Source organism: Rosa chinensis, chromosome 6 (assembly GCF_002994745.2).
Source record: "Rosa chinensis cultivar Old Blush chromosome 6, RchiOBHm-V2, whole genome shotgun sequence".
Taxonomy (NCBI): domain Eukaryota; kingdom Viridiplantae; phylum Streptophyta; class Magnoliopsida; order Rosales; family Rosaceae; genus Rosa; species Rosa chinensis.
Genome location: NC_037093.1, coordinates 35800689 through 35872777, shown reverse-complemented (window position 1 = coordinate 35872777; position 72089 = coordinate 35800689). Strand labels below are relative to the sequence as shown.

The window sequence follows — 72089 nt, the reverse complement described above, 5'->3', positions numbered from 1 at the left end:
ATTATCCAAACTCAAAACCCCAAAACCCAAATCAGTTTTAATTGAAAGAAGAAAGAGTTCTTGTCAAACAACATGGAAAACAAAACCCAACACATAAATCCATTTCAATCTAGCCATGACACTCTTTTTTCTTGAATTTTATGAGAGAAAATAGAGGAATAAGAATTGATTTATGACTCTACATACAAGGGAGGCCAAAATATGGACTAGATACCTGGAAGATTTCGGCCAAAGAAAGGTTACTTGCTCTCTAATTCATATGCTATTTTTCTATTGGTCGAAGTGATGTAATTCGAGAGAAATTCAAAGGAACCCTAGCCCTTACCATTCACTATATAAAGGAGGTTTGTGAAGATGTTAAACACACCACAAAATTCAGAATCAAATACACAAACACTCCCCTTTCTCTTCCATAGTTTCTGCAACAATCCAAAGAAGTTCCAAGTCAAGGCCGTGAGCATCCATTCATTCATTCAAGCATCCTTGCCATCTACCTCATCCATTCCACCACCTTTTGAAGCTTCTTGCATCCTTGAAGATCAAAAAGTGTAACCATGGAACCCTATTTTATGTTTTCGGTTTCGAACTATGTAAAACTATTTCGGGTTTTCATTAAATTGCGATTTGGTTTCATGTTCTTGGATTATGATTTGCGATTTCTATGGTGGATGAAAGATTGAATTTAGTTATGTGATTTTCGAATACTATGAAGCATGTTTTAGGTTTTAGTTTTTCAAAAAGATAAATTGCGATTTCAAAGTATTCTTGCATGATTGTTAATTTCGAACTTCAATCCCAATTGTTATGTGTTAGTTGATCTTTGGATAAATACTTAGGTTGATGAACAAGTAATTGAATCCATATTAAGGTGCTAGTGTTCTAGGCTTTAATAAATTTCGGTGGAAAACCTATAAACACTTAGGTAAATTAACAATTAGTCTTGCATGCTTGATTAGCGTTATAACTTGTGTTTTTGACTTGAATTGATCAAACTTTCATGATTCTTAATGCATTTAGAATGTTTTTGTTAGTGATTAGCTACCACTTGTGATTGCATGATTAATAGGGTTAACTATGGTGCGTTCATCTAGTTAATTTAATTAAGGGAAGTAAAAAGAACTTTGTATGCGTTCATCTTTGTTCTTGATTGATTCTATGCTTGAATATATTTGATTCATGATTTGATGTTTGAACCCCTGCCAACGTGTTAGTAGTAGTTAATTACATATTATTTTCGTTCCATTCATATAACTCTGCTTGCACTAGTACAAAAAGTTAATCACACAACACTAATCACACAACGGAACACAAATCATCTGTTGTGTGTTGAAGTTAGTTTTATTATACAATGGTGCTGGTTATATTCTGTTGTGTGAATGCCAACAAAGTGATAACTTTTTTATCGGAACTACATTGCATAACGGAATTAAGCATGGTCCGTCGTCTGAGCCTTAAAAATTGAGCGCAGATTTCCCTCCACTCTTGAGTCTTGTGCCTCTTGAATTCTGAAATTTGGGCTACTTGATACAACGGTGCTTGAGTCTTGTGTGATTGAAAACTGGATGCCAAATTTTGAGGAAGCTTGCTTGAATGTCTTCCACAAGATAAACCTAGTGCAAGTTGTAGAAATTAGACAATAGAAGTTATACTTTTCTGTTGTGTGAAGTTGGAATATAGGCGGCAACATTTTGAGCCAAAATGCTATGGGTGCGGTATATTTCCCTCCATGTTTTGGCATTTTGATTTTTATAGTGCACTCTTAGAATAGTTTGTTAGGTTTGTGTTGTGTGAGTCATTTTAGAATTTATTTGAAGTTTAATTATGCCTCCCACACTCTTGACACTCTCTCAACAAAACGAAATGAAACTCCCAGTCAGTCCTCTCACACACACCCTAAATCTCAGTCCTCTCTCAATCCTCTCTCACAAACCCTAAAGCGGCCTATTTGGATCTCTCTCACCATCATCTCTCTCTATCTCTGCGTGAAACCCCTATCTCTTATGAAAGCTCTCTCAATCTCAATCTGCAACCATGGCCTTCATCTCAATCCATCGCATAAAACCATGGCCTTCATCGTTTCAGCATCCAAGCAAGAAATCCACAAAATGTCCTACAGTTGAATTTATCTCCATGGCCATCGTTCCGTCTGAGTCGAGATCAGCGATGGCCAAGCTCTCGACGACCTCTTCTCTCGTCTCCGATGTCTTCAAAATCCTCCTCCGCTCTCTCATCATCGTCGGCCTCCTCTTCCGCCAAATGAACATCTCGCCAGTTTCCCATTTTGTCCTCCACTAAGTTGCTTTTCTTTCTGATGATTTTGGTTTCGTTGGTAACTTGGGTTTTTGGGAAATTGGGGTAATTGGTATGAATTGGGGTTTTGGGTTGGTTGTGTCTGATTCTAGTTTGAAATGCTGATGAGAAATTTGGGTTTGGGTTTAATACCATGATTTTGATGAAATGAGTTTGGGTGCTGTTTTGATGTTTTCCCTTAATTTCTTCCATTTTGTTATGTTTCTGTGTGATCTGAATTGAAGCAATTGTCTTAGAGGTTCCTCTCGTACAATGAACTATGCTTATGTTTTGTTATCTGCTGTATGCTTACTTTTGTGACCTCAGTTAGTAGCCAGGGTTCTGTTATTTCTAATGGTAGAAAAGGCTCAGCTGACAGAAATTTCAATAATGAAAGGGTAAATTTGGTTATGCACTTCATTCTATGGATACATATAATCGGCAACATGTTTCCTAATTAACAAATCAATGAAAAAAGCAGGGGTTGAAGGCCCAGAGTGAGTTGGATATGTTCGCCGAGGGGTTAGAGATGAATAGCCTGAGTAGGCTGATGGGTTCGGAGGCTGTGAATTACACTTGTGTGGAGTGGAGGAGTTGTAGAGAAGATGCTTGTGAATATTGAGAGCTTGGCTAATGGCCAACCAAGTTGAGAACAGCTCTGCGAAGATTCGAGAGGAGGTAAAGCTTAAACTTGAATGATCATGATTGTGAATTTAGCAACTTTTTTTGGAGGATAGGATAGTGTGTAAAATGAAGATGGGGTTTAGTTGAGCCAGTCAAATAGTTACTGAATTTGTTCAATGTCGGGTTTGTATGCCACGATTCGTTAAGTTATTGGATTTGCGCATATAAGCATTACTAAAAGAAGATGATGATCATGAGAGTGTAGTTATTTTTTGGAAGATAGTGTGTACAATTGGATGGGGTTTAGTTAAGGCAGTGAAATAGTTATTGAATTTATGCAGTGCTGGGTTTGAATGTGTCAATTCTATTTTTTGTTTTGAATGCTTTGTAGGAAGATCACAATAGGAAGTTGCGATACAAAGCTGCTAGGACTACTGGATTGTCAAAATTGCTAAACTCTTGGGCGTTTTATGCTTATGTAAGGTAACTTTCTTTTCCTTCTTCTTCTCCCTTTACTATATATAGTTTCAATCCATGAACTTTATTTATGGTAGTTTTATAGTAAAAACAGGATATCAGATGGCCCCATCTTGAATATCAATGCTGCTAGTAATATTGAATAACTTGTATCCATAGAACTCCAAGTAAGTTAATGCCCAGTTGTGTACATCTTTGAACAATGAACCAACTCCAATTGTCTGATATAGGTAGAGTTGTATTTGATCTGATATAGGTAAAGCATGCTCATTTAAGGATATATATATATATATATATATATATTTTTCCCTTTCCAAGTGTTCAGAATCTCATTCAAATTCCATCCAAGGGTGTGAAAGAGACTAGTGAAAATGTGCATACAGCACTTCCTCCTCGGTTTGCAGCAGATGAAGAAAGTCAGCTTAGTATTCTACTACAACCAGTTTCTAGTACCCTTCGTCTGTCAAACAAGTCAGGGAAGTCCAATAAATTAAACCCAAAATTAGTGGGAAAGAGACTAGAAAAGAATTTGAGTTGGAGAAACATAATTTAGTTAAGGTTGAAAGTCAATCTGAGATGTCAATCAAGATATAGCCTTACGTCATCAAAAGGATGGTGAGTTCCATGTTCCCACTTACTGTGTCTGCTTGTTGATGATGGAAAATTTAAGATTTCTAAAGCTATTTTCCTCTTTGATTGGTAGGATTTCTCTTTTCCCACTTAAAAGTTATCATTTTGTTGACATGTTTCCCCCTTCCTTGTGCAGTTTCAACCCTTTGGAGCGGTCTAGGACATGGTAATAGAGGTGATCTCTCTCTCTCTCTCTCTCTCTCTCTCTCTCTCTCTCTCGGTAAGACATTTTATTTATAAGCTGCTGTGACTGTATATGCATCTTTATTTTAGTTTCTGGTGAACTTTCACTGCAGGCTTGGCTTGATTTTCCTCTCATTGCTTGCGTTAGATATTGGCAGCCACTGGATGTAGATGTACAAGTTAATTTCCATTATTCTCTTCCTTTAATTGAGTGGATGATTTTGGTTATTGAATTCTCAACAAATTATATTATGTTGCTTCAATATGTTTCTTTGCAGTACTTTCCTATTAGGCCGGCAAGTCTAGTCACAAAGATGTGAAAGACTGTACGTATTAATTGGCTTTTTAAAGCATATTGTGGGAATCAGTCAATCGGATGTTTATGGCCTATTATTTTGTGGCATGTGAGGTAATTCTAACTTAATTTGAATATCAACCCTTTATTTTAATTTTTTTTCCCCAATGGATGCAGTTGCCACTCCTCTTCATTTGATTGTTTACTCTACAAGTGCTTTATATAGTTCTCTTTCTTCTTGCATAGAATGAAACTAAAAATTTGATTGAAGTAGTGTAGTTAAGGCAGTGAAATAGTTACTGAATTTATGTAGTGAAATGACAACATTTACCTCTCCAATTGAATCATTTAGTTGCCTTCATTTCATTACTGTCGAATTGTACGTGGTCTAAAGTGACAGTAAAGAAATAATGCAGTGAAGTGATCTGATGATTGTGAGCCTTTATTTTATTGTTTTGTGCTTAAAATCTATGAAATGCAAACACAACGCACATCTGACAGACTCCTAAGGCTGAGGCATTTTCTTGTGTGTTTCCTTTCATGCAGTGAACTGGTGCGGGTGAATAATTCTGTGATTGTGAGTTGATGATTTTTCTGAAGACACACATTTGGGAGAACCACTGTGCAGGTGAGCTAATTGAAAATTGCTCAGGGGTGTTTGAACTCCCACTCAATGCTTTACTTTCTTTCTCATGTTTGTTAATTATATTAGGCTTTGAATTTCTTTTTCTTCAGTAAACTCGTCAATCTACTCGGAATATGTGCTTGTGTATTATCAAATACAGCGAACACTCCTGAAGTAGGTTCCCTTACATTTCTTTTGAGCATATTTAGTTGGTCTCTTTTCTAGTAGCTATGTTTTCCAACATATTTCAGTTGTTAATTTCTTTGGTAACCTGCTAGGTACTCACTCAGAACTTGTGTTCAATAGCAGCAAGCAATTAATGGCAGTTCAAATGCATGGCCACAAGAAACTAATGTAAAAAATTATTATAACCTGCATGGTTGCAGACGTGCAGATATATGGGTAGAGTGGCACTGTGGGCAGAGCATTTAGGACTTGTTGAAGAATGTTTCAATCAGCTAGAGAGTCTTCAATGTGTTCCAAGGGTAAGGTCTTTGGGTGAGCAGAAATGGAGTCAATACTAGAGCTTCTGCAAGGTCCTTGTCCATCATGTATAGGATCGATGACGTAAGAGATCGAGAGGGTACTTATCATCTTTGCCTACAAGAGAGCTTCGGCAAGAACAAATGAAGGTGCATTAAAGGAAAGCGCCAGTAATCTATGTATTTTAGGTCTTCCTAGCTAGAACATTTTACAAGTACATACTCAATTTTCTATGTTTTCTGAATGGTTTATAATGCTCACACAATGGTTAATAAAAATAATATGTTGTCTGAGTTCTTCTCACACAATTTGTTAAGGCAATCCAAGTTGTCCAAGGTTAAGTCATACAACACAAGACAAAACCATGTGTTGTATGATGATAAAAGAGTTCAAAATTGAGGCTTCTCCTACAACAGTCACTGGTTGGTACCCAATTTGATTACAATATTCACACAACGGATAACCAAATATAGTTGTTGTGTGAACTAACAACCAACAACAAAAGAAAACAAAATTTTGTTGTGTGAGATTCATAACACACAACAGAAATAAAATGATCACTGTTGTCTGAGTAATCAACAGACAAGGGAGATAATTTTACTTCAGTTGTGTGTTACTTACCTCAGACAACAAATATTATATCTGTTGTCTGTTATTAGTCTCAGACAACAAAGAATGAGTTATATCCGTTGTCTGCTATGAATATCAGACAACAAAGAATGAGTTATATCCGTTGTGTGTTATGAATCTCAGACAACAAAGAATGAGCTATTCCGTTGTGTGTTATGAATCTCAAACAACAGAAAAGGAACGGCATCCCCACGCATACCATGCCAGGCACATGCCTGCGTAGAATTCACATAACGGAAACTAGTATTCTGTTGAGCAAAGTACTATCACACAACACTCACTTAGACCACGGTGAGCTTGGTCATCACCCAACACAAATCCACCGTCGTCTGATGACCTTTTTGTAGTAGTCTTGATTATTGGTTTTGATGTGTCACATGTGCATATTACTTAGTTGTTAGATAAAATAAAATCTTAAATCCCCTTCTTATTTTTCGTAAATAATGTATAGATATATTCTTTAATTTGTTTTATTAACGTCTTATTTTTCATGAATTAATTAGGCCATAATCCTCGGTTGAGAACGATCCCTACTTATTCTTACTACATTGATAGGGTTTTAAATTGATACACTAATTTGTGTATGTCACTCACATTTCTTGAAGAGATAGTACAGAAGTTCACAAGGCTATGGTGCTCTTAAGATCGACATGAGAAAAGCTTACGATAGGGTGGAGTGGGAGTTTCTTGAAGCTGTTTTGCATAGCATGGGTTTCCATCAGTTGTGGATTAAATGGATTATGGGTTGCGTTAGAACAGTTACATACTCTTTTTTACTAAATGGAGAAGCTCGGGGTCTTTTTGTTCCAACGAGGGGATTGAGACAAGGAGATTCTATATCTCCATATTTATTCTTGTTGTGCGCAGAAGGTCTATCGAGGATGTTGACATCTGCTGAGCAACAAGATCAGTTACATGGGATTTCTGTTACCTCAGGTGCCCTTTCTATTAATCATTTGTTCTTCACAGACAATTCTTTCATCTTCATGAAGGCGGAGAGGGGTGAGTGTTTGAGATTGAAGGAGATTCTAAAGCGCTATGAGGAAGCTTCAGGCCAACAGGTAAATTTTCAAAAAAGTTGTATTTCATTCTCAAAAAATGTTAACATGGGTTTTCAGGAGGAGTTAGCTGTTGTTTTCAATGTTGTCCGTGTGGATAAACATGATAAATATCTTGGGCTCCCAGTTATTCCAAAATGGAAACCTTTCAATACATTATGGAGAAAACCCGGAATAAGATGAAGAATTGGAAAGACAAGACTCTAAGTGCAGCCGGAAAAGAAGTGATGATCAAAGCTGTTGTTCATTCGGTGCCCACATACGTCATGAGTTGCTTTGAGCTTCCGAACCTCCTTTGTCATGAGATGCAGCGGTGTATGGTGGAATTTTGGTGGGGGGATTCAGACCAAGGTAGGAAAATCCATTGGCTTGCATGGGACAAGATGTGTATGCCAAAAGAAGAGGGAGGGCTAGGGTTTCGTAACATGGAGTTTTTTAACCAAGCCCTCCTAGCAAAACAGGGATGGAGGTTGTTACAGCAACCTGACTCACTTTTGGGTAGACCTTTGAAAGCAAAGTATTTCCCTACTAGCGATTTCTTACATGCATGCGTGCACCCGGGTGACTCATACACTTGGAGGAGTCTAATGAAGGGCAAGGAGCTTTTGGAGAAGGGAATCTGCTTTCAAGTTGGCACAGGTTCATCCATCTCTATTTGGTTTGATCCATGGCTTCCCAGACCTTATACATTTAGGCCGTATTCTGTTCCTATGGATGGATTGGAAGATATGAAAGTTGCGGAGTTGATTGACCATGAGACAAGTGAGTGGATGGTGGACTTATTATAGGAACTTTTCTTTGTTGATGAAGTGGATATAATTTGGAAAATCTCCCTTAGTGTGAGAAGTCCCGTGGACCGACTCATATGACATTTCGATAAGCACGGGTTGTATTCGATGAAGAGCGGGTACCATGTGGCTAGATGTGCCGCTTCGTTATCTTCTCAAGTGTCCACGTCAAATGCCCAGAGTGATAAGGGGTTGTGGAAGCTAATTTGGAAGGCCAAAATCTTGCCTAAGGTTAAGATATTTGTTTGGAGGTTGGTAAGGAATATATTGCCAACAAAGGTTGCTTTGAGCAGAAGGGTGAACTTGGAGGATCAAACTTGTCCTTTCTGTACATGGGAAAATGAGTCTACGTTGCATGTATTCAAAGATTGTAATGTAATTGCATGCATGTGGCTACATAGCTCTCTTGGTTTGCGTGCCAGAAACCATGTTGCTACGTCAATTAAAGACTGGATCATGGACATGCTAGGCATTCTTAACAAGCAGCAGATAGAGGTATTTTTAATGCTTTTATGGGCTATATGGTCTGAACGCAACAAACTTGTTTGGAATGGGGGTGTTTTTAATCCCATGCACACTGTGTGTTGGTCCATGCAACTACTTTATGAATACTGGAGGTTGCGCACCCAATGCAGATTCATGCTCAGAACAAAAGAACAGTAGCAAAGTGGATATTTCCCCCTCGTGGGAGGCTTAAGCTGAATGTTGATGGTGCCTACAAAAGGGATGGGAGTGGTGGTTGTGGGGTGGTTGCGAGGGATGAAACTGGTTGCTTTCATGGTGCATGGTCTATGAGATTATCACAACTATGCTTGGCAATTCATGCCGAAGCGAAACCTGTCGAGCTGGATTACTGTTGGCAATATATCAGGGGTGGAAGGAAGTTGAGGTCGAAAGTGATTGCATCATCTTAGTGGCTGCTCTCAACCAACAAGGTGAGAATACCTCAGAGGTGGGTCGGATTCTAGATGATTGTAAAGCCTACATGCAAGCTTTTGATTGGATTAGGATTCGACATGTGTTTCGTGAAACAAATAGGTTGGCTCACTTTGCTAGTTTAGATCTTGTTGTGGATCTTTGTTTAGAGGAGGCCGGCTTCTTCTTTCATACAGGATGTCCTTTATGAGGATAATTGTAACGCAACTATGATTGCTCGAGGTTCAGATATTACGTCCCCCTCGATGCAACAAAATATAAATAATATAAATAACGGGCGTAGGGCTGAGCCTCCCAATTAGACTAGTCCATGGTCAAGTTTTAATATTATTCCTAATTAATAGGTAGGAAAAAGAAACCAACACATACTACTCTACCTTTTTTTATTATATGAAAAATATGAAAAATGGATCTCTATTTCTAGAATGTTATTTTTGTAATAGGTATGAAAAGTGCAAATATATATATATGCACAAGGTAACGAAAAAAGAGCAAGGTAGTTTAAAAATGATTCCTAATAAAAAGGTACAAACAAAAAAATCATTGCAGCTTGCCTTTCTCCTTAAGAAATTATCTTTGTAATAGGTACCAAAATTGCAAACATATCTATGCACAAAGTAATGGAAAAAAAAAAATTTCAATGCAACTTGCTTTTCCCTTACGACATGAAAAATGCATCTCACTTTCCAAAATATCTCTCCTTTGTACGATTTATCTTAAGATGCAAAGGTAGATATGCACAATATATGTAGAATATTACCTCTTTAGATGGATAAAAACCTTCTTATGAATATTCATCTGAAATGTCTATTTGATTATATAATGAAGTTGAACAACATGACAATTCTATATTGAAGGTGTAAAAACAAAAAGAAAGTGATGAGAATAAAGGAGAAGAAAATAGAGAAGATATAGGGTGTTGAATAACATGACACTTCTATATTGAAGGTGTAAAAAGAAGAAGAAAGTGATGAGAATAAAGGAGAAGATATAGGGTGTTGAAAAATAATGGTAAGGTATGATCATTTTATTTAAATTATAAATTTTTTAAGGGGAAATTACTGGTCGCACCCTACACTTTGGGTGCGTCGACAGTTCAGTCTCTAACATCATAATTTTAATAAATAACACCTCAGACATTCAAATCTCGCACAATTTGATCCAAAAAGACCATTTTACCCCTCACTTCCTCCTCCTCCTCTCTCCCTCTCTCCCTCTTTCTCTCTGTCTCTCTCTCTCTCTCTCTCTCCTTTTTGGCTGGTTGTACCCCCTTTCGCTAGTCCAATTGCACCAACACCTGATCTTTGGAAATCTCTTTACTCCCCTTAAACACATAGACCTTGCTCAATTCGGCGAACCCCAATTCACGCACCTGCACTTGAGTCCCGAACGAGATAAAGCCAACCAAAGCATTCTCAGGCAGCAACCCAATCGCCTGTTTCAATGCCGATTTGACATAAGCCATCTCCTCCTTGATCATATACATGTCGAGCACGAAGACAAAGACCAGCGCCGATAGAGAGTGCAGAGTCGAATTGAATCGAAGGGCTGTTTAAAATCCTCCACCGTCCTTCACTGATTTCCTCAGAAAATCAGAGCCTCTACACTACCCTTCACTCCCCACTCTATGATACTACTGTGATGACCTGGATTTCCGTTACTTAATTTTGGTAATTAAAAATGGACCAATTGTACGAATAATTGTTATTGTGCTTTATTCGTAAGTTGTATGTGAAGTGGAATGGTTTTCGTGCGTATAATTATTCGAATTTCACAGTTTGGGTTTTGCGAAGTTTGAATTTTTATACGTTGGGATTCTCAGAAAACTTCCTTCATGAAAGTTGTAGATCGCGTGGATACGAGTTCGTAGACATGCGGAACGCGTTAATCGGAGTTCATATGGGGAAGTCATGGCCATTGGAAGAAGTTTCCATTTTAGTATAAATAGGGGATTTCCAAAATTATCTTCATAATTCCATTTTCCTTTTCCAGAAAGCTTTCTTCTCTCTCTTGGCTGCACCTTCAGTATTGAAGAAGCCAAGCTGACCTGACCTACCGGACCCGATTTTTCCGACAAACTCCAGCTGCTTCCGGCGGTGAAACATTCCAGATCAGGTCTCCGCCATCCGCCCGTCCCTGTGGTATCTTCTAGCAGCGATTCTCACCCACGACGGCACTGTAAGGCGGCGATTTTCTGTGAAATCAGATCCGATCGGTTCTCCGAACTCTGACGTCGGCGAGGCTTCAAACCAAGCTTAGGGAGCTCGCAGCAGCCTCCTGGATCGATCTGTGGTGGTTGTTTGGATCGATTCATGTGAAACTTGGTTCAACTCGGATTGAACAGTAATTCACGGCTTGCGAGGTAGTTTTCGACCTTTTATGCTTAGTTTTTGACTTCATGCTAGTTATGAAAATGGTTATGCATGCTGAGATGAAAAACTTTGATGTTGGGAGTTTTGTGAAATGTTGAGTTTTGGCCGGCAGCGGTGCGCCACCGCCTGTGGCGGCGTTCCATCCTTGTAAGGGACTGTTTCTGGTATTATATATCTTATACTCGTCGATACGAGTGTTTCAATATATAATATGCAATTTTTGGAGTTCATATGAATTTGTTATGATTTTTACGGTTTCATATTGGTTGATTTATTCGATCCGTGAGGATCCGAGCGTCCGATCGACTTGTGGTTTGGCCATATCGATCGTGGAAGTATTCCGGAGAATTTGGGAGGTCTCAGATGTGCTTTTGCCTCGATGGGCCCCACTTTGGGGATTTTAGATCAAAACAGGGGTTTCAGACTTAAATCGTTTGTGAATTGTTACTAAGTTGGAACCGTATGTGATTAGGTACTTGACGAAGTATTTTTGGACGGTTACTTTGTGGATTGGCTGCTTTTTTCTATATTGAAGACGCAATGGGAGTTTCAAGGTGAGTAATTTTGACAACATTCATTTGCGAACGGAGTTACCATTATTGTTTCGGCGTTATTTATTTAACTGCAAACTATAGTTGGTATTAATAAGCATTTCTGAGCGAATGACTACATATATATATATATATATTTACATGAAATATATATATTCTTGTGAGTGATATGTGATGGAATAATATTCATGATGTGTTCATATTATTGTTGAAGGTGACTTTTCAGGAAACAATATTGTGGAAAAAGATGTTTTCTTTTGTTTGAAAAGTATTGAGTTTGATCCTACATTTTTGAGTCAAGCTTGACTCATTTTAAATGTATTGGTCCTTGTACCAAGAGTCACAGATGGTGAGCAGGGATGGGGAAAGCCGAAACTAGATGTTTGTAACATTTTTAGGTCGGGGGCGACTTACTTAACATTTGATTTTAAGACCAGATGGGGCTTGAAGATCATATGTCACAGAGGGTGACTGGTCGCAGATGGTGACCTTAACATTGATTCTAAGACCAGACGGGGTCTGAAAATCACTTGTCACAGATGGTGACCAAGGTAGAAAATTGGTAATCACATCTTTGGCTGGACGAGTGGTTACGACTTCAGTTAGAGCTCTAGTTTGTCTGCCATTATAGCTTATGGCGGTAACGGTCAAGGTTGCTGGAGACTCATAAGTATGTAGTTTAAAGGAGAGTTCTGATAGTATTCTTCTTTTATTGTCTAGATGAGACTTGAATTGCTTCTTGATGGTTAAGTTAGCAAATAGAACATTGTCACAGCGGTGACTTAAGCTGTCCCTTCGGTGGAAAGGATATGAAATGTTAGAATGAATCATGGTTGCATTGTTTCCTTAAGTTGATTGTGTGAGTTGTTGATTGATGTTCATGAGTTACTCATACGAGCTTTCATAAACTTACCGTGTTTGTTGTGTGGCAATCCGGTGCACTATTCAATGGTGTAGGGGTTAATCCTGCAGGTCAGGATAATCGTGGCTGAAGCTGAGGTAGCTTGTTAGCAGCAAAACGGGTAGGAAGCAAATTTTGTTGGTTTTGCCATTTTATGACTTCCACTATGTAGTAACCTTTGAGGAGCATTTACGTTTTATTTTGTGATGACAATTTAATTAGTAGTTTGTGTATTATATGACTCTGTGGAGCGGGTCAATATTGGAATTGTGGGTTCAGGGCATCAATATGTACTTGATTTAAAGGAAAGATGTTCCAGGTATTTTGTATTGATGACCGAACGATCACGCATGTATGATTATGGGATTGTATATTGATTTTTAGTTGTGTTAAAAATCATGGGCATGACAACTACCTAGTGAATGAATAATTTTAAACAGACAATTTAGGGTATAATCATACTTTGATCAATGACTCTGATTTCCACAAACATGTTTAACAGCCTCCTTTAAATCTTTCAAATCTCTGATTTCACCACTTGTTGCTTGCTAACTCTGGCTGCTTCAACAGCCCCAATGATGCCCTCCCATGCCATCTCAGTGACATCATTTTGCTGAGCCTGCTATGATTCACCAAATACCACTCCAATTTACTTCATGATTAATCTCATAATCCATCAAAATCAATTAGAAATTGAACATTGGGTGACTTGAGCAGCGCTACTGGTGGAGTTGAAACGAGGACCCGAAGAGTGAAAGCTCCGAGTAAAAGTGTTTGCCAAATACTTGGTCGAAACAACATGATTTCGATCCCAACTGACATTGAAGGGAGCGTTGGAGCCACCTATGGAGAATTTTGAGGCCGCAACTGCAGTTTCACGACACAGAGAGGAAATTTCTTGAGGTTTTGGAGGCGCCACTCATGGCCGCAAAAACCATCGCTGATTTGCTGAGCTTGTTGCCGGTAAAGGAGAAGATGGGGAGGGTCGCAAGTTTGGCGATTATGATTAGGGCTTTGGAGCATTTGAGGGTGGCGGAGAGGGGTTTGTGGGAAGAGGAAGTGATGAAGATTGAGCAGATGAAGGAGAGCGATGAGGGACAAACTTTTGTGTGTGTGTGTGTGTGAGAGAAAGAGAGAGAGAGAGCGAGAGAGAGAGAGAGAGAGAGTGTGTGTGTGTGTGTGTGTGTAGTGCCCTAGAAATTCGTCATTATTTTTTGACGATTTACCAGAATCTAAATTGTGGTTATTGGACTGTTTCGTGGCTCGTGGACCGAGCGGAAGTGTTTCGAACAAAATTTTATTCAAAGAAAATGGTTTTAGGCTGTGCAAAGGTTGACTTTTTATTCGTTGGGTTTCTCTAACAACTTCCATCATGAAAGTTGTAGAGTGCGTTGATACAAGTTCGTGGACATGTGGAGTGCGGAAATCGGAGTTCGTATAAAGAAGTTATGGCCGTTGGAAAAAGTTTTGATTTTGGTTAAATAGGAAAATTTCCGGAAAAATATCAGAGTTTCCATTTTCAGAAACTTTTCTCTCTCTTCTCTCCCAAGCCCACTTGCAGCTCTTCATTTCGTTGGCGTCGTTCTCCCTCCTCCGGCACCATAGGACATGATTCTAATTGGGCTTTCTTCTCCTTAATCTCCTCTACAAGTCTGTGGAAGTAGTTCTCCACGATTCGAGCCGTATGAGGAGCAACAAGGCCTAGAAGAAGCTGCGGCGGAGTTAAAATCACCTTGATTGGAGTCGGCGATTCTGGCCACCTTTACCGGTGATTCTTGAGGGCTTTTGGAGCCCAGAGGACTTAGATGCTTCTCCCCAAGGTGGCTTGCAACGATTCAACTTGTGGAGATCGAATTTTGGAGTTTGGGATTCTAGGGTTCATCGAAATTCAAAGCTTTCGAGGTACATTCCGGCCAAATGGCTTTGATTTAGACTTTGTGCTAGTTATGAATGTTGTAATTGGAGTTGATATAAAGAACTTTTGTGTTGGAAGTTTGGCCAAATTCCAACTTTGAGTCGGCGGCAGCGCCGCCACTGTGGTGGTGTTTTCTAGCTATTTTCGGCCACCTTAGGGAAAGTTTCTGTCTCTGATTTTAATCTACTCGTCGATACGAGCATTTCGATATACAACACTTAATTTTTGGAGATCCTATGAGCATGTTAGGGTTTTTGTGAGTTCGAACCATTCGGGTTTCGATCCGTGTGGATCCTATTATCCGATCGACTTGTGGTTTTATCACATTGATTGTAGAAGCATCCCGGAGACTTTGGGTGGTCTTGGATGAGGGTTCACCTCGATTGGTGCTATTTTCAGGGTTGTTGTTCGATTAGGAGTTTCGAACTTTAATCACTCTGTGATTCGTGCACTGAATTGAGACCCTATGTGTTTAGGTGCTTGTCGGACTTGTGTTGAACAGTTTACGGCGATTTGTGCTTGTTTTGGCTCGCGTGTGAAGATGTAGCAGGATTCAAAGGTGAATAAATCTCACGATATTTGCTATGAGCATGATCGATATTCGTTATGAGCAAGATTACCATATTGTCTTGGAGTTATTAGGTTAACTATGACTATAGTTGGTATTAGTGCCATTCATGAGTGAATGACTACGTATGTATATATTTCGTGAAATATATATGTATTGGTGCAATTGTTGTGATATGGGCAGCATAGGATGTATTGAGTTCATTATCGTTGGATGTAGTGATATTGAGTATTGAATTGTGATAATAGAAGTTCATTTGTTGAGATACCATGGGTCTAGAATGACCATCTTAATTGGTGATTTAAGACATGGTAGCTTGTGTAGGAATATTTGTGTAATGAATCGTTGAAATCAGTGTGATGAATCTTTGTGATGATTGCCATGTAAAGCTTGTGTAGGAATATCTGTGCAATGAATTGTTGAAATCAGCGTGATAAATATTTGTGAGGATTTCCATGTAAAGCTTGTGTAGGAATATCTGTGAAATGAATCATTGAAATCAGTGTGATAATTCTTTGTGATCATTGATAGGAGCATAAAATGCGACGTTTATAATGTTTAAATCCTATATTTTGCTAAGTTATTTCTTTTAACTTGATCAATTTAACTTAGTTAGTGCTTTTAAGGTAAAATGGAGTCTCAAAGTCCAAAAATGACTAAGGATGGTACAAAGGACGCATAAATGAAGAGAAATGAAGAAATGGAAGTTCTCCCAGTTTGACTAGGAAAAGGAATCCCAGTTGGAGAAGGAGTTTGAAGCTGACTTGGACTAGGAGTTCTACTTGAACAAGGAAACCCAATTCTACTCAGATAATGAATCCTAGTATAGTAAAGAGTCCCTGTTGGATAAGAATTACTCATGAAGGTTCTGCAAGATTGTAGAAGCATCGCAGAAAAGAAGTTTGTATCTAACTGGGAAACCTGATTGCATATGGATCTCTACTTGCACTAGGAGTCCTGTGGAAGCTAAGAGACGACATGGAAGACTCAATAAGTGTCTAGAACGTCCCATGAAGGTCACAAGCGGTGCACATAAAGAAGAATACATAAAGGATTCCGTTTTGAGAAGAAAATGGAGTTGGAATCCGTAAGGGAAAAGGATTGGAAATTGTCGTGATATTCTTGAAGGTTCTACATGGTTCGCGACGTCTCAATTTCAACTACGGCAAGAAGGACATGGTTTAGGGGTTGTGACGCAAGTTTGATAATGTGGATTTATTTTATTGGCCAAAGGATGTGTCAACCAATCAGGAAATTAGAAGGAAATCCCAAATCAACACAACTTAGGAGAACTCAAGTAGAAACGAATTGGGAGAGCATTATGACGTCTCAATATAAATACCTTGTGTATTTGACGTTGCAATGTTACAATTTTTCTCCACAATTTCGATTTCTCAATTGTGCTATTGAGTTTTCAGGTTTTTCACATCTTCAAGTTCCTAGCCGTGCCATCCTGCACTTTTGCCTTGAATTCTACCTTGTGCCACCACCTTGGAGCTGCTTTGGATCTTTGGGACGTGACTAAGGGTTTGTTCATACTACCTTCCATATGTTTTCTTCACGGTTTAGTGTTCTTTTAGATAGAAATTCTGCTTTTGATTTTTTTTTTTGTGTAAAACCGAAACCATGAGAATGTAATCTGATTTTTGGATGCAATTTTGATGTTCTTTTCAATGTTTAATTAGTTTATGTGTCTTAGATCTTTGTTAGTTGCCGAATATATGGAGTGATGATCCGATTTTGTTTGATTGAAATTTTTTATGTGTTCTTGTTCTTTGGTCCGAAACTTAGAATGATTGCATGTAATTGGAGCTAGTAATTAGGTTTATGCTTTGTAACCCTAATTCAATTGAGTAGTAAAGGCTTAGGACATAAGTCAAAATCAGATTGTACATGCATTGAATTGACTTGCTTTGAGTACTCGTATTTGCATGATTATTAACCAAACTTTCACATGAACTTAATGATTCGAAAACATGAGATTACAAGTTGGTTTGATTGTGTGATACTTGTCTTCAAAATATATTGTTTGAGTTCTTTGCTTGATCAATTATATAAAGGAAAGTAAAATAAGGGACATTGGTTGCTTTGATCTTTGTTTCTTGGTTGATAACGTTCCATGGTAACTAATAAGATAAAAAGATTGCACGAATTAATGGATTGATCTTGAATGGTTCTTAATAAATTGTTTTCCAAAAGTTTTTCTTTTCCCACCTATGTATATAAAACATTTTTGTTCTTCATTATTTTCTGAAAATTTATAGTTTGATCTTCAAAAGCCCCCTTTTCTTTAACGTTTTCTTGTTTTGTATATGTGTAAATCGGTTTTAGGTTTCTAGGATTGCATGTTAATGTAAATAATCAAGTTATAATCTGAAAATATTGTTGTTAATTCATAAATATAGCTTTGGAATTAATCTTTTGCCGAAAATTACTTTGGTGTTTTGTAGGAATTAGTTTGGTGGTTTTTAGAAATTTGTTTTGTGTTTTTTAGGGATTGCTAAAATTTAGGGATTCTCTTGGTGTTTTTTAGGAAAAGTAGTTAGAATTAGTTTTGTCCATGGATTCCTTGTTTGACTTGGATTAGAATTTGTTTCCTACTTGTATTTGGTTTCCTAATTAGTGTATGACTAGTAATCCTTGTTGTATATGGATTTCTAATGTGACTATGAATTGTAAAATGTATATAAGTAGGATTAGGATATCTAAAACTCATTCTAAGTTGTGTTTCTCTCTTTGTCTCGAATTGTATGTGTATATACTTAGATTTTGTTGCTTTCTATTGTTGTTTGCTCTCTAATTCTTTGTTGATTCGAATTTTACGCATGTTTGTACTTGTAAATTCGTGTAAACTTGTATATGTTTTTATAATTTCATGTGAATATATATTATTTGTCCCTTTAATTTTGTGTGTTACATGTTGTACTCTCAATCCCCGGCTTAAACATCCCTGCTTATTCTATACTAACAACTACATTTTGTAGGGTTAAATTGGCACTCATTTCGAGCGTATCAATTTTTGGCACCGTTGTCGGGGATCGAACCCGGGTCACCCGCATGACAGGCAGGAATACTTACCACTATACTACAACAAAGTAAGGTATGATTTTGGTGAGGGATCATAAATTATGATGGAATAGGTGAAGTCTATTTTGTTGATATTAGCTTTAACCCCTTATTAGTACCTTAATCATGTCTCTTAAGGTTGAGGGTGGCTTTTATTAACACTTGAAAAATGTCTTACACTTAGGACTTTTCTTATCTAAGTAAGTATAGCCTATGTGGGATGGTGTCTAGGAAGGGGACAACGTTCATGACAGGTTTTGAATCCAGAAGTGCAATCAAATGTGCCTAAACCACAATGTGGGAGTATCTCATGCCAAAATGGTTTCTACCTCTCGTGCTCGTCCTCCCCCACTTGGCCATTTCAGTAAGGTTGCCTAAAGGATTTGAAAAGAAATTTGTGTGGAGGCAAGGACTTGGGCCGCACGTCCAAAGCATAGTTCATGATGTCTTGTTGAAGTCATATACCTAGACAATTTTCAAAAATAGTTGCCTTGGGTAAGAATGTTGTAAGTCATAACAGAATAGGTGAAAGTTCTTTTATTAATACTTGTCAAGCAACCTCCTTTATCAAGTAGGCGCACCTTAGTAACACAGGGTGTCTAGGTTGATTGGATACAAAAAGTGCTTACAAGAGGACCTAAACCACTATGTGGGAGTAGCCCCACCAAAATCGTTCCTCTACTACCTGGCTCTGTGCCAAAAGAGTTACCAAAAGATAAAGGAGGGGAGACTTGCATTAACATTAGAATCTTTGTTACTTCAACTTCCAAACCTTGACTAAACAACTTCTTATTTAAGTTGGCTACTTCAAAAATTGTAAAAGATTGTAACTAACCACTATAAATTTCGTTGGCCATGTGTATGCTTGTATATATGTGACGTTTTTAATATGTGTACCTTGGTCCACGTCTTGTTTATTCCTTACTAACTTTATTCTTTTATTCCATTTCATATCAATGAATGTCTAGATCATCTGAACCACCCAAGTACCCCAAGACAACCCTCCACATCATCCAGGAATGAATTGAAAAGCTAAAGAAGAACTCGGACATCTTTGTTGTTCAAGTTTCTACACCACTTAAGATTCGTGAGCTCCAAATTGATAGTGAAGGCAATAGAGTAGAGGATGAATCAGAAGCATCCAACACTTCATTTGATCAAACACCTTCACCATCACCACACCAAACGCCACCCAACATCCCTCAAACTTTACTTCTACCACAACCACCACCAATGGCTCTCACCATAAGTCAACTCTCCACATCAATCCGTCATTCCACTAGGTGGCGTTCCCACTTGCATAACCTACCCTGCTGCATCTGAGGGGGCAACAGTTGATTTTGAGTTGAAGTCTGGATTCCTCCATCGTCTTCCTACATTCCATGGACTCTCTATGGAAGATCCCAACCAACACTTAATGGAGTTTCAGTTCATTTGCAATAGCATGAAGCCTCAAGGAGCTGATGAGCAAATATTGAAGTTGAATGCCTTCCCTTTTTCATTGGCTGACAAGGCAAAGTAATGGCTTTATGAGTTGCCAAGTGGACACATTACATCTTGGGAGGACATGATGAAGGCGTTCCTTGAGAAATATTTTCCTACATCTCGCATCATCATGCTTAGGAAGAAGATAAGTGGCATCCAACAAGGACAAGATGAGTCATATGCAGAGTACTATGAAAGGTCCAAGTCTCTCATCACTCAATGTCCTCAACATGGTATGAAGGATGAGACCTTGCTCACTTGCTTTTATGATTGGCTCACAAACTTGGAGCGAGACATGCTTGATGCTGCTTCTGGAGGTTCTTTTGTGGACAAGCAACCAGCTACTGGAATGTTGTTGATTCAAAATAGGGCCTTGAATCAACAACAATATGGAAGCTCTAAGTCCATACACACTCGTGAAAAGGTCCATGAGGTAAGTACTTTAGCTTCATTGGAAGATAAAATTAACAAACTTACTTCTCTTATGTCTCAGGGCATGAAAGGACAAGCAATGGCATGTGGAGTGTGCTCTATGCAAGGGCATGTCTCGGATCAATGCCCTCAAATCATGGATGGAGGCAACTATGATGGTGTCAACGTCCTAGGTTTCCAACAAGGGTACCAACATCCTAGGAATGATCCATTCTCAAACACTTACAACCCTGGATGGAGGGACCACCCTAATTTTTGTTGGAATGACAATGACAACGTCCAAAATGCACCTCAAGGCCTCCAACAACGTCCTTAAGGCTTTTATCAAAAGCCACAAGCTCCTAACCCTACTCCTTTTAATTCGAATTCTAATGCTAATGCTTCTTCTTCTTCTTCTAACGATGAGTTGATTAAGGCACTAACTAAATCTACTCAAGCTTTGATTGCAGGTCAAACTCAACATGGGAACCAAATCAACGCCATATCTACAGATGTAGCTGAGATGAAGAAGCAAATGAGCCAAGTTGTGGAGTTCATGGGTAAGTTTCATGAACAAGGTAAGCTTCCAAGTGGAACCATCCCAAATCCTCACTTTAAGCAAGCCAAAGCCATGACTACAAGGAGTGGAAAGACCCTTGTAGACCCTCCAAAGCCTCCTAAGATGGTTTCAACGTCAACTTTAGAGGAGGAGGATGACCCTGCCATGGCTAAGGACCAAGTGAAGACGTCTTGTTTTGTATATGTGTAAATCGATTTTAGGTTTCTAGGATTGCATGTTAACGTAAATAATCAATTTATAATCTGAAAATATTGTTGTTAATTAGTAAAATATAGATTAGGAATTAATCTTTTGCCGAAAATTACTTTGGTGTTTTGTAGGAATTAGTTTGGTGGTTTTTAGGAATTTGTTTTGTGTTTTTTAGGGATTGCTAAAATTTAGGGATTCTCTTGGTGTTTTTTAGGAAAAGTAGTTAGAATTAGTTTTGTACATGGATTCCTTGTTTGACTTGGATTAGAATTTGTTTCCTACTTGTATTTGGTTTCCTAATTAGTGTATGACTAGCAGTGTTCTAAAAAACGCTCTAGGCGGCCGCCTAGGCGGCTCCTAGGGGCTAGAAGGTGAGTGGCCACCACGATTAGAGGGTAGTCGCCTCAAAAAATTGTTTTTTAAGTTAGTTGAACCCCTAGATGAGCTTGACGGGTACCTAGGCATTCTGGATGGGCATGGCGGCTAGGTGGGTCGGCAAATCCATCTATCTCACCTCAAATATCGACGCCTCTCTCTCTTCAGATCTAGTGGCATTCAAGGCTCTAGGCTGCCAATCTGACTCTAACATCCCTCACTCTCTCTTTCTACTCGAATACTCGGTCACTTTCTTTCTATGTCCCCCGTAAGTTATCTCTTGGTATTGATTTTGTTTATCTGATAAATTGCCGCACTGATGTTCTCTCTCTCTCTTCGTTTCGCACTGATGTTTATCTTGGTGGATTTGGTTTGGATTAAAAGAATGGTGGGAGTGAGTTGTTGAGAATGAGGTATGGGCTTGTGCTAGTGGCAGAGAAGAAATATTGGGACTCTAGAAGAGATGAATACGAAGTTGGTTGATAAAAGAAAAGATCAAATAAAAGAAAGCTTGAATTTTTTGGTTAGTCAAGGAGCCACGTGCTGCTCCATTTTGATAAGCTTAGCTTAACATAAATAATAAAATTATTTTTATTAATCTTGCCAACCATACAGTAATTACTAATTAGCTAGAGTTCTGATATTTTATTTTGGGTTAATTAATGTCTTCCTTATGTTTTTTTTTTAAATCGCAAGTTTATTAATCTTTTTAGAGTTATCTTTCCTGTATGTTACTGCTATGTCAAAGCAAATAGAGTAGTCATTCATGCACTCTTTGCTAATTGGTGCTTGTTAGAATACATAGATTTTGTAGAGAGTGTTGGTATTATTTTAGGATGTTCTCCTTACGTATTCTACAATTTCATTAATCAAGGCTTGAGGGCAGCCGCACCAGCCCCCTTTAAAAAAATATATATATTTTTAAGTCTTTATTTGTTAATTAAATATATATAAAAGCTATAAAATAAAATTAAAATTAAAAAATACAAAACCGCCTAGGCGCTAGTCCCTTGATCACCGCTTGACTAGCGCCTAGCGATTTTTAGAACCTTGATGACTAGTAATCCTTGTTGTATATGGATTCCTAATGTGACTCTATGACTTGTAAAATGTAAATAAGTAGGATTAGGATATCTAAAACTCATTATGTTAATGTTTAGAATGGTGACTCTAATTAACGTTTAGAGAGAGAGTAAGAGAGAGAGAGAGGGAGACACAAGAAGTATAATGGTTCGTCTCTAACTACGTCTACTTAAAAGCTTAACTAGCGTGTTTGGGCCTTGCGGCCCAAAGGGATTACAAGAGATGTAATGGGATGGAGTTTAAGTGGGAGGAGGGGTCCATTTTATAGGTAAGGGAACCCCTCTCATTTACATTTTCTTAGATGTGGGATGCAAAACCCCTATTCTAGTCTTAGAAAGCATGTTGTGGAGGCGTTTTGGCAAGGCCGGGAGGGTGGGTTCCCGGAGAGGTATTGGCTACTTCCGACTACCGTAGCGTAGCTTGGACATCGGGCTACGGGATGCATGTCAATGTTAGGTCCCACCATGGCTTGTGGGCCCCCCTAAGAGGGTGTTACTTATGCTTGGTGAGATAGCAAACTAGCTTGCTAGTAGAGGTATCTACAAGTCCCCGAAGTCCCCAAGTAAGAGAAGCTGCTTGGTTGGGGAGTTATAAACATGATGTCATCAAGCATAAGTAACGTCCGAGAGGCGCCTAGCCCTTACAAGTCCCCGAACTCCGTAAGCAAGAAAGGACTCGTTAACCTGCACAACAAAGACAAAAGCGCGCATATGTAGAATGCTTGTTGTATTGGGCAATGTATGTGAGTTGCGTTGATATGCATTGGCATATACGAATTTACGATGTGCATGACACATGTTGATGTATACATGTGAATGTAGTCGAGTATGATCGTTTATGATGTATAGGCTCAAGAACACTTATGGTTGTGTGAACATATCGTGAATAAGCATATGAATTGCATATGATGCGCGTAGAACTCGCAAGAGGACGAACGAGGTCGAGTTGATGAGGTTACACTCGGTGTAAGTTGCATGAGTGCCGTGAAGGCAAGCATTTGTAATTCGTGAACAATGAATACTCAAACGCTTGTGTTTGTTTGGTTTGCGCTCATATTAATGGAACTCGAAAAGAATTTGATTTGTTGCAAAGGACAAATGGTAGAAGAATTCAATGTTCCATTAATGTGTATTATGTGGAGGGGATGTGAGTGTAAAACTTGGGAATGCCGGAAGGCAAGAGCATGAAAGCTCAGGGGTGCCGGGAAGGCATGAACGGAAAGCTCAGGGTTGCCCGGGAAGGCGTGAGCAGGAAGCTCGGGAGTGCCGGGAAGGCGTGAGCGGAAAGCTTGGGTGTGCCTAGAAGGCATGAGTGGAAAGCTCGGGGTTGCCAGGAAGGCATGAGCTGAGAGCTCGGGGTTGCCGGGAAGTCATGAAAGGAGACCTCGTGACGGAGAAGCTCGGGGGTGCCGGGACGGCTTGAGCTTTAGAGCTCGTGAGAGGGAATCTCAGGGGGGGGGGGGGGTTCGGGGGTGCCAGGAAGGCATGAGCCGAAGCTCGGGGTTGCCGCGAAGGCGTGAGCGTCCGGTCCCTTTACTCTTTCCCAGAGGAGAAAAACTTGACCATAATGCCGCATAGCAGTCATTGTCATTATGAGGTGTTGGCTTGCCGCATGGCAGTTGGTCATAGACCATAGACTCATGGAGTCTAGACCCGTTTAGGGACTCTTTACCGTGGGGAAAGTTTGACAAAATATGGTGCCCGGAGGCTAGCCAATATATTTACATAGTACATGTGAATATTTGTTAATTGTATGGGCAACAAAATAGCGAGTGATATTTATGTGGATCTTATGACCATGTAACATGAACAATAGATAGTGGCAAGTGTGATAGGTGTCCAAATAAAATTTTGGGAGTAGCTCTCGATGAAAGCTATGAAGCATTGTGAACTTAGAACTTAACTAAAGCATGTTGGATATGTTTGAGCGAGTTAGGTTGTGTTCGAGCAAGTTGGGTGTAGTTGAGCAGATAGGCGTTTTGCGAACATACGGGGCGTGGCCCAATCAAGTTGTGGGCATACTCGATACCCAAGCGAGTAGTAACCGTTTGCAAGTGTTTATCCGAGCATGTTTAATTAAGTCATAAGTATCACAAGATTCTAGATGTGGCATAGCTTGTTTAAGTGAGTATCACATTAAATTGATTTAAGCATGACATGTGTATAGCATGTACTTGTAGTAAGGTTGCTAATAACATTTTTGCGTTTTGTAAACATGCTTAAGGATCATTGAGATATAAAGCACGGCATAGGCATGGCAATAACTCTAGTTGTGGGAGCGTAAAAGATAAGATATAGTTACTTATCTTATGCCGATTTGGAGCGAGTTGGAGTTGGGATTGATATAAGTATCCAAATCATGTTGGATTTGTCCAAGAATGACACTCCATTGCTCCGACGAAGCACCTTAGTAGAAGGGTGATGATTTCGCTAATTTGAAAATGTGATTGGTGATTATGTCCCCTTGAAATGAAAATAGGTGATTAGTACATGGGTATGTAAATCAACACTAATAGCTTATGTATATACTTTGATAAGATTTGAAGCAAAGTGTATAAGCAAGGTAGTATTTAATGACATGTGTGTTTGTATGTTTCAATCTTGAATTTCAAATTTAGCAAAATAAGTCATATGTGTAGTAGGCGCTGGAGCCTTTATAGACATATACCAATATAAACAAAAACTTGCATGTGTAGCGAAGTGGCTAAGTAGCCAGTACTTCTGGTAGCCTAGATTATTTATTAGGCACATTTGCATGTATACCACCAGCATAAGAGTATGTAATACTGCAATGAATCATCAATGATAAGTTACATTTACACAGAGCCCAGTAAAACTGACGGTGGGTGCATGTAATACTGAAGCTAATCATGCCTGCATTTGAGAGATGTGTCAAGGCATGCAGCAAGTGATTAATTGGATAGCTATGGACATATGTCCTATGGACTAAGAATTATGTGGGCTAAGTAATTGGGCACGTGGCCAGTAGACATGCCTAGCATGCATAAATGTATAGGGTGTAAGGCAAACCATGTGTGGAGAGGTGAGCTGCACGCACATACCAATAGGCAAACAGGTCAACAGGTGTAATCAAGTTATAGTTTATAATAATATTAAATTATACATGACATGTGGTTCTTTGATAATAGCCCAGTGAACATATATATGCGTGCCTATGGAGGTGAGCGAAAAGTAAAGCTTAGCTTTGTTCCTGATAATAGCAGATGGCTTGCTACTGGAGCAGTGTCCGCAAGATTTCATTCTTTTGGAAGATTGCAGTGAAAGTGCAAGTTGTGATGTCCGGAGAGAATTGACAAGAGATGACCGCCAAGGAGCTCGATTGGACAAAGATTTTTGTACCTAGATTGAGATTTTTGTACGCCAAGAATCTGTGTTCATTGGATGGATGGTAGGTACCCTCGACCAAAAACGCTGAATCCTTGGCGGAGGGAAGAACTGGAGCTAGGCTGTGTTGCTTAACGGAGAAGATCGCTAAAGCCTAGCGGATGGTGGGTGTCGGCCATCAATCCGTATTTCTAGGTGTGAAGAGAAGATCTAGCGGTGATTGGCTATTGGAGTGTGGCCAGTGGAACTTGGTCAGCGGAGGAGGCCAACAGAGCTTGGTCAGCGGAGGTGGCCAGCGGTGGCTGCCCAGCGGTTTCCAGCTGCAGAGCGGAGCTTTGAGCTGGCGGTGGGCTTAGCTGTAGCGGCTGTAGGAGCTTTCTTAGCAGAGTGCTGCATAATGGGAGTTGTTGCTATTGTGCACTTTTCCTAGCGGTGTTTGCCCGACAGAGGCTTGCTTGGTGGTGCCATCTTTGGCAGAGGTGGTACTGGCCCGACAGAGGCTTGCTTGGAGGTGCCATTTTTGGTAGGCTGTTGGCGGATAAGACATTGACTCTGGGTACCCGTTAGGAGGTAGTGAATCTAGCGGAGTGGTGGCTAGTGGTGATGTTCGAATGGAAGCTGCTCAGCGGAGGCTGCTCACTTGCTCAGCGGAGATGCCAAGCGACGAAGCTGCTCAGCGGAAGAAGTTTGCCTTTGATGGTTGTTAGCGGGAGAAATTTGCCGCTGATGAGGCTGGGTGTAACAAGAGAGAAAGCAGATTGCCCAAAGTAGATCTTTGGGTGTCCAGAGAATTTTTTTTTTCTTTTCTTTTCTTTTGAGTGTACGGCGTTGACCATTTTTTGGTTGGCTTTGACCGACCCTTAAGTTGGTGTTGACCTAATTTTTACTTGAAACCTTGCAAGCACGTCAAGGATGAGATTACTTGTTGTTAATCAACGTTGGACACAAGTTGCCGCTACGAAGGTTGTTCAAAGTTGGCACAAGTTGCCACTTATACTTGGAGCTAATGATGATCTAAGAAGATTGATTGTTTATCAAAGATCAGTGCTCAGTGAGCAACTAGATTAGATAACTCTAAGAAAAAGAGAAAAGAAAAATATTTCTTTGAGCTCCGTTAAGCTGACTTAACGCATGGTAAGTGACGAAACCATTGTATCGGCTTCCCACAGACGACACCAATTTTAATCTTTAGAATCGGTGACTCTGATTAACCTTTAGAGAGAGAGTGAGAGAGAGAGAGAGGGAGACACAAGAAGTATAGTGGTTCATCTCCCGCCTTAGCGGGATACTACGTCCACTTAAAAGCTTAACTAGCGTGTTTTGGCCTTGCCCAAAGGGAATACAAGAGCTGTAATGGGATGGAGTTTAAGTGGGAGGAGGGGTCCCTTTTATAGGTAAGGGAATCCCTCTCATTTACATTTTCTTAGATGTGGGATGCAAAACCCCTAATCTAGTCTTAGAAAGCATGTTGTGGAGGCGTTTTGCCAAGGCCGGGAAGGTGGATTCCCGGCTAGGTATTGGCCGCATCCGACTACCGTGGTGTAGCTTGGACATTGGGCTACGGGATGCATGTCGCGGTGGGTCCCACCATGGCTAAGAGAGTGTTACTTATGCTTGGTGAGATAGCAAACTAGCTTGCTAGTAGAGGTGTCTACACATTCTAAGTTGTATTTCTCTCTTTGTCTGGAATTGTATGTGTATATACGTACTTAGATTTCATTGCTTTCTATTGTTGTTTGCTCTCTAATTTCGTGCTACATGTATGTCTTGTTCTCTAATTCTTTGTTGTTTTGAATTTTACGCATGTTTGTACTTGTAAATTCGTGTAAACTTGTATATGTTTTTATAATTTCATGTGAATATGTATTCTTTGTCTCTTTAATTTCGTGTGTTACATGTTGTACCCTCAATTCCCAACTTGAACGATCCCTGCTTATTCTATACTAACAACTACATTTTACAGGGTTAAATTGGCACTCATTTCGAGCGTATTAATGATTGTCATGTAAAGCTTGTGTAGGAATATCTGTATAATGAATCGTTGAAATCAGTGTGATGAATCTTGTGATGATTGCCATGTAAATCTTGTGTAGGAATATTTGTGTAATGAATCGCTGACATCAGTGTGATGAATCTTTGTGATGATTGCTATCTGTGTATGACCGGCGAAATTTCTGTGATGACCAGCTAGCTAATTTCTATCTGTGTGATGACTGGCAAAAATCTGTGTGATGATCAGTCGGACATTGCTATCTGTGTGATGACCTGCGAAATCTGTGTGATGATCAGTAGGATGATGGCTATCTGTGTGATGACCGGCAAGAATCTATGTGATGATCAGTCGGACATTGCTATCTGTGTGATGACCCGCGAAATCTGTGTGATGATCAGTAGGATGATGGCTATCTGTGTGATGACGGTGGAATCTGTGCGATGATCTGTGTGATGACTGCTCAGTAGAGGAGTTGAATTGTTATTAAGTTAACAATGATCGAGAAGACTGCTGTGATGGTCGGGGCTACCTACGGACGTCAGAGTGTGGGGTTACGATGACTACTATGACTTGAATTGCTTGACTTAATGTGATCTCCTGAACTAAACTATATGCAGGGGTTACTATGAATTGTTTTGCTTGTTTTGAATTGTGATTGCCTTGTTTTTTTCTTGATTTATTGATTGATGGTTTGATTTATCTTAAGAGCCATAATGGTGATGAATTGTACTATGTGGTGAGGATAGGTAGGTGATTCATTGATTTTCACTTTTGATATCATGTTGATGACAAAAGCTTCTAGTGGAGAGGGGAATGAGTGTGATTTCGGACTTCGCCATAGTGCGTTAAAATGGCATGCTAGTAGCATTACGATAGGAAGCCAATTTTGTGACTTTACCATTGTTAAGACTTCCGCTTGTAGTAAGCTTTGAGGATCATTTACTTATTATTTTGTTGCAGCAATTTAATTTGTAAACTTGTGTAATATATGGCTCTGTGGAGCAAGTATGTATTGATTAGTGGGTTCAGGACATCAGTATGTACTTGGTTTAAAAAGAAAAAGTTTTTCAGGTATTTTGTATTGATGGCTAAACCATTGCGCATGTATAATTATGAGATTATATATCAATTTTTACTTGTGTTAAAAATCAGGAGCGTGACTGAGAGAGAAGTAGAAAAAATAATATAAAAAAAGAGAGAAGAATAAAAAAAAAAAAAAAAAGAGGAAGTGAGGGGTAAAATAGTCATTTTAGATCAAATTGTGTAAAATTTGAATGTTTGAGGAGTTATTTGTTAAAATTAAGATAACAGGACTGAACTGTCGACGCTCTAATAGTTCAGGGGGGACCAATAATTTCCTTATTTTTTAATGACTATGTATCAATTAAGGGTTTTGTTGTGCAGATGACATGTTATAATTGGTATGTGATATGGCTGAAATAGCCTCACAATTTAACGCTGCAAAATGTAATTCTCAGTATAGGATAAGTAAGGATTGTAAGGTACACCTACACAAAAAGGTCAATTAACAAATAAAAGAATAAAAATAGGGGTTTTAAAATTTGGTTCCTAATCTACTTAAAATAAAAATGAAACAAATAAACTATATACAATGATCGACTTCCCTAACCTAGACCAATACCACTCGGAAATTACTAATTGTAAAAACAGAAAATCCATTTCAACATGCTATAAAAACGTGCCCATCTTAAATGCCTAGATAAGAGCCCAAATGAAAAGCCTTAGCGGATCAATCCATTTATTTAATTCGTTCTAATGTAGGTTTGGATTGGAAAAGTCCTTACCAAGCCCAATATTACTAATTTTTAAAAACACTTAGCGTAATTCTCTTAACTAGTAGTATATCTAACTCTCGAATCAACTCACACGTGCAAATTAATCATTACACATAGAATTTAACATGTAATTTTCAGAATCGTTTAACCATTGAACATGGTTTTTACCATTTTTTAGAACTAATTGCTACTTGTTTAACTTAGCCCTTAACAAATAACAATTACTCTTGGAAAATTAAGCAAACACACAAGAATTCTCACCGTTATTCTAGCATGCAAACTTATTAACCTAACTCTGAAAATTACCTAAACACGTAAAAGGGCACAAGATTGTAACATGCATCATAAAAGAATTCTCAAAATTAACTCAATAATAAACTGAAGATCTCAAAAATATTAATCAAAATATTCTGAAAATTTCATGTCTCCAATTACACAACTCGCAAATCCAAACACACAAAACCGAAACAAAAATTGTAAGTAGAGTCATAGTTACACTTTGAAGCGTTTTCTTTAGCGGCTTGGCAACAAGTTGATGAACTCGTCTCTGCTATGGTGGTGGAGCGTCCTTGACTTTGCTCCTAAGAGCTTTGTAGATTGATAGAAGGATGGTGGTCACGGTCTTGTAGGTGATGGAAGTTTGAGGAGTGAATTGGGCAGAGTCTTAGAATAATTTTTGGCCAGGAAGTGATAGGCAAGGAAGTGATAGGCCAGGAAGTGATGATAATTCTGGTCTGGATGTTGCCTATTTATAGGGGAGTATTGGTTGGCTTTTATCGATCATACCCTTCATCATTTGGACGGATGGGATTGCATCATAATTTCTTTAATTTCTTAATTGAAACATCTCCTATATGGCCTTAATTCCTCTCATAATGGGGTCTTTTAACAAGCTTAAATGTCTTTCTCTTATTTATTTTCCAGTTGAAACATCTTTCTCCTTTATTCCCCAACTGAAAAACGTCTTTCTCCTTTATTTCCCTTCTTCATTGCTTGGTCAAACGTCTTAAATGCTTTATTTTCTGATTCCATCATTGCTGTTACCAAGAGTTCCACCAGACAAGGTTTCCTACAATAAGGAGGAGAATATCAGAATGTTTTAGAGAAAATAATGAGAATTAAGATGTAAAAACTGCAAAAACATCGACAGTGAGGAATCCTGATCCAGCCAGGATTTTTCATGAATTTTTCTTTTTCCATCTATTTCACGCCAAACACTCAACAAGACTCTCAAAATGACTTAATGACTCAAAGCACGAAACTAATTAAGAGAGAAACAAGGCTAAAATGGGGCACATACTCAATAATATCGTCGCATTTTGTGCTCCTATTAGTATGATTTTTATGCCAAATTAATTGTAAAACAACATTAACTCTCAATTAATTGACTCATAAATTATTAATATTGTTATGAGTAAATTCGGTATGTGAAAAAGTAGAAGTTGACTCATTATGCTAATATAGGAAAGTAAGTTGATATGGATGCCTAATCATTGGACCACAATTAACAAAAACTTTCATCCAGATTACATTCAAAATAAGTCATCGTTTTTTAACTTAAAACTAATTAACTTACTGAATAAGTGGCTCATCAAGGAGTTTCCCACTACTTTTCTTTGATTAATCATTGGTTTACTTGATCATCCCCGATTGTTTTGGCCTTTTCAGTTCCATATTTTAGTTTAACCACTGGTGATTAAGAGTATTAATACTCAAACCCATAAAAAGTCACCACCCACTTTAACCTAGAGAAGAGTATAAAGCAATATTGCTTGATTTGATTTAGACATTCTCATAATCATGAAAGTTTTCTTTGAAGAACAGATAGACCGAAGGGAAAACAACAGTTGAATAATAGTGAATAAGACGTGAGAAATCTCATTTACAGACTTAGAGTTAGCGATAATTTAGAATAATAGCATCAGAATGTATTAATTTAAATTAACCATTGAATCATCAAGCGAATTGAGAGTTATGTAATTTATATACCTTACACAATCTCACTTTAGAAGAACTGAATCCAGTCTGAATTATGTGTTAACTCGTAGCCGTAGGCATGAGCCAAAGAGCACTCCCTTTTTCTATTCTTACTTTTTGTATTTGATCTTTTGTTTTTGTTTTTTTGGTGAACATGTTTTCTCATAACAAAAGGCAAAACGAGAGTTAAGACTTAAGACTAAGTCAAAGGGGAGGAGCACCGATAAAATAGGACAGAACTAGGGTTGGAGAGAGTTAGCGAAAGTTGTCAACCTGTTCGGCGGCGCCCCCGTGTCGGCCGGGGCTCCCTGCTTCATCGACGAGTGGAGGGTGTTGCCGAATGGGGTCTTGTGATCTCAGGGGTCCTGATCTGTTCTTCGATCTGCTGGTCAAGGCTGGGTATCCTTCTTCGTTTCTCTCAGGTGGCGTTATCGGTGTGGAGGATGGATGGGTGGTGGCCGGTGTAGAGAAAGTGGTCAGAGGCCAGATCATGGCGGCGGTATACCATGGATCGTATGGCGCTGGCTTCTAATCTACGGTGGGTCGCTAGACGGAGGTGGCAGCTGCGGTGGATCTGGGCTTTCAAGTTGTTGGGCATGGCGGCGGCAAGGCACGGTGAGTCTTTCATCGAGATCTTGGTGATTGATTTGGTGTGGTTTGTTGTATGGTTCAGGCACCTTCGACTTGGGGAGCTCGAAGACATGGGGCTGTGGTGGTGGTCTGCTGGTGGGTCACCTGATGACAAGGGTGAGGAGTACTGTGGCGGCGACTATTTTCTTTTGGTTAGAGTCTTGTTTTTATTTAGGTTGTTGGTTAGGTTACTTTGGTCAATAGTTGGTCCCTACTCGTTTGAGCTAGGGTTAGGTCAAATTGAGGTGCCATGGATGTGGTGTCTTTCTTGGGGCCGAGTTGGTTTAATTTCGATTTTATCTTATGGTCAAGGTGCTAACAAGCGATCCTTGCACGTGGTCTGGTTTCATTGGGACGCGGTGTGGAAGAGGGCGCTGGTTTCTTTGGCGGTTGTCCATAGGGTGTTATCGAGTTTCTCGGGGTTATTTGTAGCCTGTGAGGTTGGGTGAAATAGGTGGTTAGGGGTTGGGCTCTTTTGGCTCATGAATGTCATTCTTGATGACGGACCCGTAACTAGTTCGGTTTTGGAGGAGAGTGGGGAGTTCATGTACACCACCAGTCATTCCCATATTATGTAAATTTGGTTAATTTCAATAAAGGATTCTTACTCTAAAAAAAAATAATAACAAAAGGAAAACATAAAACTAAGACCAATAAATTGGCAAATCATGCACTAGTACAGTACTGGTGAAATAATCAAAGTAGAAATAGAGAAAGACTTGCGTGGGGCACCCGCACCGCTACGTGGTGCGGCAGACCAATTATTGTCTAGTAGAGGCGTTTTTTGAGTGTTGTATATTTAGGGAGCAGGGACAGTGTTAGAAAAGAAGAAATTTTTTTTTTTTCTAATTGGATGACCTTAAAACCATGCGGTGGGGAAACCCCACCTAAGAATTTCTCGTATAAACATTAGCATAATTACCCAAGATAAGCATGCCACGCAAATCATAATACACAAAGCCCCACAGAGTACAAAGCACCAACATCAATTAACATAAAGCAGAAGTGACTCCACCACTTCAATTAAAGTTCGGTTGCATTGCTGAGTTTGCATATCCCACCATCAATTTGACTAGACAGCCATACAACTATAGAAAGCATGCATGGCCTCTTTGCACCATCCCTAGCCATAGACATTGGACCTGCGCAAATTTGCAATAGTATCTTCATATCATTCTAGCTATGATAGTCATAGACAAACTAAATTAAGGGTCCCAGATTCTTCCACCCATGACTCAACTAGTTGTATTATGTCCCCATCCAACCATGTGAACCATCAATTTGGATCAATGGCATATCCAACAGCCGTGGTGACCCTCATGATAAAGCATGCACCCTTCCAACATCGCACATGGCCTAGCTGCAACCACACTCAATCATTCCATCACCACCCCTCATTTTTCTTCTCTACTTGTATAAATACCATGAGGCTTTGAGGGAGGGGTTTCCTATACCGGCAAAGAGAGAAGCTTGGTGATCATCTATGGAGAAGAGCAAGTCATTCCCTGAATACAGCTCGGCTTACTCCGGCGAGTTCGGGTTCCGGGAGCGGTCCAACTCGTACAACTTCAACGGGCCAACCCAGAAGGGAAGCGGGTTTGCAACGTCCGGCGATCCGGAGCTCCGGAGGAAGAAGAGAGTTGCTTCTTACAACGTGTTTACCACGGAAGGTAAGCTCAAGACGAGTCTTAAAAACAGCTTCAAGTGGATCAAGAACAGGTTCACCGATGTTCGTTACGATGTATGAAATATGTCGTAAATCAGATATATATGTAGTTTAGTTATGAGAGTTGTATCCCATGATTTTGATCTCGAAACCTTTGTTGTACTCACTTCTGGATCCCTAGCTATGGTCCCTGGCCTGTTGATTGTATACACTTTCTGTGTCATGGTTATGTACGTTTGGTAACCGAGTCGAAAGATTCCACAGAAGAGCTGATCGAGGATGCAAGATGTCGACAATTATGGAGTTTATACTAATTTCCTCTGCAATTAGATGCATAAAGTCTTAATTTGTCTTCACGCTCTTAACCTATTCATATATAATATAATTTGTCATTTTAACACAAATATTTTAGGAGAATCGATTTCACCCTCTCTGTCTTGCGATCTATCCATACTCATTTTCCCATCTTTTGTTTGATATTTATATAAATATTCAAAATTAAAAAACTCAAAATTAAAAATGTGAATTTAAAAATGAAAAGTTTGTATCTCATTACTCTTATTTTAATGTCCGTTTCTTTGCTTCTTATTTGCGCGACCATTGAATGAGAAAAATATAGGTCGAGGGGCCTAATGACCTTTAAATAAAAACACCAAGGGGGCTTTGGATACATTATGCACCTAATAAGTCACCTTCCAGTAGCGGAAAAGACATCATGAAGAGGATAAAGTTTTTCCCTTTTTATATGCACAAAGAAAGTAGAAGTTCAAAACAAGAGGACAACCCGTGTAATTCCAAGCAGTTCAATTCAGGTACGTCCTTCTATCTAGATTGACGCATCTAGGTTCGGTCAATCACACAGTGACCTAATTCCGCAATCTGAGATTTTAAGGACCAAGAAGAACTAGTGAAATTGGGGATTTGAGAAAGAAAAAGCTACCTGTCAATTGTGTGCCACACGTCATTTCATGTGAAAATTTTGCTGTTTATTTTATTTAGGATTAATTTCATTTTTCCTCTTTGATTCATACGCCTTCAATTATTTATGTGTTTTTTTTTTTTTGAAAGATTTAATTGTTTATGTTGTTGTACTTTTAACTTTATGTATGCCTATATACATCAATTTGAATTGAAAGATAAGCTAAGGACTTGACACCACCACCACCCTCCTTGTTTTAGATTTGTGAGTAAGCCAACATTTTTTTTTTGAGAGGTGTAAGAGCATCTCTAACAGTAAAAACTATTTTTTTAGCTAAATCATCTAAAAGTTAAATTTAGGTAGTAAATTTCTAGCTTTTCCTCCAGTAGTGTTAGCTAAACTAAAAAAATTGAACGTGGAGTGTTTAGCTTTTTATTATTTTCTCTCTCCTCCCTAGCTAAATTTAGCTAGAGATTTTAGCAAAAGCCAAATTTGACTTTCATATAGCTATTCTGCTGGAGTGCTAAACTATCTCAAATTAGCCAAATTTATAACTTTTTGTTGAAATAGCTAGTCAGTTGGAGATGCCTTAAGACAACATCTTAACTACAAAACCGAAGAGAAATCTAAAGCTTTGAAGTATCCAATATATATATATATATATATATATATATATATATATATATATAAGAAAAAAATATATTAGAAGCTAAGGCCATCTCCAACCCAAAAGGCTAAAAATAGCCCTGGAGCTAAATTTTAGCCATAAATTTTGTATTATTCATTTATCTGACATTAACCGTCTCTAACCCGTCAAAGCTAAATTATAACCCTAAAATATATTTTAACATTTTGGATTAGTTATATATATATACACAAACCAACGGCTAAAAAAATTATATACAAACCAAAGGGCTCCTCCAAGGGCTAAAAATGCCTCTTTAACCTTACCTTTGACCCTAAAAAATAGCACTTTACCCCTTAGCCTCATGGGTTGGAGAAAGAAAGGGCTCTTTTTTGGCCCTTTGGCACTTTAAACAATTGGGTTGGAGAAGGCCTAAAGCCATGAGGGGAGCCACCACCAAATTGGTCAAAACTAGAAGCTAACAATACATATAAAGGAAGATCACTATCCCAACATCTAGACTTAGCTACCGAATAGTCTAGATTCGCCAAAATATCTACTGTGAAATTACCACTATTCAAACATCTAGATCTAGCTACCGAATAGTCTAGATTCGCCAAAATATCTACTGTGAAATTACCACTATTCAAACATCTAGATCTAGCTACCGAATAGTCTATATTCGCCAAAACATATGCCGTGAAATTTGCTTCACTAACGACATAAGTAAAAGAAATAAAAAATTCTTAGGTGGAGAATATCACGAATATCATGTGATGTTGCAAATGCTATTAACACAACCTATGGTGAGCTTTGAATCACCTTCCTCCAAAACATGCTCGAGACATTTCTCCTTGGCTTTTATCAGAGTTTCTTTTCAAGGCTAGGCCTTCTGTAAGCGGAACAGAGTCAACAGACACAGTCCCCACATTTCTAACACTTGCAACCAAGTAACGGACTATGTGCGTTATGGCAGCATTAGCATATACTTTTTAACCAAGTTTATGTTCTGTCTGTTTAAATGGTGTCGTGCTCACATGTGGATACAAATCTCTGATGCTTGTTTCCTATTTAGGCCTCATACTTGGGTTAGCCTGTAAGCCATAAGAAGCCAATTGCTTGCTGCATCCATGTTTTGTTGTTTTGCTCAAGCATAAAATGAGTTCCTGGATTCTGAAGCTAGGGTTTCCATGTCCAAAGATGTCAACAGGAAACACTTCATTTCATTTAGGAGAATTAGTGAGAGGCTTTTCAGCGAAAAATTTCTCAGAACTGAATAAGAATTAACTGACTCAGGATCATTGCAATAATGATAAATAAATCAAACCCCCTACATTTCTATAAACTCAATCAAGCTCCTTGAACAAGAAATGGAAACTTGGCCTTGTTTTTCTTTTCCTTCCTTATCTGCCTCACTAAAACCAACAACATATTGTATTTAGACAAGTAGTTACAAACCATGGCATTATACATGATACCAAATTTATGATTGTCCATATTGGTCAATACTCAGTAGAGGAAAAAAGAATAGAACAAGAACCTCAAGGAAAAGCAAATGGAAACGACAGGGGATATGCATGTCTGCATGGTCATCTTGTGTGGCTTAATCATCAACGGCATATAGTTCTATATCTCCCTTTGAGTTGGTTTTCTAAATTCTCTGGTGGATAGAGACCGGTTAATCAAATTCGACCTGTACATGTCACTGTCGTCCTTATAATTGGCGATGCGTGCTTTAGAGTTGGGTAATGGAGGTAGGTTCTTGACATTCTTAGGGGACACTTTCTGGTTGGAAGATTTAACTGGGGAAAGCGAGAAGATTGGGCTTTCTTTCCGGCTAGTTTGGTTTACACTAGAGGATGTACTACTAGAAGCACTACCGGGCTCTTCATTTTCAACATTTGGCTCAGCAGTTTTCTCCAGCTCCTGCACCACAAGTACATATAACATTATATTCGTCACCCAAAAATATTGTAACAAAAAAATAACTAAACCAAAGACATTTTGTTTGAAAAGAAACAAAATCCAAAGAGATACTGCAGAACCAAGTAAATACCTAGTTTTGATTTTTCAGTGTTAATAAAAATCATCTCTATGTTTCCTTCCAAAATAAGGTACACCTTATAGTATCATAGGGTGGAGAGAGTGCTACAGAACCCTCCCCACCCCCAACGCATCACCGTCTATTCTCTTTCCCTCCTCTTACATTTAAGTTTATGACTACTCTCAGTTAACAATAAAGATTGTAGATGCGCCTTACAGAAGATATAACATGAGGGTAGAACACAGAAGGGGTGGGGAGGGCTTTAAAGGCTTAAACCAAAGACTTAAAATTTACCTGTTTGGAAGATGCAACATCTTGTCTGCGGTTCTCACGTTGTTTTCTAGACCGTTGTTTTACTCTAGAGTTCCTGAACCTGTTTAAATAAGAAAAATAACCAGATAGCTTAAACATTAAATTAGACACTAAACCATCCCATTAGGTAGTCATTTTATAATTAAGGAGTATACAAATTTACCATATATTCCTAAAGAAACTGATAAGTACTTTACAAGGTACTACATGATTCCAGTGCCTCATCAATTTATTTAGTAACATCAAGTTAACCCTTTCTTACATAGGTTGAACCACTTTGGTCCCTATTGGTTAATTCATATGCTATTGAGGCATATGCAAAGATATATAATAGTTATCATCTAAAACTTTCCTTTGACAAAGAAGCCACTTCAACAAATGTTTGGAGCATAATTTCCTTCAATAAGGACGCTGATTTGAGACAGATATTACTACTTTGAATGTACAGAAAAAAAATATAAAATAAAATTAAAAAGGGTGTGTGTGTGTGTCTGGCTGTTGCTCTCCACATTTATAGCAAACAGAATCCATAATTGTTAAATAAATCCCAAATCATGGACTCCATAGTCTTGCATAACGAGAGATTATTCAGAGCACCGCCATGCACTTGCACCAACATAAATCAATCTAACGATTGCATTAAATACACTTTTTGTTTATTAAAAATAAAGTTGATAATAAATATCAAGGGTTGAGATTATTTTATAAGGGTTGGGTTACTTACACCGTCGGTGCATAGAATAATTTCCATTATTACAAAAGCAATTAGAAGGAAAGTTGGAGTTGATATTGCAGCCGAGTTAGCGAGAATGAACCACTTAAGAGGATGCATGTCATAGTGTTAGATATGTTGATTACCTAAGTAAGGAAAAGTATCAACTTACTTTCTCTGCTCATTAGCTAGTTTCAATTCTTCCTCCTCATTGTAGATTACAGGTAGACCAGAAAGGTCACATGCCAAGGGGCTTGTAAAAAAGAACTGCAAGGAGAACATAACAATGATATTCAGAGAGGAAATCACATGTAGACTTGAAATGCAAAAATATGACACTAGCACAAAGTAAAGTTCACCATATTTGGCATTCATGACAATGAATTTAGGAAGATAGTACTGAATACGACCAAGCGAAGATTAGAAATAAATCAACAACCTGAGTTGTTCCCTGACCTTAAACACGCGCGCAGAGCATAGTGGAAGAGATACAGATCATTTGAAATGGTGAGAGTAAGAAGAGGGAGTAATTCAAAGTCGTAATCCACTAGCAAGATAAAGGAGCCTATCTTGTGATGTAGCTTAGATGTCAGCCAGTAAGACCTAGATTATATATGGCATATAGGTAACTAATACCACACATTTCCAAAAGTTTATAGACAATGGGAAAAAGAAGTCACTTTAAACTAAAACATCAAAAAAAAAAAAATTTCTATAAAATGGAAGACATGTGCCATATGATAAAGTCTCATTTGGGGGTACCATTAGCACAATCTTTTTTTAGGGCAACTCCAACCATAAAATCTCATTTGGGGAATTGGGGGTGCTATCTTCATTTTAGCACCTCCTTCTTACACTATTCATATAATACCAAATTCTCATCTCCAACCATAAAGTACTATATGGGGGTGTCATTTTCACTAGTTTTGATTAAAATATAATATGAGTATAATGTTTATCAATATTATATCAAAAACATGTTAATTGATTTAATTGAAAATGTGTGGCCTCAAGCTACTGTTCATGGTCCTGGTTCTGGAAAAGTCACAAATTTGAGACTTGGTTTGAGACCGAGTCCTATATTTTTGAGACCAACTCCCCCTAAAATGAATTGTTGGAGAGCCTAAGCCTCATTTAGATCTTAAATATGGGACAGAACCCCCATGGTTGGAGTTGCCCTAAGCCAAAGAGAAAAAGCTAACCTTAGAGAGATGCTTTTCCAATAATTTAGTTGTTCACAAAAATATAAAATATGGAGAGTAATTTTTCTATTGATGATGTAGATGAATATAAGTATGCTAAACTTCTGCATGAGGTATACCGAACTTGCAATGCTGAACACAGCGGATTAAATTTTACGTGTTTGTAACTCCTCAAACATGTCAGCAAGAAGAAAATACTTAGAGCATTAAAAAAAAAATCAATACAACAAGAAAATAAAAATAATTAAAAAAAAACATGGGAGAAACGTACATAACATGATACATACTCAAGAATACAATAGAAGGTGCAAAAACATTGGTGGCAATCAAAAGGGTGTTAAAGTTAGTGCAGAAGATAGAGTTGGAATATAAACATTTTAAAGAGTAACCTTTCACTTTCTACGTACTTCATTTTTGAGACCTAGAGCTGCACTGCCTCGATAGGCAGGATCTAAAGCAAGAAGAGTGCCCAACAGACCCAAGGAAGATGAAGGTAAATCCTTAAGAGCTTCCTGAAGACTGGGTTTGTATGAACGTGGAGGTCGAAAAGTTGTAGAAAGCTTCAGTTTTTTCCAGTATTCCTCAGATGGTGTGCCACAAAGCTTAAAAATCCTATGAAGTTGCTCAACCTGAAAGAAAAATAAAATGTACTACTAAGATAAATTCAATCCCTGCAATCTATCTCTCTTAAACCACACCACACACTTGCACATTGAATTACCTCTGTTCTGCCAGGCATAAGTGGCCTCCCTGTAAACATTTCAGCCATGACGCATCCAGCGCTCCAAAGATCAATTCCAACTCCATAATCTGTAGAACCCAACAGCAGCTCGGGAGCTCTGTACCAAAGTGTCACAACTCGGTTGGTAAGAGGATGTTTGGGCTTTGGGGAATAATAATTCGCAAGCCCAAAATCGCCAATTTTTAGAACCCCATTTTTATCCATCAACAAGTTCGACCCTTTAATGTCTCGATGCAAAATTCCACGATCATGGCAGTGCTGCAGACCTGAAAGCAGTTGATGCATATAGCACTTGACCTGTATCATTAATTCAGATATGAAAGTGAGAGTTTATAAACGAATCAAGAATCCAAATTCAAAAGCCATAAAGTTTGGATAAAACTAAAACCTGTGGTTCAGTAAGCCCTGCGGCTTTGGAAATAACTTTTGCCAAATCTGAGTGCATGAAATCAAAGACAAGATAAATGCTATATTGCATTCTTGAAGTGGCCAATCCTTCAAGCTTAAGCACATTGGGATGATCCAATTTCCTTAATACCATAATCTCTCTTGCCATAAATTTAACACTCTCAGGTTCTGATGTATCAAAACGGACCTTCTTCAAGGCAACAATTTTTCCAGTGTCCCTGTCTCGAGCCTTGTAAACATTGCTGTAGGTTCCTTCGCCCACCTACAATACCAAAAGTTTAATAAAAAATAAAAAAATTGAAGTCTTAATGCAAGTCGCCTCCCAATAATGATATATCAGACCAAAACACCTAAGCCTGTATCATGCCAAGTTTAGTGGGAAAAGCAGCAAACTCAAGATTCTATATTTAAAATTGCTACTTAGTTGGAGACCTAGAAAACAAATACATTGAAAGACTCATATTGAAATTAGTCACCTAAACCCGTTGATTTGAATTCTCAGTTTTGAAGCTCCAAAATTGAGTATCCTGTTCCTCTCTTACACTATATACAATGGAGAAGGCAAGTGGTTCCTCCCCTAATCCAGAGGAACAGATATGTGAGCCATGTCGCTCCATTCTTCGTCCAAAAACTCAGAGGATGCTTATGTGAGGAAAATTTGATGAACTGGACTCCTTGATACACACGAGGATCAAATATATCCCTCAATTTGACGAGGGATGTCTTTGATCATCTGATCTGCATAGTTGTTACTACTAGTCCAGCATACTAAGCTACAACAAGCCACTCAAAGATATCCACAGAAGCTATGACAACAATAAAATTGCTAAGGGAGTTAAACTAAATGCACGAAATCGATCATCTGAGCTGCATAGTTGTTAGTTGTTACCACCTCAACGCTTGATCATATCAGAAATTGAATCATTACGTACATAGTTGTTAAATGATCCAATTACATACATGCATCACATATCATATACAATCCTAACTTCCCATATGAACTAAGTAACAAGCATAAGATATGAGCAGAGAAAGCAAACCTTGTCGAGTTTATCATAGGAGTCGGCACTCTTGGGAACCAAGCCAGCCAAAACGTCTTTGGAAATATTATCAGTGAGCCATTTAGGCCAGCCATCGACCAACTCGTCGTCATCAGCAGCAGAAATTCTACGAGAACTAGGAGGATGCTTATTATTATTATTATTATTATCTCTCTCGGCCACCTCACTATGATCCTCTCCTCCAGTGCCGTTACCACTGCCATCATCCACACTCGGCGGTGGTCTTCTCTGAGCATTCCCCACATAACCATTATCCAGCTTGAGCCTTTCGAGCCCCACAGGTCTGGTGGAACCGTTCATCTCGGGTTTGGCTTGGACGCAGCCCATGGGGAGCGGTTTTGGTTTGGGTTTGGGTTTTCTGTGGGATGATGAAGAGAAGGAAGAAGATCGATAGATGTGGCGAAGCATAGCGGAGGGAGGAGAAGATAGAGAGGATGAGACAGAGGGAGGAGGAAAAGAGGAGAATATAGGGTGAGGTGGGGCCGTCCATGGCCGGCAGCCTTGGAAGCTTGCTGCGCACCAGAATATGAAATATTGAATTATTGATTCCCTCCTCTTGCCTTTCTCGCTCTCCTTTTGGCACCTCGGAGGAGGGAAAGAGGAAATGAGGAAAACTCACCTCGCGTGCAAGGCCGTGACTTTCTTTTTTATCGTCTTCTCTACACATGACAATTCTTTCTTGGGTGGTTCTAGTTGGACCTCTAAATTTGCTATATGAACCTCCATCATTTTTCAATAGTTATTGGACTTTGTCAACTCATATAAAAAGACATATAAGGATACAGAGAGAGAGAGAAAAGAAAAAAAAAATTCTTCTTACCTTCCACGACAAACTAACGACGTTTTTCTTTTTATTTTCAAAGTATGTTCTTCCTTCAATCTCCCATGCTTGGATGCGAGATGATACATTTGTAGAAAATTTTAAATTGTTATTATTTTCTATTAAAGTCTCATGTTTTGAAGATGGAATTAGATAAGTTTGGCCTTTATACTTGTAAGCAAAACTACTCCTTATTTGTTTCTACTTTAAGAAGGGATAGATGAATGCAATAGTAACAAAAAATACTTGTAATTTCTCATCAGTTTGTTCTGCTGCTTCCCTTAACTTTTTCTTCAAACCTTATATTTTCAATTCTCCATGGCTTACGATACTCCAAAATGTTGAATTGATTCATAGAACCGGGGGAACCAACATCAAAGAATCTCGTTTTTAGGAAAGGCTCTTCTTTGAGTTCGAGCATTAATACCCGGAAGACTCACGAGCAGTGTTAATACCTGAAACTTGACTTACTTGACCAGTCCAAATTTGCAATTTGGTCAATTCATTCGGCTTCTTCTTCTCTTAGTTGAATTAATAGAGATAATAATAAAATATAATAAAAAAGAACAAAATATTGTTGAAGAATAAATTTAATTGTTTAAGGATATTTTGGTAAAATTAAGGAGGTGCACTTAGCTATTTAAATATGTAAAAAAGTGAATCAGAGATCCAATAAATAGGAGAGGTCCAAATAGCAAATTTGGAGGTCCAACTAGAACCCCCCGCTACTCAATTTGCCAATACAGGATATCCTCTACTTTTTATCGTTTTCGTAATTCGTATTTCTTACATAGTATGTGTATTTATGATGTACGCACGGTACGAGCTGCAACAGCCAAATGGATCCGTATTTTTTGGTAATCCGGAATCTTTGACTCCCAAAAGTATGTGTGTATTCGACCAAAAGAAAAAATATGGACAACTTTTAAAAGTCTAAGGCCCCGTTTGGGATTGCTTCACTTTTATTAAAATCAGTTTTTGTTCAAAATTTTAGGTTTTATTGTGTTCGATAAATAAATAAAAAGCAGCTTTAATTGAAAGTTATAAGTCACTGGCAGCAGATTTTAGAAGCAGCTCAGAGGTTGCTTTTAGAAGCTGCTATGGATCAAAACATGCTCTGCAGTTGTTTTATGTACTAACAGCACTTTTAAAAATATTATTTACCAAACACGAAACTGTTTTAATTCATAGTTGATTATTTTCACAATACAGCAACAGCAGTTTTTTTTTAAAAGTCACAGTAATCCCAAACTAGCCCTAAGTATATTAAAGTACTTTTATATTTAAAATGGGTCCATTTGTAATATGTTGTTTTAATCCCTCACTTATTTGACATTTTCTTATTGGCTGGCCTGACCAATAATATAGTATTTTAATCCTGCGCTTATGTCCCATTTTTGTTTATATATTCATGTCCATAAACAATGAAATTAACTTGTCTTTTTTTTATTTTTTGGTCCAAAGATTACTTTTTTTTTAGGGGAAAGACGTCAAACTTTTATAAATGGAATCAATTCATACAATGGTTAGCAACATAGTTGCTGATGCTAAAGGGAATTTGACCACTCCGAGCTAAATCTAGACTAGAATTAAGAGTCAACTTAGCTAACATATGCGCAACTGAATTAGACTCTCTAAAGACATGAGTAAAGTAAGAACTCGATAAAGAAGCTTGGAAAAAAGAAATATCTTCCACAATCCTCCCATACCTAGAAGCATCCTCCTCATCGGACATGATATCCTTCACCAATTTTTGGCAATCAGTCTAAAAAATAATTGGAGGCAAGCTATTAGTCACAGCAAACTGACAAGCCAATCTAGCAGCAAACACTTCCACCATAGCAGGGTTGTGACATTAGACACTTTCTTGCAACAACCTCCCATAATTAAACCTGAAGAGTCACGAATTATCGCTCCAAGGCCCCCAAAATTAGTATACTGATCAAAAGCACCATCTAGGTTCGCCTTCACCCACCCAATTGCAGGAGGTGACCACGGCCTAGCCTCTCAAACTGCCTTAAGGCGCTACCCTTTACCAACAGAATTAAACAAAACATGTTGGGAGCAGAAACTGTATCTCAACTGAATAGGAATAGACATCTTCCCTTGCCAAACTCCATTATTTCTTTCTTTCCATATCGATCAGATTCCCCACAACAATAGGGAAAATAAATCCCTAGAAAGCATACCATTACAATATTGCAGCCAATCCAAACAAGAAGCAACATTGTGATTAGAAAAAATACCTTCAAAACCCGGGCATAGACATAGAGTCTCTTTGACAAAAGAGCAATCTCTACTAGCATGTTCAATCGTCTCCTCTTACCCTCATCAATAAACACTTGTTATTAAAAGAGGCTAAAGAATGATTCCATTTTCGCTATCATTAATCAATTTTCTTGTTTATATAGGAAATTTTTTTTTTTTCGATAAAGAAATAAGTTACAAACCAAACCCCCGAACAACCGCTCCCAAAAATATCATATTGGAAGGTGGCACTGGAGGAGAGGAGCAACTGAGAAACCCAAACAAAATGAGAAAGAGAAGGGAAAGAGTGCCCTAAATTAGCAAAACTGTTAGCCAAAAAGTTGGCCTCTCGCCAAACATGGCAGAAGGTTACTGAGGGAAAGTGGTGTGTAAGCTCCTGAATATTTTGAAGGACAAATTTAATTCACCAAGGGATTAAGTGATCCAATTGAGGGCATCAAATTTAATTCGCCAAGGGACCAAGATTTTTTCTCATTGCACACAAGGTTTTCTCACTAAGCTGCTCTAGTGACAGGCTGGATAGAACCATCAAAGTTAAGCTTCAAGGACGTTAGGGAGGAAGCCGTCATTTAACAGAGTGATACCATTTATATTTGGGAGAAGGCCAGTGCAATTGGCCTTGAAATACAGTTAAAAAGCTTTAGCTACTCCAAAGGCAACTTCAGCAATAGAAGAAATTCAATTTCTGAAGATAAGCTGATTTCGAGCTCTCCAAATAGAGTGAGGAAGCATAAGACATTTAGCAAGATTGTCCATCGTAGGGGGTTGTATTCTAAAAGCATCACGCCAATTCAGAAAATTAGGAGTATCAACAAGAGGTGTAGTTAGGATTCCAGAATGAGACCAAACATCTTAAGTAAAGGAGTAGTTAATAGAAAGATAATCCTAAGATTCTTCATGTTGGTTACAAAACACACGCTTAAAAGGAATATTTGGAGTGAAAAAATGTAATATGGAATGAGTCTTTAACCTATCACAGATAAGAAGCCAACTAAAAAGTTTAACTTTATTAGGAGGCAATTTTAATTTCCACATAGCTGTGAATAACTTTGATATAGAATGAGCAGCAATATGAGAGTATTGAAGATTTTTTTTGTTTTTTCCAATAAAGAGCTGGTGCGGCTGCCTTCAAGCCTTGATTAATGAAATTGCTGAATACAAGGGGGGGGGGAGACATTGAGCCTAAACCTCTGATTAGCATCTAGAGTGTTTCCCGAAATAATATCAGGAATCTCTACAAAATATATGTATTCAAACAAGCACCAACTAGCAAAGAGTGCTCTATTGGTTACTCTATTTGTTTTGACATAGCTAGCAGTGACATAACGGAAAGATAACTCGATATGTAACTCAATTACAACGTAGCATAATTACCAATTGCATAGCTTTCCTACTATGTTGCCGCCGGAGGATAAATCCGACGATACTTAGTTTCACCCTGTCACTAGGAGGCTGCGACCATTTGACCAAGCAAGGAACTCGCCGCCTACCTAGAGCAGACACGTTATTGCCACTAGGAGGTTGAGACAATTTGCTAATGCAAGGAACTCGCCGCGTTCCTAGAGCAGACGAGGCACTCAAGGTGCATAAATCGAGACCAAGCCCACCTCGTTCTACCACGTAATGTTAGCAACTTATTAACCCATCTACTAACAAGTAAACATGAAAAAAATGCAATACTTTAAAATATAAAATAAAGCATCTTGGACCTAGAGAGATACCCCAGGCCCATAACAGGTCCACAACTGGGCTAGGGCAAAGAGAGCCCAAATTGTGACTTCAGCCTAATACAGCTGCTGCACAGGCAGCACCGCCACCACCTTCCCACCTCCAAGACCATCCCACCGCCGTTAAACCAACTTCCCTAATAGAGAACCAACAGATAGCGATTCCCACCACCCCAACCCCAAAACACGAGTCCCCCATTCCATGAAGATCAATACCAAATCCAGGACACCCATCGTCACCCTCCTCCAACCCACCATCACGGGACCGCCCTACTGCAAGATTTGAAACCCCAATCTCCAACTTATTTGTGCTGCGATCCGATTGGATCGAACCATAGATCCACAAACTAGATCGAATACGAACCCCTGCAACACAAATGGTCTCCACCACCTGCCACGAACCCAAATCCTGTGTAACCTCAGTCCTCGATTGAAAACAAGGCAGAAAGACCCATCTCAGCCCCATTTGCCGATCACCAGACCAATCATCCACACCAACATCCTGTTCGACCACACTCTATGCACACTGGTTAGGCCAAAGGCCTGCGCTAACACCGCAGCACAGCCAGACGAGCACAAAGAAGAAGAGCAACAAACTGTAGGTTTGGGTAAGAGCGTAGGGTGCATTCTCCTTAAACTTTTCTATCCTCTTGTCTTCAGTTAAGCAGAAAAGTAACTTTTTTGTTGAAGATATTTTTATTTTTATTTTTTGAAAAAGGATATTGACTGCATTAGATTTAATAGCCATAATAGGCTAGAGTCTACCATGTACTTGAATAGGATACAGACAAAACTCAAACTCTATCAAGCAAATGCAAACTTATAGTACAAAGAACTACTCCGTGTCTCCTAAGACAAAATCATAAACTAGCCTCTCATTAGCCAAACACACAATTGTGGTACCAACAAAAAACCACTTCCCAGCAAATAAATAGGAGCAACTCCTCATCCATAAACCGCTTGACAGCCAATCTTATTCCAGATAATTACCAACTTCAGTAAAAGTCATGATTTGAAACGATTGGTCCTAGACCATAAGTCAACCTGAACGCCCAAAAAGGTCCACATCTCAGGTCAGGCCCACCTTCAATCACTAAGTGAGAGATGAGGGTGGCAAGGCACCTTCCCTATTGGCCCACAAGTTAGAGCCCAGGCCCAAAAGCCGAAGTCCAAACCTGAGCAAGAATAGCAACAACCCTAATTAGTTGCTGCCAACTAATCGCCGCCCCGGCCACCAAAGTCTTCGACAGCTGGCCTCTCCAGCGACGCATCACCAGCAATCCATAGTCCCGTTGCCTTCCTTTCGCAAAGACGACAACAAATCAACTGGAGTCCGGAAAACGAAGCCCGATCCTCTGCACTCAAGCCGATCTGCTTCCTCACCGAATCTCGATCTCGACCTACCGAGAAAGATTTCGGTGCCCAAGCAGTCGATGAACCTAGTTCTCTCCACGAAACCCCACTCGACGAGGAGGCACGCCTTCTAAATACGACAGAAATCGCTGTCGCTGTCCCTCTACTCTCTTCGAAGGAGTCGAAGAGTTTTTTTTTTTTCCTTAGGTTGTGCAGTTCTGCTATTGACTTTGAGAGTATTGAAGATTTGTTGCTGATTTAATTGTAAATTTTCATGTGCTAGTAGGCCCACACAAACTCATCAAGTTTATCGAAGCTTTGGAATGGTAAAAATACAATTTAACACATCTACATCCGGAAAATCTTGAACTGAGGGTAAGTTTCAAACACCATTAGCAATAAATTTATCAATAGTAAGAGAGAGATCAAGAAGAGGTTTAAGATAATCAAGAACTAAATTAAAAAGAGGCAAAGGATAACTGTAAGGCCCCGTACCTTAAAATCTCTATGAGTTACGTTTTTATCGGTTTTGACCGAGGGGTTGACCTTCTACTTTGTCTGTTACGATTCCTTGAGTATGTCGTAGATTACGAAAAATTGAGTTCGTGGACACGTAGTTTGTTTAAATCGGTGTTATATCGGGAAAGTTGTGACTAAAATGGAAATTTCTTTTTTCTTTCTTTCTTTTGGTGGAGTTCTTTTTAAATGAGTTTCTTTTGTTGGGAAGAGAGAGAAAGTGACAGATAGAGGAAAAATCGGGACAAGCCCGAGCTCTCCCTACCCCTTTCTTTTTCTTTCGCCGCCGGCCTTATTCCACAAAAATTGACGTCGTCCAGCCACCCCAATGCGCACCTGTTAGCCCCGTCTTCGATTTATCCTTTATCTGTGTCGAAGTGAATTTCTTTATATTTTACCGTCCTTGGTTTCAGTTTTTATCATTTAGGGGGGCTAGAAGTTGACTTTTTATGGGTTAACAATTTGAGAAAATTTCCTTCATGAAAGTTGTAGAGGATGTTAAACCAAGCGCGTGCACATGTGGTACGTAAAAATTGGAGTTCGTATGTGAAAGTTATGGCCTAAAATGTGGAAGTTACTGTTCATGGTAATTAATATAAATATGGAAGTTACTGTTGGTAGATTTCCATTTTCAGAAATTCTACCTAGCCCCCGGTAACTCTCTCTTCTTCTTCCCCGACCCTTCCTCCCCTTCGGCCCCGATTTTCTTCCTTCAATTTCTTTCCCCTCCGGCCGACCCACGACGAAATCCGGCTATCCCCAAGCTCGTCTCCTTCCCCTTGTTGTATTTGTGGTGGTGTTTTGCAGAAATTTGGCCGGAGGAGCTCAATTTTGAGCTGGGAAGGTTACTGTAGCAACTTGTGGTTTTTGCCGATTTCCGACGATTCCGGCCATCTCCGGTCACCAAACCGGCGTCGAAGGTCGGGTTTTTGCTGGAGATCATTTCCCCTAAGGTCTTGCATTCCAATTTGCCGTGTAGAGGCCGAATCGACAATCTAGGGTTCTTGAGTTTTCTGGGTTATCTTCACCGGCCGGATTCGACTGTTTAAAGGTAAAATTGGAACTTGTTGTAGTTGAGAAAGAGGTTGGATTTGTTGAGTAGATTGTACTGTCAAATTTTGGTGGTGTGGTTGGCGCGTGGTGGCACGTAGGATGGAGTTTTGGTTTCTATTATTTAGCTAGTTAAAATGTACTTGAGTTGTGGAGGTGGTAAATGTGACCTTGGTGTAATTTGGATGGAATCGGAGGTGGATTGAAGGAGTAGGGTTTAAGAAGATGTTTAGAATTCCGTTATCCAATTATCGTAAATTTAAATCCCCGTCCTGTATTTATAATTTATACGAGTGTTATTGTTACAGGACGAGAGGAGTCTCCATCCGAGGAGAATACTGATCGACGACAGGATTAGTTATTACTGTGAGTGGACTTTGTTTTAAATTTTGATGCATGCACTTATTTTCCGGAATGACGAATGATTGTCTTATTTTATATATTGTATTCCTGTTCGAATATAACATTCAATTTGGATCATAAATTTTAGCATCGTTCCATATGGTTTCGAATATGAACAGTCATGCTTAGACTTAAACTTTGAATTGTTTGGAGAACATGATTTGGTTTTTGGGAGATTGAATTTTAAATTATATGTTTTTCGCCGATTTTTAGTTATTTATTATCACTCGGCTATTCTTTATGAAATTGAGAATATTTTTGGCGTGCGGGGTCACGTTATTGAAATATGTGGGGAAGCCTTATGGATTTACTGTTTTTGGATATTTTCCTCACCATACTCGGGTCATTCGATTAGGTCACCTCCTCACTTACTTTGTGTTTGTGAGTGGTAGTTGAGGTAGCTTTTTCTCCTCCTCACGTGGGTGGTGGTCGAGGTTATTAGCTCTCCTCCTCACACAATCTATGTGTGAGTGGCAGTCGAGGGTAGGTGGAGCCTGAGGGGCTTATTTACCCGTATGGTGAAATCTTTTCCCCATATTATTTATTTATTTTCTTTAACCAGCGGGGCTGGATTATTTTCATTTTCTCACGCTCCTTAGAAGTTTATGAATCGATTAAAATTTCCAAACCTTGCATGCATCGGAAAGTTATTTTTGTCCAAACTGAATTGTGGGAAAGTATCAACTCTTTAGTTTCTTTTCTTACAATATATCTATCTAACTTTTTGTCTGCTCACGCTAACGTGTTTTAATACTTTCCCCCTGGGCCCTTCGGTTTCAATTGCCCAGTTCTCAGAGTTGCTGCTTGGCGTACTAGGAGCGAGCCATAGTGACCACACCAGTTTCCCGCTATCTCACATTGTAGGTTACCTGTTTAACCTACTGAACTTTATATTAATTTCGGTGTTAGTCTGCTCTGATTACTATGGGATTTGTGATCCGGACTTGTAATGAGTTGTATTTGAGGTCTACGACCTAACTTTCGTGAATTGTTGTATTTAAAGTTATGAAGCTTTGTTGGACTTGAGCTTTTGAATTATTATTTCCATCTTTAAGTTTGAGTTGGTTGGATTACGGGAGCAGGGTGGCTCCAGAAGTACATGGTTGGGATATTAGAAGTGTATTCGTTTTTCTTACAGGTTTGGGTTGCCTACTTTTGAGGAAGGTTTTGCCGAAATTTCGGTAAAATTTTCTTTAAAAGTGGGTCCCGCAGGGCCACTTCAGATTTCAGGGTGAAATCCGGGGCGAGCCCTGTCAGCACCGCTCACCATGGCATGATCCTTCCTCCCTCCTTTTCCTAGATATGTAAGTTTTTCACCTTGGGTATCATTGGTTTTTGAGTTTTGAAGAGAATTGCAGAAATGGGGAAAACCGGAGTTTGGCTCCGATCTTCGGTTTTCTGACAGTTTCCAGTCGGATTTCTTTGGGGTTTTAGGTGCTGGGGTGATGCTAATCTTCATCCCTAACCTTGTGCAGCTTCTCTTGGCCGATGGAGGAAGAATTGAAGGTGTTTGAGACTGTGAACAGTGGCATGAACAGTAACCGCGAATTCTTGGTTTATGTTTTGAATTTTCCGGCCAAAATAGTTGGAAATTGTTGGCTGTTGCAGGTATATTTTTGATTCTTGGTTGGTTTTGGAGATTGTTTTGTAAAATAGCTTGACCGGTTGTGGTGGTTTGTACGGTGGCGCACCGCCATGGGCGATGGCGCCTTGGGGCGCCGGCAGCTCTATGAAAACATCTATTTCGTGTGTTATTGGAGAAGTTCAATTTATTTTTTATGATTTGGATATTAAGTTTGAGCTTTTGGAAATTGTTGTAATTAGTTATAGTGGTTGGTTTTGGTTAAGTTGGTCATGGCAATCGGTGTTGTGATTTTGTGGTAGCTGCAATTGTGGGAACATTCGGAAAATGAAATGGATCAAAGGAAGTTAAGAGAGAATTTGAGGAACTTGAAAGGGAGAATTTATTCTTTATTTATTGGTTAAAAATGTAGTTAGGATATTGAACTTTATTGTTTGAGAAGTTACAAGTGACTTTTGAAGGCTAAAAAGAAATTAGAGGATGTTGAGAATGTTAGGATTTCTGTTGTCGGATGTTAAATATCCAAATTGGAAAGATTCGAAATTGTAGAGGAATTGTTGAGTAATGAGTTACTTAAATTTTCAAGGGAATGAGTTTTAATTCTTTAATGATTTCCTTTGTGAGGTTAATTTTATCATGCCCAATTATTACAGGATGTACTGAGCCCTCGAGCGAGGAGGACACGGGCAGGCAGTAGGATTAGCTGCGGGACTTACTTGTGAGTGGACTTTTATTCTGTTTAAATAATGCATGCAACATGGAATTAAGTTTTCAGTTGGTTTATTATTTGAGAAAATGTGACTCTATGGAAAGTAAGGATTTTAAAAAGAAAGCAGTTGACAAGGAGGCCAGTTTTGGTGCATGCATATCTTACCTAGTTGGCAGTCCCTTCTAGGTAATAGTCTGGTTGGCAGTCCCTTCCAGACTACAGCCTGGTTGGCAGTCCCATCCGATACGTCATCTGGTTGGCAGTCATTTCCAGATGACATGAGGTAGTTAGTTGGCAGTCCCTTCTAACTACCTGTGGCTAGTTGCCAGTCCCAACTAACCACCACCTCCTATTCCGGTTGGCAGTCCATTCCGATGCGTCATCTGGGTGGCAGTCCCTCCCAGATGGCATGAGATGCCTAGGAAGCAGTCCTTCCTAGTCATCACATGAGTTTTCTTGAAAAGGATTGAGTTGGAAATATTATGGAATCTCGCTGCATGTTGTTTTTGTTGAAAAGAGAAATGGGGAAGCATTCCATTAATTGTTTCAGATTTTGTTTCAGTTTTGTCCACTCACTCTAATGGATTTTATATGTTTTCCCCTAGGCCTTTCGTTTTCAAATGCCCAGATTTCAGATTTGCCGAGATCGCGTCCAGGCTCTAGAGACTTTGGAATCAGCGCTTCCGTTTTGTCTGTAGGTTATTACTTAACCTACCTTGTATGATATCGGCTTAGTTATTAGGGTTGCTCTGATAACTCTTTTAATTTGGTGGATGTTTTTGTTCAAATTGATGTTATTTACGGAGATTGCGTTGGGATATGAACTTTCCGAATGTAATATTTATGCTTGGAATGTAAATATGGTATTGTGGGTTGAGTAGAAGTTAAAGTTTTAATCATGTCCAGGTTTGTGAGCTTTTTGGGTAGCCCATATTTAGGGGAGGTTCTACTGATTTTTCAGTAGGATTTCGATTAACGTGGGCCCCGCAGGCTCGTATCCCAGAATTTTGGGGACGGGTCCTGTCAATAACACCAATTAAAAGACCAAAAATTTATAAAATGACCGTCATCTACTAACCAATACATACATTGCAACAATGAGAAAATTATGCATTTTGGAGTTCTAAAGTGAAGAATTGGAGTTAAGGAAGAATGAGGCTTCAATTAATTATTTCAATCGGATGGTGACTGACCAAATGATCCATGGTCAGTAACTGACCAGGGGATGATGATTGTACTCATGTGATATACATGGTATTGGGTTACGTAGAACCCATTTTTTCATAAACCAGACCCATCCATAAGTAATTTGACACGTGGTTATCTAAGGTCTAAGCGAGTGAATATTGAGGCTCATTTGGCCGACTGCAGACTCCAAGCTAAGGCTCTCTCCACCAAAAGGTGTTGGATCCTGAATCCCTGATTCGCTAGAAACTCCTGAAATCCAGGGCTGCACTGGGTCTCAACCCAGATTCCTTCTCTCTCGTTGGCTTTCTGTTTAAAGGTATGTTTTTGTGTTCCTTAATTTACTTTTGTTCGACGAAAATGGGGTTGATATCAGATAGCAATTGAATGGCAGATGAGAAAGTCGAAGAAACCCAGAAAACTGAAAACTAAAATGGATTTGCCTGATGCATTTCCCCTCTAAGAGTTAGACAATGAGCATACTTCACTGCCTTGACTAGTGTGGATTGGATGGAGGTGGAAGCTGTTATGAAAGAACTAGAATAAACAATACAAGTTGAACTTTAAACGCTGGGATCTTGTATTCTTATGAGTTTCGGCTCTCCTAATGGTTGATTGTGAAATCTGGGTTCCAATTATTTTTCCTCATTGCTGTTTACCTCATCTTAAATAAAACATTCTATTGTTATAAAAAGATTGCAGTGGTGGTTTTAGTTATCTAATCTTTTGTGACGTTCTTTGGTGATTCCTTGTAGTGCTTAAATAGTTTATATACTGCACCATGGATGTGGAATTTCTTGATCATATCAGTAATATCTTGTCCTGTTTAGATTATAATGTCCGGAGTTTACTGAAAATTATACTGGTGAAAACTCTTCCGCCATATAACACTATCCGACATGTAAATTTCACAACAGCTATCTGGATTTGCCTCTAAATTCTGATCCTTCTCCGCTGGCTGACAATCTTGACATATTGAATTTACAAGAGTATGTGCAGCCACAACTGGGTTTGAAAAGAAATATCCTCCTTGGAAGCCTAAGACTTAGCCCAGCCTTTTTTGGTCCAAAGTAAAGTCTCCGTGGTAGTTTAAGGGTCTTGCAAGTCAATTTTTCAGTTTTATGAAGAGTATTTACGAGTCTAGTGCTTTTAAGTGTCTATTTAAGTCTTCGGGGGCGTACAATGTCTTTAAGTATTCCAAGGTCTTGTTATTGGCGAGTCTTTAATTGACCTTGTGGTATTCTAAGAGTCTAAGGTTTATGTGTTTTAAGCCTATGAATATGACTACCTATTGTAAATCCCAAATCAGATTGAAATAAAATAAATTAAAGTTTTATTGAAAGGCTTGGTGCCTGAGTTTGTGAGTTCTCTTCTCTAGTCTCCCTCGTTCTGTTTTTCCCTTCTACAGCTAAAAACCCTCTCTTTCCTCCAAAACCTTTCTGCTTTCTTAATCTCTTGACATTTCCCCATCCACCATATTCTCACCTGCTGTTGCTCTGCCCTGCATCAAACCAGCAAACTACTCAACGAATACCTGAGATCACATCTAACTATACATAACAGTATGGCTAGTCAGAAATCCTTGTCTAGTGGAATCTCTGTTATTGATTGCTTTTCTTGATCAGCTACCTGTGAAGATTGACTAGCTTTACAATATGTGCTTTTGTAACCTATTTATTAATTTGGACTGTTATTGCAGGGATTTTGTCTGGTGAAATGTGTAGGTATCAAGCCTGGGAAGATGATTCACTACAGAGCGAAGATTTTATACAAAGTACTCCAGATGGTGTAGATGTTACAGGGACAAGGTGGGCGGCGAGACTGGCAAATTTGGAAGAGCGGATGACAAGAGTGGAGGCTAGGGTGGAAAGACTCGAGGCAAGGATGTTATATCTGCAAAAAGGAATGCGTGTTGTTTGCGTGCTGTTTCTGGTCACTCTTGTGTATGCAATATGCAAGTAGATGGTAGGAATGATTTGCTGATCAGTCTACTGTATACTCTCACTTCTATTAGAATAATGATGAATCTATGAAATGCAGAAGCAAGTAATGGTAGGCTTGGAAATATGGAAAATGTATTTTCTATGGATTCTCTAGTACACTTTTACTTTGGCAAATGCTAGAACCTTATGTTTGGAGTCAGACAAGTGAAATCAGATCGAAGAAACCTGAATATAGTTACAATTTTGCTTGTAAGTCTTGTTTATTGCTCTGTATATCCCTCAAGTTTCTTCTTAATTCTCACTCTCATAGACTACTGCCGAGAGTTGGCATCAACTAGAACAAACAGGTGCAAGTTTTCTTATTCAAGCTCAACTAGATTAGAAGATCAGTCAATCTGATTAAGCCAAATTGAGCGTTCATCATGGAACGCCGTCCCACCCCTTGTGGGTCCTGTTTATGGATCTGATAGCATCTCTTGACTCGCAGGGATTGCAAAGTGTTTTCTGAGATTCTTCATCACTAGAGCCTGTTAGCTGTTCTTGTTATCTCACGACAAGTCCCTAACTTGTTCATTTTTACCCGTTTCCAATTCTTTACTTGCATGAGACGGGAGGGAGAGAACTTCCACTTTTTGGTGAATCACTGATTTAATAACTTGTTCTCACTTATGTGCTTTTTTCAATGCTTTTAAGGAAGGAGCTTCATTTCTGGGCCAAGTATCCGATCCGATGAAATGAATTGCATCTGTGGTGAGTATTATACAAGTAGAAACAGCCTTCCTGTGCTTCGGATTTAACTTTTGGAGTTATGAATCCTGAACTTTGAGATGGAAGCTTGAATTTGTCGTGACTATTCTTGAGGACATCTCTTGGCCTTAACAACTTGTATGTAACAAAGCATACACGCTCCAAACTAAACAGAAAATGCTAGGGAGTATAAGAACTTTTTTTAATTTCTGTGACATCTTAAAACCCTTCAACCGGGCTCGTTTGTAATTGTAATTTAGATTCACATTCCAATCCCAACACAGAAGTGAAAAGAAAGTTTCTTATCAACAGGTATTCACATCAAATAGTCAATCCAACAAGTTGGTTTAGCAACTTAGCACTCGTTTGATAACGTTTTCGTTCTTTATTTTGAGACTTTTTTCTTTTTATGATTTCAGTTAAAGATTGAGAGGGAAATAGATGAGGAAAGTTGGATGGGAGAATACTTCCACTCTTCATCTATCTCATCTCCCTCTTTCTTCCCCATATATTTTTCCTCTCTTTAACTAAAAGATCAAAACAAAACCAAAAATGTTATCAAACGAGCGCCAAGGAACTTCTTCTATACTTGAAATCATGGTAAACAATATAGTAAAAATACAGCTTATGATAGTTATGTATTTCTCGTAAGTGGAATTTAAACAAATTACTCAATGAAGTTGCAAGTGAAACACGAACACATCTACAACAGCTCCAGCAACAAGAAAGTATTGATGGCTCTTAACATCAAGCCAGTGCATCATTCCAGATCTACTATCCCAAAATTGGAGAGAAGGATCTTTACTTGATCAACAAAGTCTGAGCCAGTTGCATACTCTGTTAGCATTCCAACAGCAAAACCAAACATCGCCCATCTGTAAAGCCAAAGTCCCAAATCCAGGAAAAAAAAAAAAGATCCCAAATCAAGAAACCAAATTATGTCAGACGCGTACATAGACTCATATATAACTTAAGTTCTTATTCAAAAGAAATTTGACTGAAAAAATGGTCGAAAATAAGCCAGTACTAAGAAATTGAGTTCCAAGTGAGGCAAAGCAAGTTGGATGCGGAAGCCTTAGGAATGTTGAGCAGGTACTCCAGTATTGAAGTGCAGGCTCTTTGGCTTATGTTATCGAAAAAATAACCGACAGACTGCTGGTAAGTCAAGAAGATATGCAAACCCCTTCGCCTAGTAGAAGAGGGGAAAAAAAAACCTCCATCTACAATTGGAAATCTTTTCCCTTTCTTTTTGGAAGTGGATTACTCATAAAACACCTATCTACAAATGCCTTGGGTCCTGATGGCTGTTTGATTCACACATCACTTGGTTCCTGATGGCTGTTTGATTTACACATCACTTGTTTAATTTCTAGAATGACTTGTTTCATTTCTAGAAGTAGTGAGGTACATACTTCACTGCATCACCTGTATGAATTTCATGGTATGATTTGTCACGAACCAAGTTGTCTACACCATCAATAATATGAGGTGTTTGAGGCAAAAGTGAAACTAATAAAGCTCTCCCTTACAGTTCCTAAACACAGTGACTCAATCCAACATGGGAACCTATTCTAGCTCGAACAATTAGGATTCAGTACCCTGAATTGAACAATCAGTTTCTAGTTTCATGTTCATCACCATATGCATCTATATTTCCTTGGCCCTTTGAAGAACATAACCACTAGGGTGCAGCTAAGCAAATTTCTCACCCCTATAAAATTCAGTCTAATTTTAATTACCATTAATACACAAAATCATAACAAACTGGACAGACCCAGATAAACCAGATTTCTAAATTCCAAATCTTTACCTTCCATTGCTAATCTCATTCTTGCCAACAAAGCCAAAGAAAGGACCCTGATTGGCTTCCTCAAGCTTCTTCTGCTTGAAGTAGTCCTGAATCTCCTTAGCCTTCTGCCTCTGAAACTCAAGCGTCACCACATTCTTGTCCTCCACCATCGTCAGCCCGGAAACCGGAGCCGCCGGCTGAGGCTGCGGCGGCGAAGGAGACTTAGAGGGAGGTGTTGGGGGTTTGAGAGTAGGTGGAGAGGGTTCTCTAACTGAAGGAGCAGCAGGTCTTCTTATAGGCCCTTCAGTTTGGGAGCTCCTAATGGTGGCCTTTACATAACAGGGCTTAGTTGAAGAAGAAGACAACATAAGAGAATTACTAGAGGAAGAAGAAGAATATGAACAAGATGGGGATGATGAGCAAGTTGAGATTTTGATGCAGGGGAAGGAAGATGCCACTGACATTTTGTATAATCTGAGTTTTGGGTTTTGTTTTGGAGGATTGTTTTTGGGTTGTGATGTGTGTTATCTATCATCAAACACAAGAAGAAGACGAAGAAGAAGATGATGGTGTTGAAGAGTTCATTGTTTTTGTGGATAAGGTGTGGCCAAGTTTCTAAAGAAGCGAAGAGGATAGTTGTTATTGGCTAAAAGTCAGTACTAGAGGGCTTACTTGGGCTGGCTTCAGTTTGGCGCCTAACGCCTGCCTTTTCAAGCGTGTCAGACCACCCACACGCACGCCCTTGGTTTTTAATTCCATGCCTTCTGGTTTTGAACTTGTTTGGTTCGCGAAATGAATAATTTAGAAAAGAAAGGCTTTTTTCTTTTTTTTCTTTTTTTTTTTCTGTGCTTGGCACGCCTAAGGAAATGAACAATTTTTCTGCATGAAGAAAAAAATATAGGAGGAAGTGGATCCTCCAACGATAGAGGATTTAGAACACCGACGTGCACTTGCACAAACAAAAATAAACAGCTGGATTACATCAACTATATATATTTTTTTTATTAAAAAAAGGATTGAGTATAAATATAAAAGGCTGGTTTAGAGATGTTCCCCTGGTCAGTAGCTGACCAACCAAGGATTATTTGCTCAACTACCGTCCGATTTCAGATTACATCAACTATATATATATATATATTTTTTTTTTTATTAAAAAAAGGATTGAGTATAAATATAAAAGGCTGGTTTAGAGATGTTCCCCTGGTCAGTAGCTAACCAAGGATTATTTGCTCAACTACCGTCCAATTGAAATCGGACGGTTGACATGTATCTAGATTTTAGGGATGAGATTTGTCAACTGTCTGATTTCAATCGGACGGTAGTTGAGCAAATAATCCTTGGTCAGTAGCTGACCAGAGAAATGAGACTCATAATTTAATAGGTGGTGAGTTACTTGCACTGTCAGTGTATAGAAGAATTTGCCTCCTTCCACACCCTATGAGATTATTTTCCCCTCATATTCTCCTTACATTTATTGCACATTAATTTCACCTTAGGAAAAAGTGAACTCTATTTTAGCATAGTTTTGACTATACACTTCTAATATATAATTTGGAAAAAAAAAAAAACATATAAAGACATGCCCATACTTTTCTTTGTAGAAATGGACCTTTTTTTTTTTTTTTTTTCAAGATTTCTACAGATGAATTTGTTGGAACTAAAAAGTTCACACAACTCTTAATGACTAAATGATAAGGTATCACCTCTCCTGAACTAATTTTCTATGCAGAGATTATTAATTTTTATTTTGTTTGATTGTAAGTTCGGTTATGTTTTGTGAAGTTAAATGTTGTTGCTTTGATTTACCTCATGAGTTGAGAAATTATATACATGCGTTGTTTGAGTCATTTTATTTGAGTTTACTCATACGAGCTTAAAAACTTACCGGGTTTGTTGTTACAATCCGGTGCACTATTCCATGGTGTGGAAATTTTTCTTGCAAGTTAGGGTAACCAGGGTGAAGGCTGCAGCTTGTTGTCACAGCAGTATTAAGTTTAGAATCTATTTTGTTTATTTTATTTACTGCTGTTTGTAGTATGCTCTTGGTGAGCGTTTACATTTACTTTGATGCTTTCAAGTTTATGTAAACATGTGATGATGTAATATGTGATTGTAGAGAACAAGTCGGTATTGACATTTATGGGCTCGGTTGTTTTATTGTTTAGATTAAATTGAAAAAGTTTCTATATATTTATAGGCATAAGATTGAGTTATCGCATTTCGGATTTTGAATTTCTTTATCCAAAATTTGGGGCTTGACATGAACCTAAGAATTGTCCCCTTTTTTTTTCTTTTCTTTTTTGAAGATTTCTTCAAATGAATTTGTTGAACTAAAAAAGTTCACACTACTCTTAATGACTAATTGATAACATTTCTTTCTCTATGAATTTCTTCTTCCTACTCTCTTCAAAATTAGTTTATTTTCTTCTTCCTACCCTTCTGTTTAATTTATGGGAGAATATCACAAATGGTCACTCAACTTTTACCTATTCGACACTTTGATCACTCAACTTTAACTCTGTTATTCACTTTAGTCACTTCGTTAATTTTTTCATTAAATTTTTTTTTTACCACAATATTAATGATATTTTCGTCGAAGTAAAAAAAAAAAAAAAAAAAGGATCCAACTGGGGCGATACAAGGAGAAACCCTAAACCCTAGACACCCAACTACTTCGCCACACCGGCGACGGCCTCCATGACGTTGCCGGATGCTTCTGGGGCGTCCTACCAGAATCCTTCAAAGCCCACCTTTGCCTCTCTCCTCTCAAAAGAACAGCCTCTACAATTCTCAATTGACGATCTCCCATCCCCATAACTGGAAGAAGGTTTTACCACCATCCGGATTTCTGAATCTTCTTTTCTCAGAGGCCTTGAAAATTGCAAAACCAATCTGGTTGGTAGAGTGTCACTCCCTCCTAAGTGTGCACCTTTGAAGGCGCATGAACTAATGCGGCAACTTCGTGGTTTATGGCCAGACCTAACAAATTGGACAGTTTCTCCGTTGGGAAAAGGATTCTTCATGTTACGTTTCAACTCCATTGTTGATATGCAACGCATCTGGTCCATTGGCTCAATAAAGCTGCAATCTGGTGTCCTGCGCTTCATCAAATGGACGCCAACTTTCTCCCCATCCACGTACCAAAATTCATTTGCACAGGTCTGGGTTCGCCTTTAGGATCTAAATGATGCATATTGGGATCCCCAAACGTTGTTTGAAATCACGAAAGGAATTGGCATGCCAATCAAACTTGATCCTAGAATCCTAGATCGATCAGTGGGGTTATATGCACGGATTTTGATCGATGTTGACTTCTCCAGACCTCTTTTATCCCATCTACGAGTAACAAGGGATGTTGGTGCTCCAATTGTGGTTGGGGTGGAGTATGAGTCTGTGCATGATGTTTGTTCAGCCTGTGGTAATATAGGACACAATGAACAAAAGTGCAGGGTACAATTGAATAGAGATGTGCCTCCTAGCCCAGACATTGGGACATCCTCTGTTCCGGCAATTAATGAGGCAGAGAAGCACATTATAAGAGGGAGATCGATTACTCGATCTCAACAAACTAGACATCGTGGGAAAAGATCGCGAGGAAGATCTATTAAGGGTTCGTTGAGACCTCCGCTGTTGAAAGAAACTGATGGTGCAAACCCTTTGGTTGATTCTTCAGCAGCTCCTAATAACATTAATACGGATTTATCTGAGACTGTTATCATCCGAGCTGAACCATTCCAAGCAACTGACAAGTTCCAGCAAACAGAGCATAGCATGTCTTTTTCATCCATGAGTGTTCCTCCTGGGTTCCAAAAAATTCAGCAACTGCAGCAGGAGAATGCAGTCTGCAGTGACAGCTCCTCTCCACCATATAATGCTACGGATGATAATTGTAAAGAAACTGATGCGTGCCTACATCCAAAGATTGAGAAAGAAGAAGGTGAATTTACACCGGTTCTTTCTAAAAAGACTAAGAAGCTTCGGAAGCAAGAAATCAAACATAAAAGCTAACCTTTGCTTTGTAAACCACTGTCCATTCGTGCTGCCCTACAAAAAGGGGCAAAGCATAAACATTATTGATGAATGTTATCTTTTGGAATGCCTGTGGCCTTGCAAACGAGGACACACAATGGGCTTTGAGGAAATTGGTACTGGCCAACAAGCCGATGTTAGTATGTATTTCAGAACCTTTTGTCTTATCTTCATTAATTCCAGTTGCTTTCTGGCGTTCTATGAATCTCTGTTTATTTGCTACTAATAACAGGGGTGAGCAAGACCCCAATATGTGGTTTTTGTGCCATAGGAGCCTCAAGCCAAGTATTGTTTCTTCCACGGATCAGCAAATTACAATTTCATGCAAACTTGATGGTATCTCTTGTTTGATCACAATGGTATATGCAAAGACTACAATTGTGGGTCGTCGTATATTATGGAGAGATCTTCAGACCATTCACTTATCAGCTTCAAACAAACCTTGGCTGGTACTTGGTGATTTTAACTGTGTTCTTGGAGCTCATGAAAAGCGGGGAGGTAATATTCCCAATGCAGTCTCTTGCCTAGATTTCCAGCAAATGTGCAGTGATTGTGAGCTGCTTAACATTGATACTAAAGGGGTTTTTTATACATGGACCAACCGTAGAACTGAAGTACGTTTGGATAGAGCCTTCGCCAACGAGAATTGGTTTGATGCATGGGCAAACTTTGAATGTCGCACCATTACTCGTGTTAGTTCTGATCACTACCCCATTATGGTCACCTACAAAAGGACTCAACAGTCATATAGGACTCCCTTCAGATTCCAGAGCATGTGGCTAAAGCAAAAAGATTTCAGGCCTCTTGTGCATGATTTTTGGACAAGTCTATCGTATTACGGATGTCCTATGTTTGTTCTTTCATCTAAACTACGAGCCCTCAAATTTATGTTGAAACATTGGAACAAATCAATATTTGGAGATGTCCACAGCAATATGTTAAATGCGAAAGCAGCTCTTGACAGGGTTCAAAGTGAAATTGATATGTTGGGACCCTCTGTTGAGCGTTTCAAGCAAGAGGATGAGGCCAATGTTGCTTATCAAATGGCGTTATCAGTGCAAGAGACTTTTCTTAGAAGCAAATCAAGGGTTAGTTGGTTGGCTGAGGGAGATAGAAATACTTCTTTTTTGCATAACTTGGTGAAAGTACAGCGAATTCGTAACTTAATGGCATCTCTTAGAGAGGGTACACAGGTCCTTAATACTCATGACCAGATTGCCACGCATGTAGTAAATCATTTCAGTTCTCTGTTTACTAGAGATGACGATCTTATTGACACTGGTCTGGTTGAGCGGGTTATACCTGCATTGGTGACAGAGGAGGAAAATTTAGCTCTTGCTTTGATTCCCTCTACAGACGAAATCCGATGTGCAGTTATGAGCTTGGATGGATTTAGTGCTCCAGGCCCAGATGGCTTTAGCGGTGATTTTTTCCAAGCCTGTTGGAAATAGTGGCTACTGATGTCGTTGCAGCAGTTTGCAGCTTCTTTGAGAATAAGTTTATTCTTCCCAATTTTAATTCAAGCATGATTATTCTCATTCCAAAAAAGGAAGAGGCAGAGGTAGTTTCAGATTACAGACCAATAGCTCTAGCCAACTTAGTTTTCAAAGTGATTACTAAAATACTTGCAGACAGGCTTGGGCAGATAGCTTCAAGAATAATCTCCCCAAATCAAAGCAGCTTTGTTAAAGGCCGAAATATTGTTGATCCATTAATCCTCACTTCAGAGTGCATTAATCTATTGGATAGAGAAAGTCGTTGGGGTAATATAGCTATTAAATTTGATATATCCAAGGCGTTTGATACTTTGGATTGGGGATTCTTGTTAAGAGTTCTTAAAGCTTTTGGCTTCAGCTCAGTGTTTATTGACTGGATTCATGCAATACTCAAGTCTGCAAGGCTATCTGTACAAGTGAACGGGCAAGCTTGCGGATTTTTTGAATGCTAGCGTGGTGTTAGGCAAGGTGACCCTTTATCACCGTTATTATTCTGCCTAGCTGAAGAAGTGCTTAGTAGGGGTTTGAGCTGTCTTGTTTCAAAGAAGAAGTTCTCTTGCATTACAGCTCCCAAAAAGTTGTCACCTCCATCTCATGTTCTATTTGCTGATGACATAATGGTTTTTATGCAGAGTACATCTCGAGGTATGAAGGCTCTAATGAACTTTCTGAGTGAATATGCTTGCAATTCAGGGCAGGTAGTGAATAAGCAAAAGTCCTCCATTTTTTTGGGGAAATATGCAATTCGAAGAAGAAATTTTATCAAACGTACTTTGGGCATTAGTGAAAGTTCTTTTCCTTTCAATTACTTGGGTGTGCCAATTTTTCAAGGATGCCCAAAACCATGCTATTTTCGGGCCCTAGCGGACAAGTCTTCTCACTTATAGTTTTCAAGTCTATGAATGGCCTACCTCTCTGCTAAAGAAAGTTCAAGCTTGGACTAGAAATTTTTTCTGGTCTGGGGACCCCTTGAAGAGGGGTAGTTCGTTGATTGCCTGGAAGCTTTGTTGTATGCCCACTGACATCGGAGGATTGGGGTTGAAGAACTTATTTACTCTTAATAAATCTCTTCTGTTCAAACAATGTTGGGACATCGTTCAAGCCTCTTCCACATCTGCAAACTTCCTCCGAACTAGATTTTTCAACTCTTCCTTTCAAGTCAAAAAGTGTTATCAGCGATCTTCAGTGTGGCTTGGTTTGAAGAAGCTTTGGAGATCTTTTTATTCTGGTGTGCAGTGGGTTGTGGGTAATGGCAAGAGTGTTCTCTTCTGGTCTGATAATTGGCTTGACTCCCCTATTGTAGAAACCTTGACTGTAACGTCCCAAACCTAAATTTACTAGTTTACAAGTCTTTCGATGGGTAAACGACATTTACATTTACTTTTTGGCTCCGTTTCGACATTTTATGGGGCCCTAAAAGTTGACTTTTTGTTCGGGTCAAAATTTGAGAAAATTTACTTCATGAAAGTTGTAGTGGACGTTAAACCGAGCGCGTGCATATGTGGTACGTAAAAATCGGAGCTCATATGCGAAAGTTATACCTAAAAATGTGAAAATTACTGTTCACGGTAAGTAGTATATATTTGAAATTTTTACTGTTGGGTCGGGTAACTTTCTTTTCTCCTTCTCTCTCCTCCCGCACGCTCTCTCTTTCTCCTCTGCGCGTTTTCTCTCTCTCCTCTGCAACTCCCGTTGCTTTCTCTTTCCGACCACCAAAAAGCGTGAAACCGGTGGCTATGGACTCGTCTTGACCTCCTCTTGGCCCCTACGGTGGTAGCTCACGGCGGCTTGGCCGGAAAACAACATATTGGGTCCTTGAAGTTTACTGTAGCAAGTGATCGTTGACCTGAATTCCGCCCACCTCCGACGACAAAGCCAGACTTTTTAGAAGCGCCTTGAGGCGTACTTGAAGCTCCCCAAATACCTTGAAGCGATTTGCAGCGTGGAGGAAGAAAGCATAATTAGAAAATTTTACTCTACTTCGGTTTGCTTAATTGTTCGGCCACTTAGAGGTATTTTCTGACTTGGCCACAGTTATGAAAGACGCTTGGAATGTTGAGTTGTTGATGCTGGTAAAATTTGGTAGCCAGATATGGTGGTTGACCGGCGGCGCGTGGGGTCCAGGCGCAGCTGCCTGTGGAGGCGCGTGAGGGCGCGTTCGGCAGTTCCTGGTGAGTTGTTTTGGTTTATTGGGTAGTATATATTGTTACGAATTTATGGATAGGTGTTTGGTGGAAATTGGAGGAGGTTTGGATATTAATCGGAATTTCCGAAGTTCAATAGTTTGGTTATTGATTTATGAGAATTCCACTATCGGATTTCTCTCAGCTTTGCCCTAGAAACCTTCAATTAAAGAATAGGTGCAAATGATAAAGTTTTGGTTTAATCAGAGAAGAAATAGGAATGTTGATTTATGAGAATAGGACATTGGAATCGTATTTAATTCCGGATTGTTATTCACGAATTATAATTGAGTACAGGGCGATATACCGAGCTATTGCTCGATGAAGGAACTCGTATGCGTGATCGCCTAAATAGTACTGTGAGTGGACATTTATTTAAATTAATTATGCATGCAGTATATTAGCATTTTCTGATTGAGATTTAATTTATAATTTGAATTATTGAGTTTTATGGTTTTATGAGATTTAATTTATTGAGTTTTATTTCTGAAAGCAAGTAATTGAAAGAGGTTGTTTCCAGTTTATTGAGGAGGCTATCAGTCAGCGCATGCATGCATTACCTAGTTGCCAGTCCCTTCTAGGTAATAGTCTAGTTGGTAGTCCCTTCCAGACTACAGCCCAGTTGGCAGTCCCATCCGATGCGTCATCTGGTTGGCAGTCCCTTCCAGACTACAGCCCGGTTGGCAGTCCCATCCGATGCGTTATCTGGTTAGCAGTCCCTTCCAGATGACATGAGGTAGTTAGTTGGCAGTCCCTTCTAATTACCTGTAATTAGTTGGTAGTCCCTTCTATCCACCGCCTCCTGTTCCGGTTGGCAGTCCCTTCCAATGCGTCTTCTGGGTGGCAGTCCCTCCCAGATGGTATGAGATGACTAGACAGCAGTCCTTTCTAGTCATCAAATAAACCTCTTGAAAATGATGTTTTAAAAAGGATTGAGGATGAGATTTTAAGATATTGCAGTAAAGATGATGACTAAAAGTATTTTCAAGATTGTTACTGCATGCGAGATTTTAGAGAATAACATGGGAAAGCATTAAGTTTTACTTATTCATTCGAAATTACTTATTTTTCGTCCACTCACTCTAACGGTTTTTAAATGTTTTACCCTGGGCCCTTCAGTTTTAAATGCCCAGTTTGCAGGCCAGTTTAGCTTGAGGTCGAGCGTACTTGGGGTTGAGGCATAGCTGTCATAGCTTCCGCATTATAAAAGTATTGGTCGTTTATCTTGTATTCTACCTTCTTGTACGCCTAAGAAATAAATTGCTCTGATAACTCTTGAGATTAATATTCTTAAGTTCAGAATTGTTTGTGAAATGGGAGATGTTGTGATATAGGGAGCATGGTGGCTCTAGGAGAATAAGGATGAATAATTTAGAAGTGTAAATATTTTTCTACAGGTTTTGGGTTGTCCAGTTTTAGGGGAAGTTCTGTCAAATTTTTAGTAGAATTTCTTCTAAGGTGGGCCCCGCAGGGCCTCTTCGGATTTCAGGGTGAAATCCGAGGCGGGTCCTGTCATTGACTATAAATAATGAAGTGGTAGACTTTCTTCATGAAAAGGTGAGTGATTATATTGTTGACCAGACTTGGTCTTTACCCTCTCAAATGCAAGTTTTGTTTCCAGATGTTGCTACGCAGGTTCTGCAAACCCATCTGCCAACTTTTGAAGCAGATGATACTACTGCTTGGGCACAGGCTTCTTCTGAGTTGTTAACGGTCAAGGAGGCTTATTCATATCTCTCTTCTTTTCCTCCTGGTTTGGATTGGTGTAAGCTGATTTGGCACAAGGCCATTCAACCTCGCAAGAGCATAATTGCATGGGAAACTCCTTTCAGATTTTGGATTGCAACATAGAGGGTATTCCCTATGTTCTAGGTGTGAATTTTGTCATAATGATACAGAGAGCATTGCGCACATCTTCCTTAATTGCAGATTGGTCAATGAGTTTTGGGTATGGGTTTTACATTTGTTTCGGATCAATATTCAAGCTCCAACATCGATCAATGCATTATTATCTGCAACTTTGACTGAGCGGCTAACTCCAGCAGTTCGAAAGCTATGGATATTTGCCTTCTGCAATGCAATATGGTGTTTATGGACAAAAAGAAACAAGTTAAGGTATGATGGTGGTTCTTTTCAGCTAAACATTTTCAAGCATTTCTTTTTACTCTCTCTAAAAGAGTCTGCTTCCCTCTATTTCTCCTACTTCACAACCTCAGCAGGAGCGCTGCTAGTTTTTTATTTACTTGGTCTTTCACCTTTGATGTTAAAATCTCCAAGGTTTATCCAAGTTAATTGGCGTCCTCCTTTAGGGGATTGGTTAAAAGTTGATACTGATGGTTCTTTCAAGGGACCTCAAGCAGCAGGTTTTGGTGGAGTATTTAGGGATTCAGGTGCTTTTGCACATAGAGTTACTGTTTCTAGTGCAATTGAGGCAAAACTTTCGGCGGTTATGGAAGTTATAAGGGTGGCCTCAGAGAGGGGCTGGCAGAAGCTTTGGCTGGAAACAGACTCTGTTCTAGTAGTCCACTACTTCAAGGCACCTCAGTTGGTTCCTTGGAAGTTAAAAGTGGCATGGGCTAATTGTGTGAAATTTGTGCAACTCATGCAATTTAAAGTAAGTCACATCTACAGGGAAGGAAATGCATTGGCTGACTTTGGAGCTACCAATATGGGTTCTATTTGGTACATTAACGTCCCTTCTTTTGTTACTGGCCTCTATGGACGTGATTTGACATCAGGCACTAACTACCGTTTTAGGTAGTTGATTAGTTTCTTCTTTAACTATTGTAATTGTTCTTTTTAGTTGTTTTTTCTCTGTATTAGTAATTGGTACTTTTAGTTGTACTTGTTCAGCTTGTGTTTTCTTATGGCAAGGTTTTGGCCTAGCCCCCCTTGCTATGTATCTTTTCTTTATTTATTAATAAATTCGGGTAAGAGCGCTGAATTAGCTCTTATTCCGCTTCTATAAAAATAAAAAAAATAAAAAATTAAAAAAAAAAGATATTTTCGTCTAACCAATTGTGAAAAATTGAGAAATATGTATTAGAATGATTGAGAGAAGTGATCAAAGTGAGATAAAATGCCCCTTGAGTAACTAAAATGATTGACAGTGTAATATTTGAGTGAGCAAAGTGATATATTTGAAACTTGAGTTACCAAAGTGTCGAATGTGTCATAGTTGAGTAACCACTCGTGGAATTCTACCTTAATTTATTTTCTAGATTTCTTATATAGGCACAGGCGTAGAGTCTTCCTCATCAGAAACTCGTTCGTCGAGACTCAACTCGTAATCTAGCGACCATTAGGTTGGAGGGATTCTGATGGAATAGGTGATTTGAGTAAGATTACAGAAGCAAGAGCAAGATTTTACTAAAATACAGTAAATACTTCGATCCCGTGGTGATGGGGTAGTGAAGACAACGGTGGATCGAGTTTGTTGTGGGCTTTGGATTGTGGAGGTCGACTCAGAACTGACTTGGGTGGGAGGAATTTCAAATCCGTTTTGACTTGTTGCGGCGGTTGGGAATGTGATGGTGATGATAGCTGGACGATGGTGATGGGCAGAATAACCCTTAATTATTATTTTCTTAGTATACATTAGAATAAATTAGCCAAATGGTATCATATGATATCATAGCCAAATGGTACTAAACTTTAACGAAAACGCAACATACTGCAACATATCATAAGCAAATGATAAATAGTCATCTCAAATCCTGTGACTGGATTTGGACATAAAGGAAAAACTTCATAATTATAGAAAATAAAAAATCAATAAATTTGCTAATTGCACAAAACTGTAGCCAAATGACACTAATCTGTAACCAAAATGCAACATGTCAAACTATTTTATAATGAATTCATAAGAGCATCTCCAATGGTTATGTTTTTTGGCTTTGGTCAAATTTAAATTTGACATATGACATGGCAAATTTGATATAGTAACATTTTGACTAATTTTAGCTCCGATAGATATGTCAAATTTGAAAATTATTTTAATATACATAAATATATTTATTTTGTTTTCCTTTTTTTTTTTTTTTTATCTTGTAAATCAAATATTATATAATGAATGCTTCTAGTATAAGAGATGTAATTGAGAGAATGAGAATTTCTGAATGGAGGAATAAACTTCAGAAACCTCATATATCACCTTGCAAGCCTAACACAAGACTGGAAACTGACATATATCTTAACTAAACACTCCTGCAATCCTATCAGACAAGCCGCCAAACAGACAAGCATTGCAGAGGATAATTAGACAAAGGAATCAGTCTTAACCAAGTCACATGTCAAGACTACAGCTTTGCTGCACCTAGCTCACAACCGTGATTGTGATACAAGCCATACAAAAATAAACATTCACTACATAATGCCTCATGATCTCTCAGGATTTGTACTAAGTTTCAATCACCATATACCTATATAGCCTAGCTTCAAACCAGGGTATCAATACCATTGTAAAGATTAACACTTCAGTTGCGAATGAATATACAAAGTTTTCCATCAAAGTCTTATTCTTTCTATATTTCCATATGAATTCTAGCTTTTCTATCAATAGCATCCTACCAATTACATAGAATGTCAAATTACTAAAACACAATATCATTGCAAACTGCCAGGAATCAAAAAAATTGATTATATTATGGGCAACATATCAATTAAACAAACTAGTTTAAGCCTATTAAGTATATCAATCAAAAGTTCAGCTCCAAGCCTCCATCAAATCAGTGCCTAACTAGTTGAATCATTTAATCAAAGTTTTATAATTCTATGATTCCAATCAAACAAAATCTGGGCAGCATATTCAAAGTTTCATAATCCTATTCAAAGTTTCATAATGGAATTCAAAATTTCATAATCCAATCACTCATTCAAATATGAAGACTCTCAAATGAAATTTGGGCAACAAATTTGAAGACTATCAAACAAAATCTGGGCAAGGAGTCAATGATATAGAACTTCTGAATCAATTTCTTTTGCTGCAATTTGTAAAATAATGAAAAGCAAAAACCAAAACATTCATCTATGGCCAATTTGATTGAATTAAGCAACAGAAGTACTCAGTTGTAATAATCAACAATCACATATTCACAAAGCCTTTGAAAAGCAAAGCTTAAGCCTTGAATCACTCATTCAAAGTGCAAAAATCAAATTCATATCATATCTTCAAATCTTTTGCTACCAATCGAACTCCCATAATCCAAATCTCTTGTTCGGTTGCTCCAAGTCTCCAACTTGAATTCCAAGTGAGACAAGAATCTCCTTTAAAGCCAAATTCTTGAGAAAACTAATGGATTCTAAGAGATTTTTATCATTTTTTTGGGTTCAAGTCGAATTTGCTGCGTTTTGGAAGTGCGAAGGTTGAAATCAGTTTTGGAACTCTGTTCTGCTATTTCTCGCGACCTAGATAATGCTTAAAACACAAAGCCCAAACCGACGTCTTTGGGTTTTAAAACACAAACTCTGAAATACAACTTCTTCATGAACAGGATTTTCAGCAAAATAATCGTTGTAGAGTGTTTGGTGGCCTTGCAATCATTGTCTATCTTTTTATATGCGGCCAGGAATTGAGCCCCGACTCCTTCTTCTTCCATTCTCTTGCAGAGCAATAATCTGCAAATTCATCAATTCTTCATCTGATGATGAATTGGCAAGATTCCAAAATTCCTCATCTGCAGCATCTGAAGATGAATCTGAAAAATTTTGATCCATGTTCCTGATACTCAAGAAGAGAGAGGAAATTTGAAGAGAGAAATTTCTCTGAAATTTTGAAGTCCTAGGTGAGATGAAGGAAGAAAGAAGCGAGAAGGAAGGAGAGAGATGCACTGAGAAATAATAAAAAAATAAAAGACAAAATGAGAAGACTCTGTCAAATTTGATAGAGGAGAGGCCAATGTCTAATCCACGTGGATAAGGCATATCCGTTGGAGAACAATTTGGACCTTCAAAAGTAATCGTTGGAAGGCCAGGTGGCAAAAAGACCAATCTGTTAGAGCTGGTCTAAGTAGGCATCTCAAAACTCGTGTATCTAATCATTAAAAATTGACTCTGCTTACACACCCGATAGTTTGAACCCTCCTAACTAATTCCTTCATTGGTATGAATCCTTCATTCAAACAGTATGGATGCTTCCAAACAATTCCATTTCTGAATGTAGGATTAATTGCAACCCTTTTTGCAAAGAAAAATCTGGCCAACCGAGATATGATTTCTCCCAAAAGAAAACACATTGTGTAAATGGGTGACCACTTAAACCAACGAATAGTCGCACCCACCTTTACTCATCGTTTAGCTTAATGTAACACTCATTATCAAACGCATTTCAATCAACAATTATGCATG

General features: G+C 38.8%; 3 protein-coding genes and 1 long non-coding RNA gene across 5 annotated transcripts; 2 read left to right on the top strand and 2 right to left on the bottom strand.

The window, feature by feature from the left end:
- Positions 1-33611: 33611 nt before the first annotated feature.
- On the top strand, positions 33612-34324 carry LOC112173187. The gene has a single exon (XM_024310768.2). It carries the CDS (start codon positions 33738-33740, stop codon positions 33999-34001), a length of 264 nt encoding a protein of 87 aa, XP_024166536.1. The 5' UTR covers positions 33612-33737; the 3' UTR covers positions 34002-34324.
- Positions 34325-36741: 2417 nt separating this feature from the next.
- Positions 36742-42564, bottom strand: LOC112174444 (probable serine/threonine-protein kinase At1g54610). Its single transcript, XM_024312217.2, has 7 exons — positions 41925-42564; positions 40865-41146; positions 40456-40773; positions 40142-40363; positions 38705-38799; positions 37803-37881; positions 36742-37390 (listed from the first exon to the last, which is right to left on the bottom strand). Exons 1-7 carry the CDS (start codon positions 42351-42353, stop codon positions 37091-37093), a joined length of 1725 nt encoding a protein of 574 aa, XP_024167985.1. The 5' UTR covers positions 42354-42564; the 3' UTR covers positions 36742-37090.
- An 11131-nt stretch (positions 42565-53695) lies between these two features.
- Positions 53696-55753, top strand: LOC112172741. The gene is made up of 2 exons (XR_002925342.2): positions 53696-53876; positions 55257-55753. It is a non-coding gene; the product is annotated as an uncharacterized LOC112172741 (long non-coding RNA).
- Positions 55754-56573: 820 nt separating this feature from the next.
- LOC112174040 (light-harvesting complex-like protein OHP2, chloroplastic) lies at positions 56574-58691 on the bottom strand. 2 transcript variants are annotated; one of them, XM_024311736.2, is made up of 2 exons: positions 58058-58690; positions 56574-57122 (listed from the first exon to the last, which is right to left on the bottom strand). In XM_024311736.2, the coding sequence occupies exons 1-2, from the start codon at positions 58498-58500 to the stop codon at positions 57008-57010; spliced, it is 558 nt and encodes a 185-aa protein (XP_024167504.1). In that variant the 5' UTR covers positions 58501-58690; the 3' UTR covers positions 56574-57007. The 2 variants fall into 2 exon arrangements, with proteins under 2 accessions (XP_024167504.1, XP_040364717.1); XM_040508783.1 differs by lacking the exon at positions 56574-57122 and adding an exon at positions 57161-57672 and having other exon boundaries at positions 58058-58691.
- Positions 58692-72089: the final 13398 nt, after the last annotated feature.

What these genes read in the sequence shown, in the direction of transcription:
- LOC112174444 (XM_024312217.2), bottom strand. Translation starts at nt 42,353, where the DNA reads ATGCTTCGCCACATCTATCGATCTTCTTCCTTCTCTTCATCATCCCAC. An exon ending in TTATGCCTGGCAGAACAGAG is followed by an intron (nt 40,364 to 40,455) that starts GTAATTCAATGT and finishes TTTTTCTTTCAG; the next exon opens with GTTGAGCAACTTCATAGGAT. An exon ending in ATGTTGCATCTTCCAAACAG is followed by an intron (nt 37,391 to 37,802) that starts GTAAATTTTAAG and finishes CTTGTGGTGCAG; the next exon opens with GAGCTGGAGAAAACTGCTGA.
- LOC112174040 (XM_024311736.2), bottom strand. Translation starts at nt 58,500, where the DNA reads ATGTCAGTGGCATCTTCCTTCCCCTGCATCAAAATCTCAACTTGCTCA. An exon ending in AATGAGATTAGCAATGGAAG is followed by an intron (nt 57,123 to 58,057) that starts GTAAAGATTTGG and finishes TTGGCTTTACAG; the next exon opens with ATGGGCGATGTTTGGTTTTG.
- LOC112173187 (XM_024310768.2), top strand. Translation starts at nt 33,738, where the DNA reads ATGGAGAAGAGCAAGTCATTCCCTGAATACAGCTCGGCTTACTCCGGC.